Source organism: Spinacia oleracea, chromosome 3, assembly GCF_020520425.1.
Source record: "Spinacia oleracea cultivar Varoflay chromosome 3, BTI_SOV_V1, whole genome shotgun sequence".
NCBI classification, from domain to species: Eukaryota; Viridiplantae; Streptophyta; class Magnoliopsida; order Caryophyllales; family Amaranthaceae; genus Spinacia; species Spinacia oleracea.
Window position 1 is genome coordinate 21,180,609 of NC_079489.1, and position 60,948 is coordinate 21,241,556.

Genomic DNA, 60,948 nt, shown 5'->3' on the forward strand with positions numbered 1-60,948 from the left:
ATGAAATAAAGGATAAGATTCTGCACGTGCTCAGGGCTCCCGTCCCGAATGAGATCCCACACGGTATCGGACGGTGGACGCACAGTCAGCTTCTTCTTCCGACCCCAACGACGACCGGCAGGGTACTCCAAAGGCCTCTGCCCCTTTCGGGGAGCCAGCCAAGGCAAGTGCTCAAAAGCCCACAGCTATAAAAGGAAAAGACACTAATACGTCAAAAAAAGGGGCCCGGTAAAAACGAGAAAACAAAAGAAAGGCTAGGCACATACCTCGATCAAACGCGGCACTCCTGCCAATGTAATGACAAAGTGACGTCTACGCGGGTCCGAGTCGCGCACCGCCAAACTCATCTGGCCGACGAGCGTCGCATAGCCCAAATCGCCCCAGCAATAGTCACCCAGCATAGACACGTCCTCCACCATGCCTATCCACCTCGGGTCAAAGGTGTCAGTCGGACCCGATAGAAAAGTGGAAGTAATGAAATGGAGGTAGAACAGCCGGGCCTGTCTCGAAGACGACTCCTCCACCCCATGCTCCAGGGCCCACATCAGGTCAGCAAAAGGTATCCCACGGGGCTGGTACAAAGGCAATCTCATGCTCATCCACGAGCCCAGGAGCCTGGTACCCTCAGCAACGGTCGGCGGTGGGCCATCCGACCCCAGGCGAACGGGGTTCCCTGTAAAGGTCAAGCCCGTCAAAGCCGTATAGTCCTCATGAGTGATCGTCATCTCACCCCAAGGAAAATGGAAAGTGTTGGTGGTATCCCACCACCACCTCATGAACGACCGCAGAAAGGACAGGGAGATGTTAAGCCGCAGTATCTCCCAGAAAGTCTCGACCACCAGATACAGTGAGCTCGCCCTCACCAAAGCCTGGGCGTCCGAGCTCATGAAACCAAAAACAGTCTCGCTCGTCGCTGCACCGTAGCCGCGAACCGTAGTGTCCCTCCTCGCGCGAAGGCGGGTAGTCACGTGGTGCTCTAGGTCGTAGTGTAGGTCCCGACCGTCGTAGAACTCAGGGCCCACCCATAGGGGCCCCGCGCCAGTAGACTGACGCGTCATGCCACGCTCCTCGTGGCCACCAGAAGGAGGTGACAGCTCGTCAGACATGCTGATCAACGATACAACAAGGCATTATACCTTTAACAAAATTGGCACTCACACCAATCACTAAAAGAGTGCATTCCACTCATAAAATGGAGTCATACAATTTTTGTTCCCTAAAAACATGATACTAAGTTCATATTGAGCAAAAATTCCCTAAGTAAAAAAAATATTATTATTAACTCCAACAGAATCAAAATTCTTCCATAATTTGTCATTCATGAATTACGAGGAAAGCAAGCAATATACCAAAAACACCTACATTGTAAGAAAACACTAGAGTCGTAGGTATACTTGGGGGCTAGTATAAACATGCCCAAATTCAACAAGAATCAACATACTTGCAAAAATTAACATGCACAAACTAATTAACATGTTATGTAGAACATTTCCAACTATCTAATTGAAGGAAAGGGGCACAAAATCAAAAACCCCCAAATCAATTTCATGCACAAAAAACTTGACCAAAAATACTGAAATTAACAAAAAGGCTCAAAATTACTGAAAATTACTTACCTTGGGAAGATTAGGGAGTGACTTGGAGTAGAATTCGCAAAGAAAAGTAAAGAAACGAGCAAAAAATCAGTTGGAAGAGGTGAGGAGTTTGAGCGAAAATGGTGGAAATGGGAAAGGAAGGAGACGGTCCGCGTATTTAAAGACCAGTCTCCCTTTCGCATTTTCAACACCCAGCTCTGGGCGTTAGAAATTCTCGCGCCCAGAGCTGGGCGCGAAAGTGCTTCCCAGACAGCGAATATTCGCTGTCGGGCACGCGCAATCCCTATTTGTGTAAAATATCCGTTATCTTGATATTTCTTTCCCAAAAACGGTATTTTGCAATATCGTTAACAAAAAATATACACAGTGTGGACCCACTTATAGGACACAACTAATCGGGAAATATTGCGACCCACCAACAGGTTGTAATCACAAAAGCCCTTCTACATAGGCAAAATGAAAAGCAAGAAATTCAAAATGGGCTCGCCCACCCTCAGCGGGCGGGGGCTGCGTCACTAGCCGCGCAGATCCTCGGTTTTCGAAAAATAGAATCTTCAAAAAAACAAAATGAAACAGGGTCGCCATCTTCAGCCGGCGGGGTCTACGGCGCAAACCACGTAGGTCCTTATTTTCAAAAAAAAAACAAATTTCAAAATAGATTCGTCCACTTCTATCGGACGGGGTGTCCACCCTTAGCGGACAGGCTCGCCATCTTTAGCCGGCGGGGTCTGCGTCGCTAACCGCGCAGGTCCTTAGTCGCTGCAGCGATAACTTAGCTTTTGGTTTTCCGTTTTTTCCAAAAAAGAACGATGTGAGTAGCTTTTCCTTTTTCCAAAGATTGGTTTTCCGTTTTTTCCAAAAAAGAACGATGTGTGTAGCTTTCCCTTTTTTCTTTAATTTAAAAGAATGGTTTTCCGTTTTTTCCAAAAAAGAACGATGTGTTGGATTTTCCTTCGTTTTACGTCCCATAAAAACAAGGGGGTTTTCTCGTTTAGCTAACCTTGAAAATGAGAATCTTTAAAAACATTTTTACCTCGTGATTGGGCTTGGCCAGGCCCAATTACACTTTATAGCTTTGATTTCGAAAAACATCTGTAGCTACTCCCAATGACAAAGTGAGGGAGTTCCTACGTCTCTTTAGATACTTCCAATGATAAAGTGAGGGAGTATTCTATACTATCAGTTGACAAATCCCAATGACACGTGAGGGATATGTCGACACTTCAAGTGATGACCCTTAAGTCAAATGTTATCACTCGGGGGCTCGTGAGACCCTCGCAAAAGCAGGTCACCATGGCTTGTGCGACGCACTCCGTCTAATACTTTGACCATCGTCTTACTCCAAGACTCAGTCAAAGTGGGGGCTAACTGTAGACACCTACTTTTGTCCCCATTCCCGAAAGGGAAGGTTCGATGATGAGAACATAAATCTCCACTTGACAACGCATCTCCTATAAAATAACGAATCTTGATCACCCCTTTTCATTTCACCCGAAACCTGCTATTTATAGAAACCTGCTATTTATGAAAACCTGCTAAAAATAGTAACTACCGTAATGGGTAGTTGTTAAAAGTGGCAAGTCATAAAAGATAGAAACCTGTCAGAATTAGGTGTTGCACTCCAACATAAATCCTAAATGAGATAGAGATTACGAGAGAATCCTATTCCTAATATGATTCGAAAATAAGAGTCACGTATTAATTAAAATCCTAACGAGCCTAGAGTTCGTAACGGGCCCAGACGCATTCCGTCACAAGGTTAATACGCACTAAAAGACTCGATTAAGTCTCAAACACTCCGGATTCTAGGAATCCGAATCTGACTAACAAAACAACCCAGATCCTATTTTCAACGCCTGGCTCTGGGCGCCGAAATCTTCGGCGCCCAGGCCTGGGCGCTGAAATTACCTGGGACGTATTCTTTCCTAATTCCTCGTGGATTAGAGCTCTACAATTCTATCTTTCCACGAACTCTTTTCTATAAATATAGCCCAAGTTCGACGTGAAAAAAGAACACACAATTATTATTCTGAGTATTGACTCTAAACCCCTAAGCCTAAGCCTCACGCTGCAAAACTGATCACGCGTTCTGTCGCAATCGATCCATAAATCGAACAGAACGTATCCTGTCCCATAACTTGAGATTCGTTAAATAAAAGGAGAAATAGCAAAGTCAAAGTGGTTAGTTTTCTGAGAACCGTGACGCACCTCTCAAGGGTGCGTCGTAACGTGTCCATTTTCTATGATTTAATTGCTTTCCTCGCCCTTTTTATGAACTGTTAAACTAACTAAATCTGATTGTTCTATCACGCCTAATAAATATGATATTTTTGGGAAATTGGATTATCATGCTAGGTCCCTTAATACAATCTAAATCAGATAATCGCGCTCGATCTTGTACTATATGTTGCATATTGTTAAAATCAACTCAGATTAGTTTAATAGTTAACGCATGTCCCTTTATTTAGTTATGCTGAGCTAGTAAGGATATCCTGCCTCTGGAGTTATCGAAAAGCGAGTACTCCTCTCGGTAGTTACAGTCCCCCGAACCCTCAATCTCTACCTTGCGGGTGTATGTTGAGAGATCCCCACACCAGGGATCACAAGGGAACCTATGGCCGTCGTGGTCAAACATAATTGCACTCCCTTTATGTCACGATAACCGGGTTTTGTCAGTTTTTCTCATTGTCATTAAAAACTGAATGGTGACTCCTACATTACTAGTCAATTGGGTGTAAACTCACAGGAAATCCAATTACACTTGATTTGACAAAAAGAAACGTCACACCCACGAGGGACAAGGTCACGCATTAGCCTCGTGCTTTTTTGATCCCCTCAGACATTCCTCTTCTCCCTATGCCAAGACCCATCGATCAGAATTATAGTTGAAGGCCCTTGTTCTTCAATCCCAGAAAGGATAATTCTTTGGGCTTTGGCTTTAACTAAGGGCAAGGTATCCATTTATGGCATCCATTGCGTTGAATTCATTCAATATTTCATATTTTTGTCATATAATTCTTACACATTTCTTATTATGTACCAGTAGGATGAAAACAATGAAGTCCAAGAAACCTTGCGAGTTCTTCTACTTCCAAGTCTACGATCGAAATTGAGAATGATCTCTTTAATGAGCTTATGCACAGAGGTGAAGTACCTAAACATCCTCTGAATTATGGCTTTGGAGTGAAACAAAGTGACATCTTTGGAGTGGAAGGTTTGTTGAGGAAAGAAGGGTCTGGTTATCTTAACAATAGTGCTATTGAAATGGAGAACTTAAAAGTTAAATTATCAGTTGTAAAGAAGAAAAATGAAGACCTTGCACAACAAAATCAAGTGTTGGACAACAAGTTTGATGAAACAGCGAAGACATTTATAATGGTTGCTTCGTACTTTGGACAAGTTTTGAAGGAAGTGCTTAAAGGAAATGTGTCATCGGACCTTTTAGATGGGTGCAGAATCAGCAATACTGGTGGTCAGTTCTATTCCTTAGACTTTTTTATATATTTAGCTTCATCATTTTTTTTATCAATCTCTTGTGTTCCTCCTCCCTATCAGCCAACCATTATCATTATCATTATCATTATCACTTAAACCCAAATGACCTGAAGATAAAAATAATAATTCGAATGTTGCCTTTTACTAAAGAACATTCTTAGAGAATAATCCAATCAACTAGAACTAAATAGAATATTCAAACAAGAACCGCAACCTGGTGAAAGTATTTGTGGCATTAACACTGATATTCTTTCGAGGAATAGTGCAATCTTATTGGTCATAATGCTAAGAACAAAAATATTGGTTGTAAGCCTGTAACTCGACTGCTATAGTCGAATATGAAGGTCAGAGAGACAAGAGTTTGAAGCCAGAAGCTCCCGAGTTATGTGATTCTTCATCTGTAACAAACATCGAAATCACATGTTTGGTGCAGCAAGATAGTGAATTGATTTCTCATAGCCCTGATATTTTGCTTTCATGTTAGTATTTGTTGATTCTACTGTTAGTAAATCATGATGACCTTTAGTAAGTTCTTTCCTGTTCCTGTTATTGTTCAGAATCGTAATCCTTTGCTTCCTGCTTTTTTTTTTTTTTTCCTATTGCACAATGTTGGCTTATACGTAGTGCAAAGTAATATGGAATTCTTTGCAATAAACTCAAAATTTATTGGTAAAGTATATGAGAATTTTACAGAATCCTCTCCTTGCTAACCTAGTTCCTTGTATGTTTTTCTTTTGTTTTGCTTTCCTGTTGGTTGCAGACAGATTACTTCTGTTGCATCTGTTGCTACTGTTTCAAATTTGGGTTTTTTTTGCTGTTTTTCTTTTCTGTTGAATGCAGGCAGATTGCTCATGTGCATCTGTTGCTGTTGTTTCATTTTTTGGTTGTAGTCTTTACTTCTCTTCTGATGCTTTGTATTTTTTTTGGTTGGATGTTGCTTTGTTGTTTGTTTACTCTGCCTTTTAGATTTTAGTTTTGAGTATGTTATTGCTGCAACACTTTCCTTTGCTTCATGCATATTTAGATTTTAGTATCAGTATTGGATCATCTAGTTCAGGGCACGAGTAAGATAATTAGGGTCCGGTTAGTTTTTCTAGGTGCAGGTCTAACGACTACTAAGAGAGCAACTACATAAATCAAAACCACTTGCTACCTTAAGAATGTCAGAAACAATAAGCTGAGCCATATACCTTTCTATCCTCTTGTGCTGCAACATCTCAATAAGTAGGAGACATCAGACAATCAGTCTAATTCGAGTATTATGAAGTCTGTTTTTCCCCGCTGAAAAGCATGTTGTAAGGTCCCAAACAATGCTTGAAGAGTTGTTCAAATTATTTACAGTTTACCATATGATATATACTTTTCCTATATGTCTGATTTTTTTATGAAAGTATTTCCTGAAAGAAAATCATGGCTTTGGAAGCCAGCGCTTTCAAGAGCAAATTTCTTGACACCGCTGAGATGATGTGCTACTGCAGCTGGTTTGCAGTTAGTGACTGAGTTTTTTAATTTCTCAACTACACGCCTTTACATGGGTTGAACTTAGACCCAAGTCAATTTCATCTTTTTTTTCCTTCTTTTTTTCTTCTCCCTTCAATGTTTTATTCAAAATTTTAAACTATTAGTCCATTTCATACGTCTGGCAAGTTTTGAGAGTTCATTTTAGTATCTTTTGGCAAGTCTTGATAGTTCACCTTAGTATTGCTATCTGATCATGTCTTATTTCCCTATATGATATTTAATAATCTATACCAATGAGACAAGCCTTATATATATTTTGTTGACAGTGGACAAGGGAGACAAAGTTTCCACATGTTGTATGGGTTGCTGGTAGTGATCTAATTGCTCTTCTTTTGCCAAACTTTGTTGTTGTTGATAATATATGGCTTGAGCCCATTGCCAGGGAGGTTAGTTATTTTTTAACCTTCTTTTGTTTTGCTGATTTATTTTTCGCTTTTGTGTTGGAAACCTTTCTAAGCTGCCATCTTTTGAAGAATGTTATTTAAGAAATGGCGATAGTTAAAACTCGGGCCTAGTTGTCTCTGTGAATAAAAACTCATCTTGTGAGTTGTTGCCAGTGCAAAGCAACTGATCTTAGATATTTGCTTATAAAGATGTCTTGCTATTTATACAACTGTAAATACTTTTCAAATTTTCATTTCAGTAGTCAGTCCATCAGGCGACCCATATAAATTCATGCTTGTGCTTTATGTTTAAAATTTATCAAATAAAATAGTGTTATTATGCTTTTTATTGAATTTATATGACATACTTCTTTTTTTATGTGTAGATTAATGATGATTCAGGTGGCAAAGGTAACAATTAAATCAAGATATTGAAGCTCCGATCTCAATCACGGGGATGTAGGAACAAACATTTTCTTTTATGTTAAAGGAACAAATGCTATGTAGTTGGATAGTCCTAAGAAGTTATTTTTACTTTTAGTGTGATTTGATAAGGTAAAAATTTGATGTATGGATATATAATGTAGGATCCTATTGCTATTTCGGTTTATTCTCAACTAGTTTGATTATTGGACAGTGCAGATATGCACATGGATGTTTTTTAATTAAATTAACTAATTTTCAAATTATGTAATTATTTTAATTTATGCTATATATAAAGATCGACTTGTAATTTTAATTGATTACAAGTGTCATTATAATCAGATGTATATTTAATTTTATATATTTGATTCTTCTTGGTTTCAACATAATTTTTAATTCAAGCACTAAAAAATCTTGATTGGGAGGTAAATTGTGACGCATTTTTGCATCAAAAGCGTTTTGGGGGTAAATAATGGGGAGGTAAATTGTGACGCTTTTATGCATCAAAAGATTTTTGGTAGAAAATATGGAGAGGTAAATTGTGACGCTTTGTTGCATCAAAATCGATTTGGCGGGATTTCGTGCCAAATTTAGCTCGACAAATACCCACCACAAAAAGCGTCCTTATATTGAAGAAGTGGCTTAAAAATGCGCAAAAGTCAAAAATTGTGGCTACTAAAAGCGTCATTATATAATGGCCCAAAACATAATGACGTTTTATTTAAGCTTCATTTTAGAAAATTGTGACACTTTTTCGCGCCACTTTTCGACTGAAAAAGCGTCACTATGAGTCGTGTTTTTCTGTAGTGTAACGGGGGCGAGCCCGGACTTCAATCCTATCAACATGAGGCCACACATTCCAATTCGACCACAAAGAGAAGTGCAGATTCATCCTTTGCAGTTCGAAACCCAAGGACAAGATATGGGGCGGGTAAATCGCCTTATGGCTCTATACGTCACACACAGAGAGGTGGTGGGAGTTCAAGTTCAAGTCAGCGCATTTCAAAAGTTATTGGAACCCCGAAAAATATTCACGTACGTCACTCCAATTCGGTTGGAGGATCTCAATATGATGGGGGTGATGCAGTATTGGAGGGATTGGGAGGAGTAATTTCTTCCTCCCAATTAATGCAGAAGTGATGGATCATCCTAGTGTGGCTCAACAACGTCCAATTCCAAATTTGCAAATGAATATTTGTTTATGGAATGTTCATGGAGCGTCTAGAGACGATTTTGTGCCTCGTGCATGGAATATTATCCAAGAGCAGCATTCGGCGATCTTTATTTTGTTAGAAACAAAAAGTGATGACCATCGTGCAAAGGAGGTAATGTTTCAATTAATGTTTTATGACTTTAGGGTTGTTCCATCTACTAATAGAAGGGGTGGGATTTGGTTGCTTTGGAAAAATAATGTGGACCTAACGCTATTTTCTAAGGAGACAAATCTCTTCCATGTGTTATTTCATTTCCGAAATGTGAAACCGGAAGTTCTGATAACCGGAATCCATGCACCTATAGTGTGTCGGGTCCGCGTCATCAGTTGTGGAGGGAGATGCAGCAGGAGCTCCCACCAGAGGACACTCCGTGGTTGGTGGTGGGAGATTTAAACGAAATCACTTCCCAGGCTGAAAAGAGTGGTGGCCGCACTTTCAGAATCGGCCAATGCAGGGATCTTAACAAACTGGTGGATGCGGCGGGACTGGTAGACTTGGGCTATAGTGGATGTCCTTTTACATGGACTAGTGCAAGAGATGGAGAAGATATGATCAGAGAAAGGCTTGATAGGGCTATGGAAAATGCAAAAATGTTGGATACGTTTCCACATATGAAGGTATTACACTTACCCTGTAACACCTCGACCCCTGACGGAGTCGGGATAATCACCAATGCACATCAAGGGTCATCAACTGTCCTCAAGAACCAACACAAGTTCTTCTGGCGCATTTTGTCTTCACTCACGCATACCCTGGAAAACTTCCCAAGAGGTCACCCATCCTAAGACTACTCCCAGCCAATCACGCTTAATTGTGGAGCTTCTTAGCATATGGGCTCTCTAAAATAAAGATGCATCTTGTTGCTATGAGTAGTGTATTAAATTCCATTAAGAAATCATGAGGGGTATTACATACCCCGTACTCATTCCAATCATGCCCCGATTATTGTTTCTTTAAATAACGATTATTCCGTGGGACCGTTTCCATTTAGATGCAAAGAAGTGTAGATGGAACATTCGGAATATAAAGATTTTTTTGTAAAACATTGAAATAATGATCAAAATGATTTTTTTTAGGGAAAAAGAATTTTTTGGAACATATAAAGTACTAGAATACAAATGTTTTTGGTAATTTAACTAAGATTAAAAAACGGCTTTTAACACGTATTAATGGAATCCAAATTGCTCTTGCTAAACATCATTCTCGCTTTTTGGTAAATTTGGAAAAAGTGTTGATTGGGGAACTTAATAGTATTTTTTTAAAAAGGAAAGACTGATTTGGGCCCAAAAGGCCGGTATGAATTGGAGAAAGTTTGATGATTTCAATACTAAATATTTTCACTTAATAGCTAAAGTTAGGAAGAGTAGAGGGAAGATTTTTGCCTTGAAAGGTGTTATTGATGATTGGGTTTCAGATATTGGGATGCTTAAGAATATGGCTACGACTTATTTTAAAACTATGTTTCAGACGACCCATGTTGATAGTTCGAGAAATGTTAATTTGATAAGCCAAAACATCATTTCTGAGAATGACTCCATAACTTTGTTAAAACCAATTACTGAGGAGGAGGTCAAAATTAAATTATTTCAAATGGACCCAATTAAAAGCCCTGGCCCAGATGGGATTCAGCCAGTTTTCTATCAGAGATATTGGGCTGAAGTTGGACCTAGTATAATGTTTTGTGTGTATTGTTTGGACAATGCTTCAATTCCAGAGGATATTAATAACTCTTTTTTATCACTTTGATTCCTAAGTCAGGCCAGTCAGAATCAATGGCAAATTTTAGACCTATAGGATTGTGCAATACCGTACCATATATAAATTGGTGACTAAAATTATTACTTCTAGGTTAAGACCAGTTCTGGATTATTTCTTCAGTCGAGTTTTATCAAGGGTCGAGGAATAGAAGGAAATATTATAGTAGTTGAAGAGGTAGCTCACTTTTACCATAAGTCTAAGAAAGGAAAAAATATAATGGCTTTAGAGCTAGATCTAACTAAAGCTTATGACAGTCTCGAATGGAGTTTTATTAGAGACACACTTCTAAGATATAAATTCCCGGGGAAGCTAATTGATCTAATAATGTTTTGTATTACGACTCCTAAAATTTCTATGTTATGGAATGGTGGGATTATGGAGGAATTCATGTCATCTAGAGGAATTCGTCAAGGAGATCATCTTTCGTCTTATATTTTTGTATTGTGTTTAGATAGGTTATCTATGTTAATTGAAGATCAAGTGGCGGAGGGTGATGGAAACCCCTTAAAATTTCTAAAAATGTTTCTTTGTCTCATGTGTTTTATGCGGATGACATCTTTTTGTTTGGTTCTGCTACAACTACCAATATGGAAGTAATCATGAGTACTATTGTAAAGTTTAGTAGCTTGTCGGGTTTAAGGGTAAATATGAAAAAATCTTCGATTATTTTCCCAACTAAAATGAATCACTCTATTCGCAATATGATAGCCACTCCCTATGGATTACGAAGCACCTCTTGTTTTGGTAAGTATTTGGGAATTGGGAGTGGACATAAGACCTAATAAGCTGAAAATTAGTAATTATTTTAGACTATTAGACAAATCGATGGATCGACTTAAAGGTTGGCAGGCTAAACTTTTAAATATGACAGGGCGATGTACTCTTAGTAAATCAGTATTTACCTACCCCCTTTATAATATGCAAACTAATGTTTTACCAGTTGCGGTAATTAACAGAATAGAAAAGTCTTGTAGGAAGTTTTTATGGAATAAAGTTGATCGGATAAGATATCTGGCTCGCATTTCTTGGAGTAAGGTCACTAATCCTATGGGATTGGGGGGTTAGGAATTAGGAGGTTAAGAGAATGAAATTTAACTTTTATGCCAAATTAAGTTGGATGGAAAATGTTAACTTCGCCAGAAAAACTCTGGGTTCGTATCTTCAATGACAAATATTTAAAAAATAGTGCCTTCTTGGAATGCATTCCTAAACCAACTCATTCCCCTATATGAAGGGATATCTTAATGGGACGGTCTCTTTTAGAAAAGGGTTTAATTGTTGCGATTGGTGACGGCAAGTCAACCTCCCTTTGGTACCATCACTGGATCGGATCAGAACTGCTATATAAAATTATGAATAGAGATGTTCCAAATTCGGTTGCTCATAGGTTTGTGTGTGACATCATTAAACATGGAAAATGAAATTTAGATCGAATTAAGCACTTAATACCAGATTCTGTAATGACTGACATCTTAGCTACTCCTTTGTCCATTGTTTCGAAAGATGAGGATTATATTAGATGGAAAGAATCAAAAGATGGTAAATTTATTATCAAAACTTCTTATTCTCTTCTTCTTAAGTCAGAATGTGCTGATATTTATCAATCTAGTACTGTTTCTTGGAAATTAATGTGGAAAATTCGTGCTCCTTTTAAGTATAGAATGTTAATGTGGAATTGTGTGCATGAAATATTGCCAGTTGCTGCATCTTTATCTCAGTACATTGATACTATTTATGCCCAATGCTCAAGATGTTCTTCTGCCCCAGAAACTCATTTACATTTATTTCGGGATTGTTGGGAATCAAGTATATTATGGAGTTATATTTTCAAGCGTGTTAAGAATGCTAAAGAGGTTCACTTAAATTCCTTCTTCCGTCTGGACTGGACTGGGTGGATAAATTATAACCTTTCTTTAAGCATGGATTGGAAAGTAGTTTTTATAGTGGCAATTTGGCACATTTGGAAAGCACGAAATAGAGAAGTCTTTGATTTGAAAATGATCAAGCCATTCTCAGTGTATAATACATTCTATGTAAACTATATGGATACTAACACAATCATGCAGGCAAAAGCTGCAGGTAACTGGTTGCAGAAGAGTCCAACCTGGAAGCCACCAGCAGCTTGGTTTATTGATGGCAGTTGGAAGGAGAGGGATGAAGCATGAGGGGGAGGAGTGTTCATAAGTGAAACTGGAAGCTGGTATATTGGATTTGCCAGCAAATATAATGCAGTCACTTTAGCAGCAGAATTGTACGCAATAAGGGAAGGACTTCAAATGGCAGTTGACTATGATGTTAAAAACCTTGAGGTGGAAACTGATGCAGAGATATTGGTCAAGCTTTTGGGGTCTATGAGTGATCAGTATCATCATGAATTAGCTCCTGTTCTTAAAGATGCAGCGTGCTTAATGATAAGGTTTAGTTTCTTCATGATAAGTCATCTCCCTCGTATGTACAACAAGTTAGCTCATTCAATGGGGCAGTATGCAATTACAATGGCAGTAGGACACAAGGCGTTCCTTAATCCTCCCCCTTTCACTGATCTGATCTATCAAGGGGAACTCCAACAGGCAAAGAACAATTTAAAGGAGATGGGACAATCTTTGAATGCAAAGGAGATCAATCAGCAAGTCATAGATTTGGAAGCACCACCACTTGTGGAGACATCAACAACAACAGTCACAACAGAAATCTTATTTGGTACAATCCCAACTAAGGTGACTACAAAGGTGGTCAATGTGAATCAAGGAAATGAAATGCAGCAGGGTCGAGATTCAGGTACTAAAGAGTAGTTGGTTCCCTGGTTTTCCTCCTTCCTTGGATGATAGCTTTTGTTTGGATTAACTTGCTCAGAGGGGGGACTGTTTTCTGAGAAATTTCAATACAATCTCCTTGATTGGCATATCAAGTGTTATTCTCGTAATTATAATGAAAAATATACAATCTAAAAATTGCAATTTACAATATATTTGATATTTTAAAAAAATAAAAATAAATGAAAATAATTTTAATATAAAAAGAGATTGCATATTTAAATATGTACCCCATGATATGTTTCACTCGCCAATCATAGAGATTGACTTGACGGAGCTCCTGTTTTTTAGGAGTAGTATTTAGGTTGGGATGCTTTGTTAATATTTTGGTTATGCGGGCTGCAAGTTTTTAGTGGCATAGCCTGTTATATTTTGTACAATTTGTCACGCTGACGTGCTTTTAATATAAGATCTTCTTTGCGTAAAATAAAAAAAATTAATGAGTAATAGAGCGATTTCCGTAAATATTGCACAAAGATACATTAATTCCCAAAATACGTTACTTTTCTTGATAATTCCCACCATACCGTCCACGTCAGCATAGTGAACCGGTCTTTTTTTTTTAAAATAAGCAGCGCAAAACCGCTATCTCAGATAGCGGTTTAAGGGTGTTAACCGCTATCTGAGATAGCGGTTAATGTTTAATGAACCGCCATCTCAGATGGCGGTTTACCCCTTATCACATACCTCCATCCAGGAAGCAAATTCAAAAAATCAAAAGCACCAAAAAAACCCGGCTCTGTTCTGTCTCTCTCTCCGCCGTCCTGCGGTTTTGCTCCGTCGTCCCTGTTTCTCTCTCCACGGGCCGTTGTCCCTATTTCTCTCTCCACCGGTCGGCTCGCCGTTAGCCGACCTTGTTCCTCGCCCTACCTCCGGCCGTCGCGTCGAGCCTCCTCACCCACAACGGATTCTCGAGTCTCTTTCTCACCCTTCTCCGTCGTTCCTCCGTTTCGAGATTGTTCCTCAGCCCTCGGCCGGCGTCGAACCTCTTCCTCACCACCACCGGCCATCGAGCTTCCTCATCAGCCACCAAAGCCGTCGAGCTTCTTTCTCACCCACCACCGGCCGTCGGTGGTTCGACATCAGGTAAGCCCTAATTTTTTTTTTGAATTAATATATTTGAAGCTAATTATTAATTCAGTAATAATAGTTGCTATGTTTAGGTTTGTTTGATGATGTTATTAGGAAGATCATGCTTAGGTTTGATTGATGAGTTTATGATCATGATTACCATGGATTGTAATTTTTTTTATTGTTAACGTATTTCTAACCGCTAATTGAGATAGCGATGTTATGAATTATATTATTTTAAAGTGATTATCCTGTGATTTTTATTTTCTTGAATTGTTTATCGCTTAAAAGTGCTCTTAAAAGTGTGATCTTTGAATTCGTTTTAAGCTCTTGAGTTTTTCAATTTGGAATTTTAGTCTTCAATTTTTCAAGTTCAGTTGAATTGAAATCAGATTATGATGGCCCAAATTATGGATTCGTATTATTAATCATATTATTTTTTGTTTAGAATATGGAGTTGCCAGACTATCCTATTTATTGTCATTGGGGAGGGGAAATTTTGCAAAGTAGCGGTGATGTTACATATAAAGGAGGAGAGAGAAATTTTGGATTTGTCAATTCTCAAATGAGTTATGATGAGGTTTTGAGTAAGGTTTATGATCTTATGAGATGTGACTCGAGAGTTGTGGAGTTGAAGCTACTAATGAGGTATCCAATGATGTCCGGTTCATATGAAGCCATTCCGTTGGATGATGACAATTCTTTAAAAGCAATGTTGATTGCTATGTCTCAAACACAACAACAATTGAAATGAACATGGAAAAATCTGGTGCTCACGAGGTCCAAGCCTTTGATCATGAGATGGGGCTATTTGAGGTTACAACTGGACGAGGAGGCAGGGCTTCGGGTAAAGGTGGTAACATACACACTGTTAACCTTGTAGCCAAAACTTGTACTTGTGAGAAATTAAAAATCTACAAGTTGCCATGCTCCCATGTGCTTGCGTTTTGTCGTTCTCGCAGCTTATCTTATGCTGCTTTCGTTGATCCTTTCTTTACCACTGTCGAGTATAGGCAAACATACTTGAAGAGCTTTCATCCACTTCCTGATGTTCCCTATTGGCCTCCTTATACTGGGGTGAGAATAGTTGCTGATGCTAATAAACGGCGTGGCGTGGGACGCCCAAAGTCGTCTCGATACCCTAATGAGATGGATTCGAGTGCTCGACGCAGTGTCAATGTAAAATCATGTAGCATTTGTCGACATCAAGGGCATAATAAGAAAACTTGTGCAGCTAGGGGTGGTGTTGGATCATCGGGGTAATAAAGTCAGTTTATGTTTCTTTTGATGTGTGATTCTAAGTTTAATTTTTGTGCATATATTTCTTTTGACGTGTGATTTTACGAGTTTCTAATAAACTTCTTTTTCAGTCTCATGGAGCCGACGTTCCATCCCGGCCCACGTGATACTTCGGTTTTGACGTTGCAGGCGGAGCATAGGAGTGAGGATGTTTGGGGAGGGGGTATGGACAGGCTTTTGACGTATCGGGAGCACGTGTTTGGTTTAGGAGAGTGGGTGATACATGATCGTGTTTTGGAGTTTGTTAGGTTAGCAGGGTTCTATGGTGTACATAGATTGGTTGGTAGTGGATTAGCCTTAGATAGGTCTTTGATCACAGCATTGATTGAGAGATGGAGACAGGAGACGCACACTTTTCATTTGGCTGTTGGTGAGGCTACTATTACTCTACAGGATGTCGTTGTTTTGTTGGGGCTCATAGTTCATGGGGCTCCTGTCACAGGGGATGGTACTGGGGTGTGGTCAGCTTTAGTCGAGGAGTTGTTAGGGATACGACCAGAGCCTGGCGATGATGGAAAACCTATTCTCCAGGGCTCATCATTGAGGATGACTTGGTTGAGGCGACACTTCAGTCAGGGCCCCCCTGATGGCGCTGCTGATATTGTTTATGAGAGGTTTAGCTGAGCATATATTCTTGCACTTATGAGTTCCATTTTGTTTGCTGATAAGAGCGGTGATGTCGTGCAGCTCATCTACTTGCCATTGATTCGCGACTTGCGTAGAGCTGGGACATACAACTGGGGGAGTGCGACCCTTGCTTATTTGTATCGACAGATGTGTCGAGCCGCTCGTAGACGATCCCGTGACATTGGTGGTCCACTTATACTTCTGTAGTTATGGTCATGGGAGCATATTCACATTGGTCGTCCGAGGATTTCGAGAGTTTGCGATGCTCCACCTCCTGACCCAGAGCATCCTATTGAGGTCGACAACGATCCATCTATTCTTGGTACTCAGCATCAGCGTGGAGTGGACCCCTTAGCATGCAGGTAACTAATTTGTTTAACTATTCATTACTACTTCGATAAATCAAGTAATTTGTTAACACTTTACTTCACTAACCCTTTACTTTACTTGTTTTGTTAGTTGGCTTAGGGTTCACTTTTCATGTGGCCATACAGCTAGTGGACTCTCTTTCTTTAGGGATGCACTTGACCATCAAAAGGAGACGCAGGTATTTAATATCTCACCTTACTAATTACTCAATGCTTCTTTTGTTTCAAGTTAGGTCAACTTTGGTCAATTTTTGTCAATGATGGTGCATTAAAGTCAACTAGGTCAACTTTGGTCTAAATTGTCAATTTAAGTCAACTTTGGTCTAAATTGTGATTAATTCAAGTTAAAAGCATAAAATGACCTAAATTCAACTAAAATAGCATAAATTGACCTAAATTCAACGAAAATTGCCTAAATTCAATTAGTAAGGTCAACTTTGGTCTAAATTGTGATTAATTCAAGTTAAACGCATAAAATGACCTATATTCAACTAAAATAGCATAAATTGACCTAAATTCAATTAGTAAGGTCAACTTTGATCAATTTAAGTCAACTTTGGTCAATTTAAGTCAACTTTGGTCTAAACTGTGATTAATTCAACTAAAAAAGCATAAAATGACCTAAATTCAACTAAAATAGCATAAATTGACCTAAATTCAACTAAAATTGCCTAAATTCAATTAGTTAGGTCAACATTTTAAGTCAACTTTGGTCAATTTAAGTCAACTTTGGTCAACTTTGGTCTAAATTGTGATTAATTCAACTAAAAAAGCATAAAATGACCTAAATTCAACTAAAATAGCACAAATTGACCTAAATTCAACTAAAATGACCTAAATTCAACTAGTTAGGTCAACTTCGGTCAATTTAAGTCAACATTGGTCAACTTTGGTATAAATTGTGATTAATTCAACTAGTTAGGTCAACTTAGGTCAATTAAGTCAACTAACGTCAATTTGAGCTCCCTCGATTCTATTTAGATGAAGTTATGTTAATTTAGGTCAATTCACCTTAAATTATCTTAAATAGCCTACATTCACCAAAAATTGTCTAAAAATTCCCATAATTCACCAAAAATTGCCTAAATTCACCTAAAATCGCCTTAAATAGCTTCAATTCACCTTAATTAGCCTAAATCCACCAAACATAGCCTAAAAAGACCTAAACTAGCTTAAATTCACCTAACATAGTCTAGAATAGCTTGAATTCACCTAAAATAGGCTAAAATATCTTAAATTCACCTAAAATGGCATATAATAGCTTAAATTCACCAAAGATTGTCTAAAAAGGCTTAAGTTCACCTAAAATGGCCTAAAATCGCCTTAAATAGCTTCAATTCACCTTAATTAGCCTTAAATAGCTTAAATTCACCTTAAATGGCAAATAATGCACTAAATTCACCTAAAATCGCCTTAAATAGCTTCAATTCACCTTAATTAGCCTAAATCCACCAAATATAGCCTAAATACACCTAAACTAGCTTAAATTCACCCAAAATAGTCTACAATAGCTTGAATTCACCTAAAATATCCTAAAATTGCCTAATGTCACCTAAAATATCCTAAAATGGCCTAAATTCAGTTAAAATAGCCTTAAATAGTTAATTCACCTAATGTAGCCTAAAAACGCTTAAGTTCACCTAAAATAGCTTAAATTCACCTTAAATGGCAAATAATGGCCTAAACTCACCTAAAATCGCATAAACTAGCTTAAATTCACCTAACATAGTCTAGAATGGCTTGAATTCACCTGAAATAGGCTAAAATAGCTTAAATTCACCTAAAATGGCATATAATAGCTTAAATTCACCAAAGATTGCCTAAAAAGGCTAAAGTTCACCTAAAATCGCCTTAAATAGCTTCAATTCACCTTAATTAGCCTTAAATAGCTTAAATTCACCTTAAATGGCAAATAATGCCCTAAATTCACCTAAAATCGCCTTAAATAGCTTCAATTCACCTTAATTAGCCTAAATCCACCAAATATAGCCTAAATACACCTAAACTAGCTTAAATTCACCTAAAATAGTCTACAATAGCCTAAAATATCCTAAAATTGCCTAATTTCACCTAAAATATCCTAAAATGGCCTAAATTCACTTAAAATAGCCTTAAATAGTTAATTCACCTAATGTAGCCTAAAAACGCTTAAGTTCACCTAAAATAGCTTAAATTCACCTTAAATGGCAAATAATGGCCTAAATTCACCTAAAATCGCATAAAATAGCTTCAATTCACCTTAATTAGCCTAAATCCACCAAATATAGCCTAAATACACCTAAACTAGCTTAAATTCACCTAACATAGTCTACAATAGGTTGAATTCACCTAAAATATCCCAAAATGGCCTAAATTCACTTAAATTAGCCTTAAATAGTTTCAATTCACCTAATATAGCCTAAAAACGCTTAAGTTCACCTAAAATAGCTTAAAATCACATAATATAGCTTAAAAAGGCTTAAATTCACCTAGAATTGTCCAAAATAGCCTAAAATTGCCTAAAATTGCTTAATTTCACCTAAAATTGCCTAAATACTCACTTTTTACTTATTGTAGATGACTTGGCAGCCATAATCAGAGACGGTACTTGGTTTACTACCCGAGATTTGTAGATGTGATAGAGATATATAGAGCTCGGTTGTACCGTTGATTTTCTTTGACATTGTTGAGTACCACTACCCAAATCGAGTGATGCGTCATTTTGGATTGGAACAGTCAGTTTCCGTTGCGTGTGACACGAGTGTTGATCTTCATAATGTGGATCGACCACATAAAAACAAGAAGTTTGAAGAGCTGCATCGCAAACATGTGGAAGAGTGGCGTGATCGTGAGAGTCGGATTGTTCAAGGCACTCCTTTTGCCGGTCATCGTGAGAGGATGAAGGAGTATATGGATTGGTATTGTAGCATCACGAGACTCCTCATTACTCCTGTTACACGATCACCCCCCACCACTCATTATCAGCCGTCTTCCTCTGATATTATTTTGGTAAATTAATCCTTATTCCATTTTCATGTATAATGTTTATATTCATAACTAATGATGAATTCTAATTATTGTTTCACATTCTTTTTTGTAGTCACATGCATTGGCTGATCTTGCCTCAAGATGCACTCGAGCTGTGGATTATGCGTTAGAGTTACCTCCCAGTTTGGCCCTTCTTCTCACTCTTGATACGTTACGCAATTTGAGTTCCTCTTGCATTGAGACCTTATCAAGAGTGGGGCAAGACCATATCCTCCAACAATATGATTTAGCCTCGTCTCAGTGTACACCCGACACCTCCACCTCACATGTTTCTCGAGGGCGTGGTTTTCGACCACCACGTGCACGCCCTCCACCACTTACTCCTCCTCTACGCCCTCCAGCACTTACTTCTCCACGCCCTCCACCACCACCTTCTCCACGCCCTCCACCTCTTACTCCTCCTGCATCTCCGCCAGCATCACAAGTTATTTCATCTCCTCCTTTGCAGCTTCTCACTTACCGGCGACAAAAGGATTGTTCTCCTAGTCAATGTCCCGAGCCAATTGCCGAGGAGGATGAGTCCTCATTTTCATCGTCCGAGCATGCAAAGAAACAACGTAGAACTTAGATTTGAGCTACATTAGAAATTTTGTGTAATCTTTTGTTCTTTTTGCTAGTATTGGAACTTTTGGAACTTTTAGAAACTCATGTGTCATTATTGGAACGATTTTTGGAACGATGGAACTTTTGGAAATTTTTTGTTTGCACTCTTCTATTTTGTTGCATAAGTGTTATGGTTTGGTTGGTTGGTATGATTTGTGGAGGTTGTTGGAGTTGGATTATAGACGTTGTTGGAGATCTTGGAGTTGTTTACAGGTTGTTGGAGTTGGACTATTTGGCACGAAGATCTCAGCCCATTTTCTGGCTGAACACTGGAAACAACAAGCTTGGATGCAGGGTGCATTATGAACCGCTATCTGAGATAGCGGTTTGGTTTAGAAACAAACCGCTATCTCAGAATGCGGTTAAGTATCATAAACCGCATTATGAGTATCATAAACCGCATTATGAGATAGCGGTTTAGTTCTAAACCAAAGATAGCGGTTAAGTGTTGAACCGGAAAAAAAAAATAGTTTTCTCACTCCCTTGCTGACGTGGACGGTATGGTGGGAATTAACAAGAAAAGTAACGTATTTTGGGAATTAATGTATCTTTGTGCAATATTGACGAGTAATGAGAGAGTAGCAATAAAAAAAAATAAAAAAAATCATTTCAATATAGTCTATCCCTGGAATAAACGGATGACACTAGTAACTAGGATCACTCCGCTTGGTTTAATGAAGCTCAGTGTTCCTCTTACGCTTCTTCACCACTCCAAAATGTCTTCATCTCTTTGAACTCTTTCTCCTCCGCAAAGCTTACCATCCCCATCAACCAATTTCACAGCAAAAATGAACAGATTAAGATGGGTAATGGATGATGGTGGATTCTGGGATGTAGACGTATCAACACCAAGAACAATGGATGGTGTGGCCCGACCCTTACCCAAAGACGGCCCGCTTCCATTAGGCTTATCAAGGGGTACCAGGCTTTCCATGTCCAAGCAGATTTACTTCTTTCAAAGATTCATGGCTGCCCCTTTCGTTCCTTCTTTTGTTGGTGGTGCGGGCGGCAATGGGTTCTCTCTCCACCGTGCTCTCAGCATTCCCTCTGGCAATGACTGGTAATCTTATTAAGGTTTTTCTTATTCCTAATCCATAGGGAATTTTGGGTATTTTAGATAATTAATTAGAATCAACGGTTATTGAGTTTTTGCTAATTGGAGTATTTTAACTAATTTTTGTTTTTTGGGTATACTTTGTTTTTGTCTATGAATTATGTTTTCGCTAATTGTTTTGTAATTAAAATGGTTTTGCGGTTAGATGAATTTGATATCTCTACGAAAATTGTAATGAACATGAAGTTGCATTTCTAAAATGTGTATCTTTATGAGGATTTTGCTATTTTGCCCCCTTTATTATGTGGGGTGGCTATTGTCGGTAATGGAGATGGGTTTATGACCGAGTTCCAAACAACCCCGAGGGAATTGCTGAGCTACTAATTATTTTATGAACAATGTACATTATGAAGTCTTAAGAGGCTAGAGAGGAGCTCCATCCAGTCGATCTTCTTGATTAATATCGGATACCAAATAGAGATTTTGGGACTGTGTATTCAAACTATTATGACTTTCTATAAAATATACTCCATAATATAAATTGTGTATTTTTAGATATCGATTTTCATTGAACTTTTTCAGGAAAAAAAATGAGAATACAAATATGTAAAATTGTATATTCAATCATTTCGATTATATAATTTTTTGGATTTTATTATGAAGTGCCACTTGATTAACCAATTATGTCAATCACCAAGATCAACCAACAATTTCTCGGTTAGAGAGAAACGGAGAGAAGAAAGTGGGAAAGCGTTTGTTGTTAGTGGAAAAGATTTGTGCTAAAATTTAGAGGCAATGATTGATCTGGTGTTTGTTTTGGAAGGAGAAATAGTGGAAGAGTAGGGCTGGTTATTCATGGAAGACAATTTCAACTATTCATATCCAGTAGCTCAAGTGTTATTATAGCTTTTCAATTCTAGTAGAGAACACTGGAATATCTAGAAGAATTGGCTCAAATCTTATGTTGGTAGAGCGCTGAATTTGGTGGAGGTGTTTCGGTCTGAACTGACAGCATCTTAACACTGTTCTCCATCTGGGGATTTGTGTTGGGGGGCGGGGGTAGCTTGTCCTTCTGATATGATTTGCTTACCCTTATAAATTATATAAAGCTCAGCAGTAGCACACAAATTTAGAAGGGGGTGTATTTGCATGGCCTTTGAATGTTAAGCGACAACCATTGAAGTTTGTTGTCCTTTAGTTAACAATGAAATTGATTATGTAAACAAGCTAAGGATAGTATTTGCTGCTGAAAGTATGCATTTTTTTAAGATATGATCCGAATTCATCCACCGATTACAGTTTTTGAAGTTTTTGATCATGATTGAATGATATTCTGACTTCTATTTACCCGTTTGTCAAACAAAGCTAATAAGGCTCTTACAGGTCATACAATGCTCATATTTTTTTTTACCTCATTTCATTTGTTGTAATCTATACTAGATAGTGCTTGTCAACATATATGAGCATGTAGTATAAAGATATACCCATAAGAAATCTCCCTTCCTTCAAGACATATCCATAAGTCCGTAACCTTCTCAGTGTTGTGCCATTATGTTTAACTTTTTAGTGCTGGAAAACATTAATTTTCCCTTATAACTTTTACTCAATCATGTTTTTGGAAAGTCTAATATGTGATACCTCATCTTTTGTTTTTGGTTCTTCTATCTGTATTCTGAGAGTAGCTCATCCTTCAATCTGTGGGATCCAGTTGCAACTAGCCAGCAACCAGACAAAAAAAACAATTCAGCTCGTGGAAGTATCAAATATATTTTGTCCATTCCTTGAGTTCATAAATTTTGTATAATGTGTAGTATAATAAGTTTTCAATTCTGGCTCCTTGTCCATTCCCTGAGTTCGTAACAGTTTGTTGTAATGTCAACAATATTAATGTAGTATCAAAATGATAGTAGTAAGTGATATAAGAAGCATGTATATGCATTGCGCTTCATGATTATCTTCTGAAGTAAAAGGCTTATGTTCAGAAATGTATCCATATAAGAAGCCTAATTAGTGCCTCTTGGGGCTTGATTTATATTCTAGGTTAGTCTGCCCTTCTGGCTTTTTAAACAAGCCAATAAGTAAGCCCAAGAAATAACTTTTTAAGCTCTTTGATCGATCAAGTTCTTTTTGTTTGGTCTGAGGTCTTGAGGCTCCCCCTACTCTGTGAAAAGAAAAACCAATATATGGACAGATTTAATTAGAGCCTTCTTTGAGATTATGCACATAACTTTTGGTATCTGAAGTAATTACACATGCTTAAGATATCCTGTATTTGATTATATAGAAGCTTCTTATTTATTGGCTTGTTTGCAGCTCATTCAGCAATCTAATTGATATATGTCAAAGATATGCAGGTTTAACATTTTGCTGGGTCAGTTCAACTTCCAAAAGTTTGTATCTTCTGTGAGAAAGGCCAAGTTAGAGGAGAGCTCAGATTCATCCTGGCTGCAAGTCATTGGAAGGCACTTGCTTGAGAAATCATTTTATGCATCTGGATTTTTTTCAGAGTTCCTTGTAACGCCTGAAGATACGCTGGTTTTTTCTTATGAAGCATGTGGTGACAAAAAGACTGCTCGAAAAAAGGCAGTTTTTAATCATAAGGCAAGTATTTCAACCCTTCTGTTAATACTGTGGTTCCGGCTATTGGTTCAAAAACATTTTTGAATATTCTTAAGATTCCTAATTTTGTCTTGTTCGTCTGACATTGGAATAGCGCGGGGGAGGGGGGGGGGGGATCTTTGTTCTCTTTTTCTGTTTTGTTTTTATCTCTCCTGAATGTGTTATGAAATACAAATTGTAGCATTATACTGTCTATATATTTGATTCTTCATGGTAAATTTCCATTTGGTGTTTGAGTTATTTCAAAATACCATTTTGGTAACCCGTAATTCTATACTATTTTTTTTTGGTGACTTGAATTCCTAATCAATGCTGTTAAAATCTCGATTAGAAAGGTGATGTTACTGATGCGTCAAGTTAGGTTTCATTTGGAATCTTACAGTTTTGTTGCGAGGATAAGGGAAATCGGGCAAAAGTAGCAAAAAATATTTTGAAATCAAGTAAAAGACCAGAAACAACTCAAAATATTTTGTAGCATGGGTGAGAGCAACTCCAATGGTTAAAAAAAGGACTTGCTCACAAAAAAAAGAACATGTAGTAGGTAGCCCACCATTGGTACAACAATGACATAAGCAGCTGTTAAAACCTTGTAGCTATTTTGGGCAGATAAAAAATATAGCTCAAATAAATAAATGATTTGAATTAAATATTATAGGGAGCTACAAAGTATTGTAGCCCACCAATGTGAAAATTTATAGGTTTAATCAATTGTAGCTAGAAATTGATGTGGCAAACTTAGCCACAACATCTTGTGGCTCACTATTGGAGTTGCTCTCAGCACTTTCCAGATTCCAGATATGCCAAATTTATTATTTTTATTTCTCTGCGCTCTTATCTTCAGTGGCTGTCTTTTCTTATTGCCCTTTGAATATAGACAATGAGGCCGAGTTTTCAGAGTATGCAGTCTGCCTTCTTCTATCTACTCTTTTCTTCATGTTTCTTTGTTGGTTTGATGTGAAAGAAAAAGAGCCATGGAAAGTGAAGAGAGCTAACAGATAAAAAGGAGGTATGGGGACCTGGTCAGAAGCAGGGTTTGTTTTTATGTTGCAATACCTTTTACATATTTAATATAAATAAAAAAATTGATGATCACCTTTTATAGTGTTAGGTTGCTACAATGGGAAATTGTTATTGCATTCATGTATAGAGAGATTAATGACAATTAATCTACTTAAGCAGCAAAACAATCTTGAGAACGTTATGTAAATTATTTGAAACCATTAGAGATTTTTGAGAATATTTTGAAATTTCATTGCTTTTACTAGTAAAACTGATGGGAATATTAGATTTTTTAGAAGTTTATAGGAACTACTCCCTCTGCCCCTTGTTGTTTTCACTATTGAATTTGACATATTAAGATTAGAAGATAGGTAGAGGAATATCATATGATAGTTGAAACATTCAAATGTGGATATTGGGGCACTTAGCTCTCCGGGAGAGAGAAGAAATCATGACTTTAGGTTTGTGCCCACGTAAGGACATTTTGGGGAATGAAATAGAATTTACTCCCTCTGTCCCTATTTGTTTGCCCCATTTGCCATTTTCTTCTGTCCCCAAAAGATTGCCCTTTTACCATAAATATTCATGGGACCACAACTCACATAAAATACATTTGGCCCACCACTTTTGTCTTTTCTCAATTCCATACACCCATTTCTTAATAAAACACATTTGCTTCATGGGACAAACAATAAGGGACAGAGAGTATTTGATAAAAAAAATTGAATTTAAGTTTGGGATATACGTAGTACCTATTATAGAAGTGTAAAATCATTGCGGGGGTGGGGGGGGGGGGGGGTGGAGTTATAATTTCTAGAAAACCTAAGTCTGGGTTGTCAAGTACTCAAGTCACTTGAGTGTTTTAATTTGTAATTTCAGGTTGCTACAGATGGAATATGGAAACACGGGTCATTTAAGTAGAAAACTTTCACACTTCAGGGCGTCCAATATGTTAGTGAAAAAAATTAAATATAAAAGGAATGTCACATGACAACTCACCCTTTAATGTAGAGGGTAGTGGACTTTGATGGCATCAGTGTTGGGTAACTACGGTGAATAGTTTTTCATCCGCACCCGGATGACAATTTTCCATATCTCATTATTCTTGTTTTGAATTATACTTATATCCTTCCTACTGAATACTGACAATCTGATTACATGATATGTATGTTAATTTTGCAGTTTCCTCATCTGAATCTGAAATTGGAGAGAGTTTGGCCTGGACTTTTTATTGACAAGTATGGAAATTACTGGGAAGCGCCCGTTACACTGGCAGCTGATCTGGCATCTGTCTCTTCTGACTCTGGTTATAGCTGCCACTTGTGTTTGCAGCATATATCAGGTTTAGCAAAGCAAGTTGAAGGGGATGACTCCAGTGAAGTTCCTGCCAGTTTACTTCCCGGGCTCTATCTTAAAAGTGCCTTTTCCTTCAAGAAGAGTTTAGACTTTTGGAGAAGTGAGGCAAAAATGCTAAAATTTGTTCAGCCCTATGATTTGTTCTTATCAAGTCCCCATATTTCTGGCACAGGTCTTTTTGGTAAGTTAGCCTAATAGTTTATGCTAGCTTTTATATGTTCTAAAGTTTATGATCTGGTCACAAGATACAATAACTTTTTAATATATTATTTGAATCTTGACCTACCAAACAAGCATCTTAGTTGGGTTTTTGTTGAGGAATCATTGTGTGTATCTGCTCATTCCTGCAGGTGTTGTTGCAACAGTATTGGTTGGAGATAACTCACTAAGATCACCTTTAGATGATCAACCAAATGATTATAAGCGCTTTGATGTTTATGCATCTGGAGGGAAATCAGCATGCTTTGCAGACTTATTTGCATCTTTGTCATTCTCAGCCCAATATGGTAACTTCCAAAAGCGGGTCTTTGATCTCACGCGGTTTCATGGCCGGTTAAATGTTCCTTCAGGTTCCAAGTTCTTTTCAGCTGCCACATGTTTGGCCCAAAACCTATTTAAGTCTGAACGGCCATCCCTTGAAGCAGTTCAGGCAGTTTGTCCCAGTGCCACATTTTCTTTTCAGCAACAGGTTTGCAAATGTTTTATAGATGTTTTGTGCTAATTCCTGTTACAATGCTATCTTGGTCATGGACCTCACAGTTCATTTTGCAAATTAATATCAGTTACTCTTTCAATTCCTGTTACAATGCTATCTTGGTCATGGACCTCACAGTTCATTTTGCAAATTAATATCTTGGTCACAGTTCACAGTTCACACTTCTTTTGCAAATAAATATTTTCTTCACTTCTACTTTGATTTTAGAAGAAATTTTTTGGTACTCCGTAATACATTTTACTATTTTCTCCCCAACCATCATTCATTTTTATTTTCTCCACCCCAACATCTTAACTTTTGTTTTTTCTATCTATCCATTTTGAAATTTTTTTATTCTAAATTTATTGCTAAATAATCTCCGTGCTAATCCCACATGTGATGAAAATTTGAGAATGCAGAGAGTTTTATGTTGAGAAAACAATATAGTATCATGAAAATGATGTATAAAGGTGAAATACTAATAGCATAAGCTAATGTGTATGTCAAGGAATTAAAGCATAATATAGTTCTAGTTGCCTAATCGGCCTTTTTCATAGCATATAGTTCTACACCTTCTAGTTGGCTTGGTACTAAGTATCGATTATTGCAGCTTGTCTGTGTTAAATTTTAGTTACCAATTCCAATATAAACCCTAACATTGCAACAGAGAATCTGCAGTTTGTCAGATGTCTCACTTATCGTATCGTACTGATTATATTAATGTGCTTCCTTCCCTGCAGATTGTAGGACCCTTCAGTTTCAGAGTTGATTCAGAAGTTGGTGTTAATTTAAAGAACCAGGAATGGAAGGTGAATGTAGACAATCCTGTATTTGCAATTGAATATGCTTTACATGTACTCTGCTCTGCAAAGGCTGTTGCTTGGTACGCACCGAAGCAAAAGGAATTCATGGTGGAGCTTCGGTTTTTTGAGGGATAAACTCGAGTGAAGTTGTATAGACTTACATTACAGTTTTGGAATGAGTAGCATTTAGAGCCTTCTTTTGGCACCTATATTTTTTGTGATTGGCCATTTGACCATGAATTCATTGAATTTGTAGCTAAATGCTAATGGAAAATTAGTTTGAAGGATCTTTCACTAGAAATTAAGCGGTACAATGAGCACGACTGCACGAGGCTTGGGAGGAAAAAAATGAAAGGCTTCAGGAGTTTCAACTTTTGGGTGAGAAGAGGTCTGTAGACGACTTTAGCTTGATTTATTTTAGCCATTTCTTATGGACGACTTTAAAATAACCTCCCACAACCCCTAGACACTCCCCTTCCTCAACCTGCCATTTTCCAGTTTACGTTACTCTCAAGCGGCTCCTCTTCAATCCACCTTGGACTTTCGGGGGAGAATGTAAAGTCATCGAAAATGCAAAAATAGTTGAGAAGTTAGGGCAATTGGAACATGAATGTCTACAACCTAGAATGTTAATTTCCCCAACTCCAAAGGCGTGGAGGCAGTGGCGTGTCGGGGGTGAACTGGTGAAGGGTGTTGGCAGCAGTGGCGGATGCAGGGTAGAAGTAGAGGAGTCCTTAAGACCTTGACCCCACTTTGGCCAAAATAATAAATTCATTTTAGTTAAATTTTCATTATCTTTTTTTAAAAAACACATAATTTTAGTTAAATTTCCATCAATTTTTAAATAGTGACCCAGCTATCTATAATTTCTGGATCAGCCAGATAACGAAGTAGGAGGGCATCAAGGCTGAACAAGAGAGATGGACCTGGATGATTGATCAACAGAATTATTTTTACCGATATCACACAAGCAGCGGAAGTATACTTTGAAATTTAACAGCCTTGCTTTTACTTCAGAAGCTCATCGCTCAAATCTACAGTGTAGGCATCGAATTGATCGGACAAATACCTGGTTGTTCTTTAACCTTCTGGATAATCAAGATGCCATAACCGCAGGGTTAAAAAAAAACCTATTGAGTTAATGGGGCAAATGTGCTAATAATAAGGAAGTTTACATTTGCTTATAGTACTACGCCTGCCCAAACTAACTGGAGGGCCATCTGATGGAAGCTGCAGATGCTCTTGTTTATAATTCACTGATATCAGACTTAGTCCTTGAGGTGGTGCAGACAACGCGTATTTAGCCAATTCTTTACGATCTCTTGTTTCCAATATCTCTAGTACTATATTAGGTGGAATCGCTTCCCTTCCAATTTGAAGCAACAACGCAACCTTCATTAAAGAAAACAACTAGGTCAATTAATCTCTAGAGCACCTATATTAAAATAACGGACTTAAACAGATGAGAGAGCATATCATACCATGTTTCGAACTTGTCTATACAAGAAGCCTGAACCTTCAACTTCTAGCTCCAGAAGAGCTCCCTGTAAACCAACAAAATGCATTACATTTCACTCTAAAAACCCAACAATATTCATTTCCAGAAAATTGACAAGACATAAAATCCCTAAAAAATGCTACCAGGTCATTTTTGACAATTACCCTTTCAGTGACATCAAATCGGGATATAGTCTTGATAGGATCCCGTACTCTATCATTGCGATTTGCATTAGCAAAGGCTGAGAAGTCATGCTTTCCAATAAAAAACTTTGCAGCCTCTGCCATGACAGCTGCATTGAGCTTATATAAGCTATGATATGCGTAAGAACGCTCAAATGGGTCCATGACAGCACCATTGTAAATACTGTAACGATAAATCTTTCCCTTTGCAGAAAAACGAGCATGGAATAGTGCTGAAGCAGGGCTCAGCTCTCTCACACGAATATCAGATGGGAGAAGACCATTCAATGCAGCGTGAACTTCATCCAACGAATCATAGTTGAAAGGAGTAATGAAATGTGCAACCTGAAACTTTCTATTCATGTAAGCTTCAATTCAACGTCGGCCATCTTTTCAATCTCCTTAGGGATCAGAAAGTGAAAAATTCAGACCTGGCCCAAAGCGTGGACACCTGTATCCGTCCTGCCTGCACCTACCACATTTAGATCCTTTCGGTCTAAATCCGTGATTCTGATCAAAGCTTTTTCCAAGGCACACTGAACTGTAGGCGGTGATGCTTGATATTGCCACCCTAATACAGCAGTTTGTAATAATCGTGTCAATTTCAAATTGAGTACACACTAGTATACTACATAGAAGTTACAAGGTAAAAGTTGAAAAAGAGAGAGAGCGGACCATCTCCATTAGCAAAGCACTAACATACAGTTATACAGGTCACAATGGAGTCCTCCCCCAGCTAATGTTTACAAAAATAAGAGATGCAGAGGAGGGTGGATGTGGAATTGTGGAGTAGGGACAGTAGTAATGCGGGACAATGTGGGTGATGTCATGGTAGCAACGTGAAATGCACCCACTTCCTGTTACCACAGAATAACAATAATAGAGAGATTTAAGAGGAAGATGAAAGCTTGTATTGCTCAATACTAACAGTACGGATATTACGGATATTACAGACTAGGTTGCTTGAGGCCACCACTCTCCTATGTTCAGTAACTTGAGGTTACCAATCTCCAAAAGCCAATACAATGCACAATGCTTTCTCTTTCCTTTTCTTTGCTATTTAAACCCTAGGGATATTCTACCTAGTACAAGTCATTAATTACTGTTGTCGTTGTGTTTGTCCTCAGGCAGGCCTCCTCCTCCTTTGGTGCGTTGGCTGTGTTCTGCTGCCACAGTTGTCTGTCCTTTCTGTTTTGTCTGTCCTTTCTGTTTTGGCCTCCTCCTGTAGACCATGTGGACCCGTGGCTGGTTAGAATGGTTCATCACATCACCCCGCCCCCAAAGAACCACCTTGTCCTCAAGCTGGAAGTTCGGAAATCTGTTGGTGAGCAAGGTTGCGTCCTCCCAAGTTGCCTCAAATGCAGGGAGCCCTTTCCACTTGATCAATACCTCTGTCCGTGTTTCCTCTCCTGCCTTGGTGTTGCGAATCTGCAGCTGAGCTCTAATTCAGGGGATAGTTGTACTGGAATAGATGGTGAAGCAGTCTGACAACCAATGGCCCTCTTGAGTTGGGACACATGAAAAACTGGATGAATTTTACTTGTAGTAGGCAATTTCAGCTTGTATGCAACTTCTCCTATTTTTTGAATTATCTCATAAGGCCCATAAAAACGTGCTGCCAATTTCTCAAATGGTCTCTTTGCTAATGAGCGTTGTCGGTAAGGTTAGAGTTTAAGGAAGACTAGATCTCCCACCTGGAATTGCTCATCACGCCTCTTGAGGTCAGCATTCCTCTTCATGGTCTGTTGGGCCTTGAGAAGATTAACTTTCAACTCATCCAATATATAATCCCTTTCCTGCAGCAATTCCTCCACACTGTTAACTGGGGTCTGGCCAGTTCCAACACGCCACAGTTTGGGAGGGTCGCGGCCATACACCACCTTGAATGGTGTCATGCCGGTGGATAAATGAGACGACGTATTGTAAGAGTATTCTGGCCAAGGGAGCCATGAGGCCCATTGCTTTGGCTTATCTCCCACGAAGCACCTGAGGTATGTCTCCAAACCTTTGTTCACGTTCTCCGACTGTCCGTCCGTTTGAGGGTGATACGAGGTGCTTCTTTTCAGATCAGTCCCTTGGAGCCGGAAAAGTTCCCTCCAAAATACACTCAAAAAAATACGATCCCGGTCCAAAACTATGGATGAAGGGAAGCCATGGAGTCTGACTATCTCCTTCGTGAAGCTATTGGCGACTGAGAGGGCCGTGAATGGATGTTTAAGAGCAATAAAGTGGGCGTACTTTGATAGCCGATCTACCACCACCAGAATAGTGTCTGCCCCTCTAGACACGGGCAACCCCTCCACGAAATCCATTGCAATGTCTTCCCATACGGCAGTTGGCACGGGCAATGGCTGCAGTAACCCAGCTGGGCATTGTTGAGAGTGCTTACTCTTCTGGCATACCGTGCATTGGTGGATGTATGCTGACACTGCCCTTCTCATCCCCTGCCAATACCACTCCGCTGTTATCCTCAAGTACGTTTTCACTTCCCCTGCGTGTCCACCAGTTGGAGAGTCGTGGTACTCTCTAAGAAGGATGGGTATAAAGGCAGACGTTTTAGCAATCACCATACGTCCTTTATACATCAATTTCCCATCCTGTAAATGGAATCCAGCCACTTCTTTCCCCTCCTTCACCTCTTGCTGTAGTTTCAGGAGTGTTGCATCTCCACTCACTTCATCTTGCAGCACCTTCCAGTCCACCCCTTGGGATGAAATCAACGCCCCCAACTCCATCTCTCCATCCTCCTTGCGGGACAAGGCATCTGCCACGCGGTTGGACGCCCCTGGTTTGTACACAATCTCAAAATCAAAGCCAATTAATTTTCTCACCCATCTCTGGTAGTCGGCCCCGATCTCACGCTGTTGGGTGATGTGTCTAAGACTCTGCTGATCAGTTCGTATCTCAAAATGTCGACCCATGAGATAGTATTTCCATTTTTGAACCGCCAAGCAGATGGCCATAAGTTCCTTCTCGTATATCGATTTGCCTCGTGCCCTAGGCCCCAAAATCCGGCTGTAGAATGCAATGGGCCGGCTGTTCTGCATCATCACTGCATCATCACTGCCCCTAACCCGTAGCCTGATGCATCCGTCTCGATTACGAATCGTTTGTGGAAGTCCGGCATGGCCAGCACTGGTGCAGTGATCATAGCCTGTTTTAGGGCTTCAAATGCGATCGTCGCCTCTTAGGTCCAACCAAAGCAATCTTTCTTTAGTTGGTCAGTGAGGGGGTGCGCGATGTGAGCATAGTTTGCCACGAACCTAGTCAACCCCAAGAATCCTCTCAACTCCCTTAGACTTTTAGGAGTCTGCCATTCTTGCATAGCCAGTACTTTCTCTTGGTCCACAGCCACGCCACTGCTTGAGATTACATGGCCCAAGTAAGCCACTTCGGCCTTGCCGAACTCACACTTCTTTTGATTGGCATACAATTTATGTTCTGCTAATTTCATCAGCACTAGCCTCATGTGCTCATAATGTTCTTCCTGGCAAGAGCTATACACAAGAATATCATCAAAAAAAACAAGTACCAACTTTCTCAAGTATGGGCGGAATACCTCATTCATTAATGATTGGAAGGTTGTCGGGGCATTGGTTAACCCAAACGGCATCACCAAGAACTCGTAGTGACCCTCGTGGGACCTAAAAGTGGTCTTGTGCACATCTTCGGGCCAAACTAGGATCTGATGATACCCTGCTTTGAGGTCGAGTTTGGAAAATACGCTGGCTCCGTGTAACTCATCGAGCAATTCATCGATTATAGGGATTGGGTACTTGTCTGGAACCGTCTCTTTGTTCAATGCACGATAATCCACACAAAAGCGCCACGAGCCATCCTTCTTCTTCACCAATAGGACTGGGCTGGAGTAGGGGCTGGTGGAAGGCTGTATAATTCCAGCCATCATCATCTCCCCTATGAGTTTCTCAATCTCATCTTTTTGTATCTGTGGGTACCGGTAGGGTCGCATGCTCACCGGGTTGCTGCCCTCTTTCATGGTTATGGCATGCTCGTGGCCTCGCAACGGTGGTAGACCCGTAGGCTGCTCAAATACCTGCTCAAATACCTGCTGAAACTCCCCCAACACTCCTTGTAAGAACAGAGGCGATTCCATGCCTCCCTGTTTCTCCTTCTCCAACCGGTTAAATTCAATGGTATACCTCCCCCTTCTTTTCTCAGAGTTCTATCATGGCTTTGAGTGAGATTAAGGACCTGGCCAACGAAGGATCTCCTTTGATGGTCATTATTGCTCCGTCCACCCGGAATGTCATTACCTGAGTCTTCCAGTTCGTCACAACGGATCCCAATTTCTCGAGCCACTGGATGCCCAAGATCACGTCCGAGTTACCTAGCTCAAGAGGTAAGAAATCTTCGACCACCTCCACTCCTCCGCTCAACTCCAGTTTCACGTTCCGGCACACCCCTTTGCCGCGAACGACTTCTCCATTACCCAGGGAAACCCAAAACCCCCTGACTCGTGCACCGCCACCCCTAACTTCTCCACAGCCTTAAGTGATATGAAATTGTGAGTTGCTCCGGGATCGACCATGACAACCACCTCCCCTCCTTGAATTCGCTCCACTAGCTTCAAGGTTTTCGGGTTGGTAATGCCCACGATGGAGTTCATGGATACGGTAGTGGGAATTTCGGTCTGCTCCGGCACCTCCAAGTCTCCAACATCTGAAACTCACCACTCTCCTCCTCGTACTCCGCCTCCTCCTCATCCACCAACATGACACTGACTTCCCTCCGCTTGCACCGGTGGCCAATTCCCCATCTCTCATCGCACCTAAAACACAAACCTCGAGCTCGCTTGTCTTGCAACTCCTTCTCCGTCAGTCGTTTAATTTCTCCTGTAAATCGGGTGGTTGAATTTGGAGGACCAGTTTGGTTATTTGAAGCAAAGGACCCGATGGATCCCGCGGGTCGGGTGGTTCCTCCTTTTGGGTTTAGGTTTGGGTTGGTGATATTTGGGTTTTGTGGGGTGGTGTATGTATGATTTGGCTGGTTTGTTTGTGTTGTGGGATTTGGGCTGGCTGGCTATTTGTGGGTATTGGGCTTCGGCTAAAATAAGAGAACGGCCCAGTTCGGTTGGTTCCCCCTCCTGTTCTTTTAAGGCCTCGGACTCGGTTTCTCTCCTCAACCCTAACTGCTAAATCCATTGTGTCTTCCAGGGTATACGGGTTTAAGCAAGAGAGCACAAGGCTTAGGCCTTAAACTTAGCAATTCTAGCAGAAACCTCATCCCGCACATTTATCTGTAAACGGAATTGCATTCAAACCATGCATCAATAGAGCAGAGTTGGCCATATTCACCAAAGGCCATCTGAGTACTACGCGCATAATCCCCCTTCAAATATATGTTTTGATAGAAAAAATCTTCATGTTCAGGGTCAAGCGGGCATCGTATTCATGGCATTGTGGACATTGTAGAAGGTAGTTCTTTAGAGAGGTTCATCTTCCTTGTATTCAGGATAACAACGAAACTCAAGTAGAAAACCTGTGTTTGCCATTAAGTAGTGATAGAAACCCACGATTCCTTCTTAGATATTGTCTATTCAGCATTCAGTTAAGTAGCACCCATATAGAAGGATATTCCTGCCGTTAAGCTCTGCTATAGATACACCATACAATGCTAAATTTAAGGCCTAAGCCTTGTGCTCTCTTGCTTAACCATGGCCTCTATTGCGTATCGCTGGCAATGGCTGCTTTAGGCTCCAAAAATTTGCCATTGGGTCCCAAGATGATCAAACTATCACGAGTTTTATCTTCACATGTGCCACAAATGACGGCTTACAATGCCCTTAAACGGCAATATCCACCTATATGATATCCCCTTTTCGACAAAGGCAGAAGTGATATGTCGTACGAACCCTTGAGTGTGATTAGCCACAGGTAGGTGAACCACAACAATCTCCAACTCATGCTCAAGTGACTAAGGTTGTCCATGAGCAGACCATCATAATACAGGTACAACCCCACAAGCTTCTTTTGAGGTCTGAAACAAATACTTTCCTGTTATCAATGTTGCAGAGTAGGAAATCAGAGGGCTTCCAACACAAGAGTTCCTCAAGAGGCACAGTTCTCCTCATTACCAATGCCTCAGCTTTCTCATCGAGGAATTTGAATCGCTCATCCGTAAAAGGAAAAGAATCAGCTCCATACTTGCCAGTAAAGGAAACACCACGCTGCAAAACCTTTTACGTAGGGTCTACAAGGATAGCACTTGGAAAACGGCAGTCGGTCGATCGGAGAGACTGAAAAAAAGTCAGAGAGCCAGCATCCCAAAAAGGGAGTGCAAGGCATGAATAAAGAAAAAGTAGTTGAAAGCAGCCTCATTGTAGACCCATTCAGGTTTCATCTTTGCAACCTAACAATCTCAAAGTCAACATCTTGCATATCAGACCATTGTGAGTATGCAGCAATTAACGCTCGGCAATAATAGGCTGCCCAACTGATAGTCTCCACTAGAAGAAGGAAGCAACAAATGATCACGACTTTTCCCTTGAGGCTTTCAACCTTGGCGGTATCACACTATTTACGAACTAGAAAATCCCTGCAATTGCTCGACAACAAGGATACGACGTCTAAATGTCTGCCTTTGACGTCAAAAGGATGCCTCTTATATTCATGTGGTGACACCAATGCTTTTGTAGTTAGATCATTAATTCGACAAGGAAAGAAATTTCCTTTCGCTGGGTTTTCTATCTTTGAACCCAACATTTGTTCTTTTTGCTGACGACAACATATTTTTTTGCTAAACCTACTGTTAGAGAGAGAATGCCCTGTAATAATTGATATTATCAGCAAGTATAAGAGAGCATCTGGGCAAAGTGTCAATTTAAATAAAACAGATGTAGTTTTCAGCAAATGTGTGAATGTAGCTCGGAGATAGGAAATCGTCGACTCATTCTGGGGTAAAAGAAGTTGGGAAACATGAGAAATATTTAGGTTGCCTACGATCATCGAAAAGTCAAAGAAAGTTATTCTTGCAAGTCTGTAAGAAGATGCAACGGCAGAAGGAGAAGTTATTGTCAGGACCCGGGAAAGAGACTCTGATTAAAGCTAAGCTATAGCACAGGCGATCTCGACATATATGATGAGTATCTTCGGGTCTACTAGATGAAATACATGCATTACTAGCTCGTTTTTTGTGGGGGTATAATGGTACTATACAGAAAATGCATTAGCATAGTTGGGAGTCGCTCTGTAGACCGAAATCTATGGGTGGCATGAGATTTAGGGATCTCAAAGTTTCAACCAAGCTCTCCTAGCTAAGAAAATGTGGAGGCTTCATACCAACCCTAATTCCTTTCTACATGCAGTTCTGAAAGCACGTTACTTCAAGATTAGTGTAGTGCTAGAGGCGTATACGGGTACGACCGCTATTCATGGCGGAGCTTATGGGGCGTAAAGTCGCTGACTCGCTGCTGGTGGAAGACCTTAAATGGAAGACCTTAATGACGAGTTGGTAATGGTGTCAATATTAAACCACCTACAGTCACCCCTTCGCATGGTCCCTCTTTTGATCCGGAATGTGGAGCAGATTTGTAGTTTATTCTGGGAGAACAATTGTAAGTTAATTTTCCAACTACCTCTCTCCATCTCCTTGCCACATGACGTACAATTTAGCTGGCCGACTAAGAATGGAGAGTATAGTGTTAAGTTTAGGCATTGGTTGGGCCATATGGGCCACATGCAGAATAGAGGGGGGATTGAACGATAATAATAGGGAGGTTCGTAGGATCGGATGGAGCTTGGGAGGGTCGCCTAACTTAAGCCACTTCGTATGGCAAGTGTGCAAAGGTCGTATGGAAAGCGTGCAAAGGTCGTATGGCAGCGAAGGAAAAACTCTATCATTGTCACATTGCAGTAGACGAATTATGTGGTTGTTATGGGATCGATGTCGAGTTTATTACCCACGTTCTTTTTGAACGCAATGCAGCGAAGGAGGTTTGGGCTAGGAGTAATTTCGAGAGCATTATATTAGAGGCTCCAAGCTCGAAATTATGGCGAGATTACTATGACTAACGAGTCAAAGATCGAGAGGATGGAGTTGCGACGCTTGCTAACGCTAGCTTGGTCCATCCGACATGATAATGCCTCCCTTCCTGCGCTCAGAAGGGCCGAAGGCTTTACCAAATCGGTAGACGATTACTATTTTTTTATCCGAAGAAGGTGTTTGCAATGCCAAGCTTCTTTCTGAGTTGGTGGTGCTCCCCTCCTGTAGGAATGATTAAAGTAAACGTAGACGAAAATATTCTTGCAATTTGTGGGTCTGGGGCTGTGATAAGAGACAAGAAGGGGAGTAATTGATGGTTGTTGTACGGAGGTATGGAGTTGGCAGAGGCAGTGGCGGTTAGATTCAGGCTACTCCTTGCTCGAAGATTTGGGCACATGCGTGTGTGGTGTGGGCAGAGGGCGATGAGAACAACATGACTCGAATGGTCAACAATGGCACTAAGGGTTTCTCCGCATTGTGGTTAGTTTATGATGACATATAAAATCTAGCTAGATCTTGTCATGCTTTTGTTATTTTTCATGTGAAAAGGGAGGGTAATACGGTAGCTCACCTTGTTGCACGGTGGGATACACGTCGTAGTTGGAGTTAATTTGTTGCACGGTGGGATACACCTTGTAGTTTGGAGTTAGGCTCTGTTTGGTAGAGTGTAAAGTATTTTCATTGTAAAACATTTTTCAAGGGAAAACACAATTCCAAACTAGTTTTTCTTTCTTTGGTACCTTAAAGGAAAATAGGAGAAGATGGTGAAGATTGAGGGGAAGAAAGTAGAGGGAGATAAGGAGGAAAGAAGGAAAAGTGGTTTCCCTTCCTTTTAAATGGAAAAGGGTTTTACACCTTTGATGGAATCATGGAAAATTAGTTTCCATCCCTTACCCAACCAAACAACGTAAAATAATTGAAAAGAGGAAAATTGTTTTCCATGAAAACGTTATACGTCCTACCAAACGGAGCCTAAATTTGTATGAACTATTTCCTCCAAAGTATTAATGCTTGCCTAATTTTCCCTTAGGAAAAAAAGAAGTGTTAATGTTGTGATAATCTCATCCCTTATAAATTCAAATCTATGGTCAAAATAAAACCGGGCTGCATATTTCTGAAGTATAATGTGATAATACTTTTACCTCAAATAAAAAAACAAAAACCCTGAATTCTTCTCCGGCGATGGCATCCCTCCCTACCGCGGCCGGCGGCCATCAAGTATCATTTTAGACGCCGAGAACCCAGCCCGTAAGCAAGCAGACAGCTCTCTACCTGACTAAATTAGTGAATCCCAATTGCATAAAGTTTCTCCAATTACTTCGATTACATTGATTTACTCCAAGTCCAAGTAACATAGCATACAATAAAGAGTTTTATGACAAACCCTCCCTCAATTTCCCAACCAGTTTGCGAATTCCGCATAAAAGTAGCACTAACAGCAGAACAAAAGGAATCAAAATGACGCATTCAATACAGTATTAAGATAAATTTAACATAATTGTTAATTAAGAAGATACTAACCAGCATAATTGGTGCCATCATAAGCAATGAGAAGCCGCCATTTATAGGTTGGAAATGTCGGGTTTAATGATAAGACTTGCCCACCTGAAATCTGTTAATAGGGTCATCAGCATTTCAAGCATTCTGTGTGTGTGTGAGAGAGAGAGGGGGGGGGGGGGGATGAAAAGAGAGAAAGAGAGAGATGTTGGCGGTGTTACCGAGGAATTGGGAGAGGAGTTGAGGTGGAATGGAAACGGCGGAGTGGTGACGGCGGAGCTCATTCCCTGGCCGGGATAACGCTGCGAGTTGTGACCGAAGCAGATAACTTCCCCACTCTCTTTTCAGTTTTTACGCCGGGTTATTCTTGGGTTCATATGGTGCATCGGGAATCGGGAGAGTAAATTTATGCCGCGGCTTTGTTCGACCATACTAGTTGAATGAAAAAGCATTTTTTTCTTTCTTTTTGGTGTTAACATCCGGTTCACCAGGGTAATTCGGATTCGGTGTGAGTTCTGGGTGGTTAGGTTTTAATCCCCTCCCAATTGTGTTGTTACGGGGATCGAACACGGGTTCTCCCTACCAAGTTCAGGCTCAATACCATTAAACCAACAATCAATTGGTAAATGAAAAAGCAGTTAAGAGCATGAACAATGGTAAACTACAAAGTTTGTAGTTTTGCTTTGCCACGTCATTTTTAAACTACAACCCATTTCTAAGCTACCACAATGGAAAGCTAAGGAAGTCAAAATTTCATGCTGTGATGTACCACCAAAAACGTAACAGCAACAAAGAGACAAAATAAAGGAAAGACAAAACAGCTTGTTGTCATATTTCTTTGGACTGATTATGAATACGAATAAACATGCAATGGTACAAAAAATGAAATAAAATGGTATTTTTTAAATAAGAATGGTATTTTGTAAATAAAAATGGTGTTTTTAAAAAAAAAACGTACTTGTTTTTTAAAAAAATGATTCATTTTAAAAGAAAGTGGTACTGTTTTTTTAAGAAAATGACACTTTATAAAAGAGAAATCGTACTTCATTTCACTTTCTCTCTCCACTTTTTTTGTAATTCCCTTCTCTTTTATTTATTAATTTTGTCTTTTTCTGGTTGTCCTATTCATTTTGTCCTATTCCTAATTTGTTTGTTGTTGGTGCAAATTTACGAAAATACCTTTGTGATGTGCTTGCTCACACATCACAACCTGCCGCCTCTCCGCTCTCATATTTGGAAAGCTGCAACTACTTATAGTTTTTGTAGGTCTCACATATCAATCATCATTTCTAATTAGTTTGAATATTTCTTTTTTAATGACCTTATAAATAAAATAAAATATTGTTGTAAATAAATATTATAACTATGCTCAATAAAATTTAGATTCGAAAAAAAAACCTAACATTATAATTTTTAATTTATATTAATATGCAAATTTGTACCAATTTTCAGGAAATGAAAACACAAAGATTGAAGATTGTCATAAAAGCAAACCCACAAAAAAATAATTTAAATCAGATGCATGTGGGGTGGTGTAACACCCTAATAATTCCTTATTTTATAAAATCATTTTCCAACTCAAAATACAGGAATTATCAAGATATTACCGCTACCGTGATAACAGGTAAGACTATTTACCAGAATTACGTAGCGAAATTTAACTAACTTTCAAACATAATAAATAGTTAATGGCCATCGTACAACTCAGACCAATTAAGGCCCAAAACCAAAACATTAAATAGTTCAAAATCCATTAACTAAAAGTGTAAGTAATTAATGTAGTCATGACTAGAAAATCATTATAGAGTTTATAAATGCGGAAGAGGAATAACTCTCAAACTCAATCTCATGTCAATAACTTCTCCCGCAAGTTATCTCTACAAACATGTTATTAAAATTCTACTCCCCAACAATGCAAATGCAATGATGGATCATCATAGGGTCATTAAGGCAAAGCCATGACCGAAGGAAACATGAAGCACGAAGTCAGCGAAGCTGAGTACGAACAAGCTAGAATGAAATCCTAGTCTAACATGCTTCACTCAACAATATAATAATCCACATGAAAAAGCCATTTAATAAACAAGTAATCATAGAGACAAGGCTCGACACTTGACACGACTATCGACTCACAAATTAGTTAAGAATTAGCTTCGAACAGGTAAAAGAAAGTATCCATGAAAGGAAGAAAGGTGTTGGAAGTCAACCACACACCAAGATAATAAATAAATGTCGGGCCATACCGACTGCCGGGCCATACCGACGGAATTCCCGCGCTTAAAAGAAAGAATGAAACAACGTCTTGTATCATTCAATGAGTACAAGTTTTCCGGCAAGACTCCCCCCCATTGTTAATACTCAAGGTATATACGTTCCAATAATTTTGAAGCTCGTTCTAATTGCCCTTTACGTTAATTAATATTTTATGAACAAGGTGAACTAAAGACACAACAACAAGTCATAAAATACAAGCAACTAAACAATGACACTCATTTTAATCCTTTAGGACTTGTGATCAAACATAGGACTCAAGTGATATTACTCCCATTGTTTCTTCTCTATATACTATTGAGATAACCCGACATTGTCAGTTAACAAGCGGGGTGTGCACATGGCACAAATAGTCCTTAGTTCAATTCACATAAAGTTTCCAAATCTCCTGTAGGAGCAGCATTGACTTCAAAATGCCCACTAAGAGCTTCATGGGGATATCGAGGTATGTGTAGAAGTGTTCATACTGCGCGTGAGGGCTTCGGAAAAGTAACCATTAGGGGGAACACAAGATTGTAAGGGGAAAATTTGTTGCCTCATGGAGTGGTTAAGACTGCAAGTATAGAAAGTCAAAGTAGAATGTTGCAAGTCAGAAACTTATTTAAAAACACTGAGAGAGACTGGAACACCCAGCTAGTGTGGGATATGTTCAAGCCTAACATAGCAAGAGAGATTCTTAGCATGCATATTCCACACGAAGATAAGGAGGATCAGTTGCAAACTTGCAATGGATTAATGGAAATAATGGACAAATGACAGTCAAATCAGTGTATTACCACTTAATCATGAAGGATAATCAAGTAGAAGTGAAAGAAAATACTCATGTTTTCTGGAAAAGACTTTGGGGTTCAGACTTGATCCCAAAATGGAAAAATTTTATATGGAAGTTGATTAATAGAGCGCTGCCAACTATGGAGAATTTGGAAAAAGAGGAATGTTTGTGGGTAGAAGGTGTGTTTTTTGTGAGTCTCACTATGAAACTGGGGATCATCTGTTCAGGGACTGCAATGTGGCCACTCATATTTGGGGAGCAAGCAATTTGGGGATTATTGTTCAGAATGCAGGGCACATTACTATTGCAGATTGGGTAATGAACTTTTTGAAGTATTTCTGGAAGAAGGACGGGCATGATAGCTCGCGTGCAAGATACTTTGTGGGAATAATTTAGTCTATATGGATCACCAGGAATAACATAGTTTTTAGAGGAGGGAAAGTAAATCCAAATCAAGTGTTGTCTATGGTGACTGGGTTTAACAAGGAAGTCATGGAGGCAGCTAATTTCAAATTTAAAAGTCGGGGGAGAAACATTAGCGGTGGAGATATGATTAACAAAGCTAGAAGTCATCCTGTTAGGGTGAGGTTAAAAGGAAGTGATGAAGGTATTATGTGTAACATATGTGTGGATGGTGCTTGGAAGATTGTAAGGGGAAAGGGTTATGCTATGGAAACAATAGGATGTGTGGTTGATCATCAAGGCAATATCCTAAATGAAGGAGGAATTAGAGTTCATGCACTAAATCCATGTCAAAATGGAGCTAAAGCAATTCTGAAAGGGCTTGAATGTGTTAAGCAGTTACATATGCAGAATGTTCGTGTGATCACACACTGTATGTAAGCAATTACAGCCATTAGATATTACCCTTTTTGTAAACTTGAACTTATTACCATATGTAGTGACATCCATATGCTAGCTAGAAGCTAGTAGACTCAATTGTTGTATTATAGAACAAGGTAGTAGAGATAGAGTGGTTAGGGCCTATAAACTAGCTATTGAAGCTAGGAAAAATGGGTAATCTGTTTGGTCTGTTTGTAATTCCTGCCTAAAAGAAACTATCCAAATTCTACTTCTTTCTAATAATTTGTTTTTAAATAAGTTCATGTGACTCCAACTTCTTACCCAAAACTGATTTTATACGAGATTAGTGTCTAAATCACATTGAACGAATCGGTGAATATATATAATTGAACATTCCGGTTATGCCGAATGATCATTTTCAAGTCAATGATTCCAAATTTCCACGACACATCAATTGCAACCAATTCTTGTCTCGTTTATTCTTCTTTGTTATAACCTTAATTTAAAACACTTATTTTTACAACAAAAAGAAGTGACAGTCATTTTGGTAGTCGGTCATAAATGGTGTAAATGAGAATGAATTTGTAAGGACAATCAATATGCATTCTCATAGTAATGCTAGTTTAATCAAAATTATCTCTTTTTCTTTATAAATTTGTGTTACCATCAATTACCATTTAGGAAGTGGTATTACGTGCATGTGAATGCAAATGTTTATGAAGAAAACCACCAACTTTGAGATAAAATTCCATTATCACGAACATTATGATGTTTTCTTGCCACATACTTCCTCCATTTAGAAATAGCTGCACCACTGTCACTTTATGCAATATTCATATATTAACTTTTATTCTCTTTTCGGTTTTTTCATGAAATGCCCCTGAGGTTTGCAATAATGCACCAAATACCCCTGCGCGTTTCAAAATTCATAGAATACCCCTATTTTTTCTAAACTGTTCATCAAATACCCCTATTATGACTTTCCGTTAGTCCTCCGTTAAGTCATGTTTATAATTCACCAAATACACCTATTTATAAACTTTTTGCATAATATACATCTATTTATAAAGTTTTTTGCACCAAATACCCAAACAGCTTATACCATTAATAAATGAATTTGAAGCCCAAAATTGAAGATCAATACATCTGGAAATTGAAGAACAAAACCCATAATATTTTTTTTGGTAAATAAGGCAAATTTTATTACCAAAATGGTAGAAACCAGTTAAGAACAAACCCAAATAACAAGGAAACAAACAGCAAGGGGAGCACAACCGCATCCCTAACTAAAACACAAAAAAACTCATTGACTTCTCGGGTTTATGCCTCAAAACTAACAACAAATGAGCCAGGTCCAATTCGGACCTCGAACAACCCCTCCTTAACCCAATCAACTTAAAATAATCCACATTGCCTGTCTCCCCCATTGCAATCCTCTGCTTCAATTGCTGAATTTTCGAACCCAGAGAACAAAGCCGGCCCGGAATTTCTCTATACGGAACCGCCCTCGGTTTCCACACTGGGCCCGGTGGTTTACGGTCTCTTAAAATAGAATTATAAATCAACTTCACATGTTCAAGATCATGAACAGAATCAGTAATACACCCAATGAACTCAAACAACCCGGCCCGTGATTGTAGGGCCACGGTTGAGGTCGGTTCCAATGCAAGGGCCCGGTTTAAGTCAGCAATACTCTCAGCAGTCCGGCCCGCTGATTTATAAGCAGAGGCCCGGTGAAGGTAAGACTCCGCAAGAAACGCCTGTGGGGCCGGGCGGCGACCCTCTAATATCTTGGAAAAGTGTCTAATCGCCTCCGTGAAGAGGCCGGCATCTAAAGCGGCAAGGGCGGCGGCACGGCGGCGGAGGAGGAGCACCCTCGATTTAGTTATGTATTCTCTCTTAATTGTTGCGCTACCCTCTATGTTCTCTACTCTATCTATTTTTGTTCTCCGTCCTTCGTCATCGGCTTAAACCTCCCCTTCTTCATCAAACTTCAATTCACGATTTCAATTCACTAGAAAATTTGGGTTCGATTATTTGGGGATTTGAGTTAGCAATTGATGTTTGATGAAGATGGTTTAAAGAAGGAAAAATTGTGGTTGGGTTCACCATTTTGATACCCAGGAAAAAGAGATGTGAGATTGAGAGGAGAGAGGAGGGTGAGGGGAGAAGAAAAACGATGAAGAAGAAGAAGAGGGACGAGTATTTAAGAAGGGCCAGAAACAACAGAGGAGATGAGAGGAGAGAGAAGAAATAAGATTTTTTTTTTTTTTTTAAAGTTAAAATGTAGAATATTGGGTGAATAAGGGCATAAACGTAAATTAACGTTAACGGAGTACTAACGGCCGTTAAATCCAAGGGCATTTGGTGCACTTTAAGTTTAAATAGGGGTATTCTATGAATTTTGAAACGCGCAGGGGTATTTGGTGCATTATTGCAAACCTCAGGGGCATTTCATGAAAAAACCGTTCTCTTTTTACACATATATAAAAATGCTATCATATAAAAACTGGTTGGATTAGTCTCAATGTCTACTTTTAAAATTATCAAAAAAAATAGTTTTACTAATAGATCATTAGAGATATTAACGGTCAAAGGTTTGCTTCGCAAACGTGAAAGTTAAAGTGGTGCAACTATTTCTAAATGGAGGAAGTAACATTTACGGAGCGTTTAGTTCATAAATTGGTAAGAGATTGGAATCATAAATGATATCAAGGTGGTATGAGTATGGAACTTGATTCTTAAAATTATGCATTAGGTTCGATTTGAGGATGAGATTTTTTCTTTTTGTTTGATACCTGCAGTAAAGGTATGAATCATACCCACCTCCTCCTAGGTTCCTGAATTCATACCTTGGGAAAATGAGGTATGAGTTTAAACTCTTACAATTTCCAACCAAACACATTGAATGAATTCAGACAATCCTAAATCTATACCTCACACCTAGAATCCCCGAACCAAACACCTTTTTAAATTTATTTTGATTCCCACCCTTTATTATCGATTAAAGCAGTGAAGGAATATATGCATTGCCTCGAAACAAGAGGTGGCAAAATGTATGGTGCGTGTCACGAAAAGGTGAAACCAACGCAGAAAACATATTTGGATGATTTGATAAGTAGTATTTCACCCTAACACTTGCATATATTGTATCATGACGGCCAAATAGTACACCAATTTCCAAAACGATACATTTAAACCGTTATAGTGTCACCATCAAACAAAATACGTTGTTTCCCTAAGTTTAGTTAGTTTTGTGTTGGAGAGAAAATGGTTCGGTGGTGTAATACGGTGGTTCTGTTGGTACTGGCGGTGGCAGTGGTGAGGACGATGACGGTGGAATGCAACTACTCGATAGCATCCGGTGGGGGAAAGGCGGCGACAAGTGAGATAAAGGGGAATAAGCAAGATGCTAAGGAGAAGGTGCATCAGACTTTGGAGGAAGCTAATGAGACTGCTGTCACATGGACTGACTGGGCTAAGGATAAGATTCAAGGTGTTCTTGGTCTCGTAGGTATTTCCCTCCTCTTTCTATCTCATCTATCTTACATCTACTTGTTTTTCCTAATTTTCATGTTAAAAACCCATTTAACAACCAAAACTATTCAACTAATCACGTTTCGTTTTGTTTTGCCTTAAACGTTTAAGGTAAAAAAGTGAAAATTATTATTTAGATCGAAAAAACACATACTTATAAAACTAGGTTTCCTTTTTTGAGAAGATAGAGAAGATTGAATGGAAAAGGAAGAAGAAAGAGGGAGTAAAGAAGAGAATTGGTTTCCTTCCTTTTCGATAGAAAAAGGTGGTTCAAATTTGTTGGTTGTTGACCAACAACAGAATGGGAAACGAGTGTCCCAGGATCACCTGAAACCGGGATGGAAACTCTATCCAACTGAGCTATCCATCACTCTCGCCCGTTCCTGCCTTATGTGAAGCTTCCCTGTTCTCTCAAAAAATTAGCTAAAACAAAAAATTAGCTAAAAAACACGATTTAGTTGATAGAAAAGAATTTTCTACTTTGAAGGGTGATGGAAATTTATTTTTCATCCCTCGTTAATTAAACAACGTAAATTGATTGAAAAGGGGAAAATTGTTTTCCAGAAAAATATTTTACACAAAACCAAACTGTGCTAAAATGCACGAGTTTGAATATGTTGTCGCACATCTCCGTTCTTATTTACTCCCTCTGTTTTTATTTAGGAGATACACTTGGTCGTGTCAGGGTGTTGTTGAGAAGAATTGAATGCAATAAAACAGTAAAGCAAGTGGAATTAAGTAGATATTTGAATAAGTAAACAAGTGGGGACCATGTCATTTTGGGTGGGAGGTGGGGTGGGTTTATGAAATTATTTGTTTAATAGGATGGTGGGTCATATGGTAAATTAGATCTATTATTTAATTAGATGGTGGGGTTGATAAGTTATTAAAAATGACAAATTATCTCTTAAATTAATACGACCGGAAAAGACAAGTGTATAAATAAATACGGAGGGAGAATTTGACACAATTGATTTTTTTTAGCACTATTCACGCAATTTCATTTGACTTCCTTTTATGATTTAAATTTAAGAAAAAAACAAAGTCACATGGGGTCTTATTAAATTTGTCTTAATAAATATTTTTTAAATATTAATTTTTTATAATTTTTTCTTATCCATAGTTAAAGATGTTAATGTTTGAAATCGTGCATTGGTAAATATGCCTAATAATTGTGTCATTTAAAATAGAACGGAGGAATTATAATTTAGATATAAAATAGGGTTTTTCAACGTTGAACGTCTTGTGTTTCCTCGATTTCTAGTTGTACCCATGCATTTGAAATCTACTATAATGTACTCCTAAGTGTAAAATATAGTCAACCTTATCCTCGTTCTTAATCTAACGTAATATGATCAACTTATTGTAGGAGACTTACATAGTTTTGTTGCTCAGGGTTTGCAAATGGTGGAATAAAAATTGACAAGGCAGCTGAAATTGTGGATGAGGCTTCCGGCAAGGCGAAGGGGAAGTATGAACAAGTGAAGGAGAAAACTTATGAAGTTATTGATGAGGAGCTTTGACTCTTATGGGTTCTCTTGCTTGTCTAAATGTTTTTCAAATTTCTATGCTTAAATTATATACAAGTATGTTGTACGTAATCTAATTAGATTCATCAATGTTTAGTTTTGAGCTACATTAAATTCATTGTTATGTAAAAATTTAAGTTTGTCGACAAGTTAACAAAGTTAAAATAGACATAGACTGACAAAGTTAAAATTCAAGTTTGTCTACTATATAGTATAGTGTCAAAAATTATCAAATACTGCGTATCAACTAACAATATAAGTTGGTGAGAAATCCATCTTATGACTTATGACTTGGAGATTATCTTGTGAGTTGGTGAGAAACTTTCCTTGTGACTTGAAGGTCACAGGATCGAGACTTATCAATTGCGAAATGTTTGGAAGAAGTAGTTGGAACCAACAATTGAAGAGATAATTTCTCACATGTTAGGACATGTCTAGGGACTATGGTTGCTAGAAAAAATCCTATGAAAAAGATATTATAAAAGAAATATAAATTTGGTCGACCAAGAGAACTTACAAGAAAATTAATGATAAGCATAAATATGGAGTTTTGCTTCTGTTAGTGCTTCTGAGTTTCCTCAATTTGTTGGAAAAAATGGGGTATTTGTAGAGAACTAGTTGTTGGCCGACGCGCTAACGCGCGCCGTCCCCCAAGTTAGCAAAAAAATAATTGTGAAATTATTATTGTCATAATATAGTAATTACAATTTGAAAGTTACTATATCTGTATTCACAAGAAAAGACACTTGCTACATGTGAAATCAAAAAGTGTAATTGAATACATTCTTTATTTAATATCCATTTTGAAAGTTGTACGGAGTATTACATACAAACCAAGCTACGTATTTATCCTAACTTGAAACGTAACATATATGAAGTATCATTATTACCAAAAAAAAAAATAATCAATAACTCATACATACAATAATTCAACAAATCTTGAGAAATACAACAGAAAAACAGATTTCAACATAAACAAATCGCAACATTACGGAGAGAAAAGATTTTGACAACAAAATAACATTCAACTTTTCCTGCTTGTTGCTTTTTTATCAGCAATGATCATGATCTTTGTGAAAGTTCCTGTTGCAAAACAAATTTAATATTATCCAGTTAAAATCAAATCAAAGACACACATTTATAACTTATTTCATAGATACAACTATGAAAATTCAAATACTACGAGACAATGGAGCTTTTGCCAAATAATTTGTCTCTCCTAACTTGTATAGATTTTTTTATCCATATCCAACTTGTTTTCCTAGTTCTAAAAAACCCACCAATGAAAAACCAATCCACACCTCACATAATCAGTCCCATTTTACAGTAGAAACTAAACTTTTCTATGCATTCTCAGGAAAATACAGAACCATTTATACATTGTCAATGCATAAATGCACAACATTGTCAACAGAAAAGTTTAAACATTGACGCTAGCAAACAATAGCAATCTAACAATAAGAAATTCGGTTCAAATAAGAAAACAACACAATGGTCAGCTTCATTTTTGTTTGATTGCTTTATAATTTTTATTTGTACCTCGATTATGAAAAACACTGTAACACATATTACAACCCCTTGGAAAAGGTTTAAATGATGCAATGCAAATCAATAAGATAGAGAAAAGGATTACATAATACAACCCCCTGGAGAACTTAGATGATGCAATAGTAATTAACTGATGGAGCAAAGAATTATGCCCGGCACTCGATCAATCTACTCTATCATCAAACAAAAATACAGAGTACCATAATCAAATGACAATAAACGGTCCTTTAACAACAGAACAGTGAGCCAATAACCATCTTCTGATGTATAGGCTAAAGTAAGTCTGAACTACTTGCTCAAATAGCTCAATCCCAGATGAACTCTTATATTACCCCAAGACCTCTTAAACCTCCACAATAAAGACGTTTGGATAGGAAGGTTAAAGCACACTACTTTACCCTTGCAAAAATAAAGATACTGTTTCCAGATTACACTAAACTAAAGACGGACAGAGATACCATTCCAAACAGAGTATACCAATATGTACCTAATCGAACAAACCAACAAAATCACTCCAAATTAAATTAACCTAATTTACACAATTCAAACTAATTACCGTAATAAGAAACACGACCAGGAGCTTAAATAATGCAACAAGAGAGACACTAAATAATACATAAATCCATATCTTAAACAATGCAACACCTCTTAGTTCAATTTATAAGCATGAGTTTTGAATATTGGAGAGTTTTCTTGAGCTCAACTCGGCTAACACCTTTAACAGGACCCAGACCATTGACTACATTTAATAATATATACATGGTGCCACATTTCTAAGTCATACAAAGCGAGGGTCTCGGGGCTCAAATGATGTACGTAACCGTTCAGCTAAAATAAAATGTACAGAACCATTGAATGTTCATGAAACCTAGTGCTATCTAAGGCCACCTAAGATAGAAAATTACCCCTCATTAACTTGCTTGACTTGATTGATTCAATATATCTTTCTTGTTATGAAGTCCTGCACCATAAAATATACAGGAAGTGAATCATCCTATATATTGGGTGAGGACATAAAACATTCTCTCCTATTGTAAGAGGCTTTAAAGTAATTAAACAACAAAATACCTCAAAATAAGTCCCCCAAGATATAAAAACATAATTTCCAAATCATGTACCTTTTGTTGAGTTGTTGAACAATGATGTTCCTTATCAGACTGTTCTAGTGATGCTCCTTATTAAGAACAATACACTGTACGAGGAAGAATTAAGGAGATGTCAGTGTACCTTATCATTATTAAATAGAATCTCTTTCGAAGGGGATAAACTTATTTGGATGCCTTGGAGAATCGATGTTGAACCGAGGAGTGATCTTACTTTTTCAACTCTAAAACCAAAATAAACACAATTATAAAACTAATACTGCATATAAGCTTGTGAGATTAACGTTTGAACTAATAAAACAATACTGTATACCCAAATTAAAATTAACTGAAGTTCATAAATTTATACAAATAACGCGAGATATAAAGAATACCCGGAAAAATAGAGATGGGAAATGAGCCCATGAAGCCCCATTGAGTGAACATTGTGGAGGAATTGACTGATAGTTGTATATCTCCATTGCTGCAAACACAATGTTACGAAAAGAAAGGAGTTAGCACAGCTGAAAAACAGCACAATCAAACAAATTAAACACACAAAAAAATCAAATCTAATTTTCTCCTCAAAATTCAAAATAGCTACTCTAATCAAGGAAACAACCCAATGGCAACAAATCCATTGTACTTCAGTTATTTACGTTCGTATTTAAGTGTATCAGGACTTAATGTTTTAGGTGTTTCAGATCGACAGAAATTGAGTAAATAGTTTTGAGAACATTATAAGACACATTTTAAATATTATTGTAATTGAATCCTCGGTAATTAGACTTCCTACTGTACTATATACAACTACCTCTCCTTAGGAAGTCACATTATCTTACACAGATATCTTTAATGAACTTCAAAAACATAAAATTATCGTATTATTTAGAAATCCTAAACCTTGCTTAAATGTCGATAATTTATCCCCCTTGTCCAACTGGAATTCGAATTCTTGTATGATTGTAGCCTTTATCACATTCTTCCTTGTAGCTGTTATATTCATATTCTTTTTTTCTGTGTATAACTCAGTCCTCCAAGATTTTTTCAAAACAATAAATAAGAAACTTACAAAAGGCATATTGGCAAAAGAAAAATAATGACTAAGAATCCAATCTCTAAACAAAAGTCTGCATATTTGAAGCTTGATACAAAAACCGTTAGATGGCTTTCAAGAATTTTGTCAACAGATGCCATAACTTGAAAACGGAATGTATAAACCAGTTGCATCGGAAAAAAAAGTATAAACCAGAATAATAGCCTAAATTGAAGAAATATAGTAACATACTACTTAAATTGACAAGCATACCAAGAAGGGTTTTCTTTCCCCTCGAGTGAGTTAAGTAGTATACCATCATAGCTGCAAAAGCAACAATGCCAGTCTGAACTATGTGACATTATGCCTTGTTTTGACCACCCAATCCCCCAGCCCCTATTCACCCAAAAAACTTAAGGATCTACAATCAAACTTTCTAATAGAGATTGCTCTTATACCATCTAGACCTACGTGATAGACAGTTAAGAATGGCTTGTTTTCATGTCAATCGAATATGTCAATGTTCATATTTCATACCACCCAAGAAACGCAAGGATATATAGGCGAACTTTCTGAGATCAAGATAACGTACTTTGGCCAATCCACATTACTTCTAAAGTGGTCTTTGGTTTAAGAAGTGGTTACTGGAACTCCCATATGTTGCCACAAAGCGTGCGCATGACCATCTTCACTTGTAATTACCTGAAAATTTTCAAAGGCACTCACTAATAATGTGGATGGGAGGAAATAATGTGTATCTTTTTTCATCAATAAAGATCCCTCTACCATAACAAATTATAGAAGGATATATTATTTTTCATCAGTAAAGGCCAAACACAATATTATCACCATCAGTAGAGGCATAAATATCTATACATTATGGAATTAAGTAATGTGTCATACTTGACAATTGATTTACCTTAGAGAACATAGAAGCATAACTTTTGTCTATAAAGCAAATTAAGAAATAATTATAAAGTTGTTATATCCACTGCTTATGAGATAATTCTCGAATTATCTCTCATAGTATAGAAACGATTTCAGATAAAAACAAGGAACAAAACTTGATAAATGAGCAAGATCTCGAGTTTACATCACCCATAAATTCTTGGAGGGGAAATTGATAAAATCATCACCCATGAAGTCTTGAAGGGGAAACCCTGATGCATTAGCGCCAAGAAGAGCAAAGCAATCTACAAGAAGTTAATACAAAATTAGCATATAACTAAGAAAATACATATTTTTTAAAAAGAAAATAAAGAAATTGCGCACCAATGCAGTGTACTTGCAGTGTACCACTGGAAGAAATCTCGATCCACCCACAACTCCATCCCATACCACATTCCTGGGAGAAAAATGACAGCAAACGAAAAGGGAGTCGGACTATGAGATTAGTAAATAATAACATAACCGAAATTCAATATTTTTTTCAAAATTAGCTCTCAAAACTAATCAAAATCCACCTAAAAACATACAAAATCAATTAAAATTATCTGATCCCTTCATAAATTAAACAAATTCATGCAATGAGACACAAAATTAGTAGCCAATTCAATTAAAATCAGCCATAATGCACAAAATTCAACCATTAAAAGCAAGAACAAAACCCTAATTCAAAAAGTCAGAGAAAAGAGCATACCAAAAGAGCATACCAGAGAGAAGCAGGAAAAACTAATAGTGAAGATAGAAACCTTGTCAAGCTTGCACAAATTGCAAGCTGTGTAGAAGGAGAGAGAAAATGTCGATGATACAGGAGGGAGAAGAAGGGGGCGAAAGAGATTGGGGGAAGGGAGAGATCAGAATTGATGGGGGGTTGAACTCAGAGAAAGCAAAGGAAAATGATGAAAGCACGTGGCGTAATCTCATATAGTATATCAGAGCAAAAGGTAGTAACGAAAATGTGAAGAAAAATAAGGGCAAATTGGTATTTTAACTATTGGATGAATAGTGAAATATCATTCCTTGCTTTTAAAAGGTTATAGATTAGACGGTGGACAAAGTACACGTGGTGCGCCTGACGCAAGAAAAACGGTCACTTTGTCCCAGTTGAAAAATTATATATTTACTAATGGTCATTCTATCCCAGATCAAAAAATGTTAAAGGCGTATACTCATCAAAGCATGGAGTTTACGCACAGCCATCGTGGTGATATGGTTACTCCTACAAAACGTGAAATAGCGCTGAGAATATCCGAAAGTAAATCACGCTTAATAGAAAAAGTTATGCGAAAAACTATACTCTACAAATCCGTTGGAACATTGGGAGATAGATAAATCCTTTGCTAACTTAGTTTTAATGAATCATGACAAAGTCATTAGGGCAAGACAAATGGTTTATACTATTAAGACATATCAGAATTCAATGAACAAATAAAAAGACTTGTTGAAAATAAACTAATAAATGAAGTAGCAAAGTCCTCATAAATAGTCCTGCATTTAATGGTTAAAAACTTAAAAATCATGTAGAAGAAAATAAGAGGAAATTTTAGGATGGTAATAAATCATAAAAATGCTTAACGATATTAATGTATTTGACGGATATTATATTCCTAATTAAACAGTGTTATTTAATAGGATACAAGGAGCAATTTGATTTTCAAAAATGGATTGTAAGAGTGGATATTGGCAAATTAAAATGGAAGTGAATAGTATTCCATTAACAGTTTTTAGTGCTAGTTATGCTATTTGGATTAAAGAAGGCCCTCAAATATTTCAAAGAAGAAAAATAATATTCTTTAGAGAAATCAATCATTGTTGTTTAGTTTATATTAATGATATCATAATCTTCTCCAAAAGCCTTGAACATAAAAAATTTAAAGGGTGTAACTCAGAAAAGTCTAAATCATGGTATAGTCCTTGGGAAGGATAAATATGTCTTTGCTCAACAAGAAATAGAATTTCTAGGTTTAGAAATAAAAGCAGGACAAATTATTATACAAGATAGAGGAGCGTTGGGAGGAGGATTAGCTCTAACAGCCCTAGCAAGATGAGAATGACACAACTCTCTAAGGGTCTAACGAAAAGAGGGTGACAAGTCAGACGGTTTGAGAAGGACCATTGTTGTCTGGAGAGGAAGGGTTACCCCAGAAGATTCCTCATCCGAAGAAATAGAGATAATTGCTGGATCAAAGCGAGACATAATATCGATGGACTTAGTCCTATTCTCGGCAAAAGCCTTAACCTCTTCGTCAGAAGACAAAGAGACGAAGGGGAGGAAGTACAATAAGGAACCAGGCAGGGCTACTAGGCTTAACCAGGAAGTACAATAAGCCTTAAACAGAAGAAGCACTCATGTAGCCAGGGCTACTAGGCTTCTCACTATCGGAAGCGTCAGATATTGTAAACTGAAGGCCAAAAATAAAAACGAAAAAAGACAGAAAAGACACGGAAAAAGATCGAAAGAAAATTATAATTAAAAGAAAAAAGAAATGAAGGTATAACAATGGCGAATAGCGAAAAACAAGGATACAACAATGGCGAAAACAAAGCAAGAGAGTCCAAAAAACGCAAAATCCAGGAAAGGAAATGATATACAAGCAAAACGAAGAAACAACGGCAGAAATAAAAATTACCTGGAAATGAAGAAGAGGACAAAGAAAAAGTAGACGATCAGTTCTCAAACTTCGAGCAAAATGGCGAAGTAAAACCCAGAAAAAAGCAGCCATCAAACGCAACAAAAATACTGTCAAACGAACTGGAATTCACCACAAAGGAGAAAACAACAGAAAAATCGAGTCTTGAGGAGTGGTGTTTCTTATGGAGTAAAGTGTTCTTACGAGGCTCTCTCTCTCTCCCTCTCTCTAGAGAGAAAAAATGTCAACGAGGAAGAAGAAAGAGTAGTCTGCAGATGAAATTACGAATATGCCCTTACTCTCCTATGTTCTTATGGAGTAAAGTGTTCTTACGAGAGTCTCTCTCTCCTAAAATATTAATATTGCAATTATTTTCTTTTGTTTTATTGTTAACTACTCCGTAAATATGATCAACAAAAAACAAATCTGCTTATTAATAAAAAATTATTGAAATAAATAAATGAATAAAAAAAAGGAAAAAAAAATTGGCGGAAAAACTTCTCATCTAGGAATGACGCATATCATTCCTGGTGTCTGTTTTATTATAATGTCGGCTCCGTTCTATTGGACTTATTTTGACTGAACTTATATTATCTGAACTTAACTGAACTTATTATATCTGAAAAAAACTTATTTTGTCTGAAATTAATTTACTTGTGTGTGAAAATGTCTGGAAAAAAGCTTATTTTTGCTGAACTTATATTATCTGAACTTATCTGAACTTATTTTGAACTTATCTGAACTTATTTTGTCTAAAATAAGTCAAAATAAGTCGAACAGAACAGGGACGTAATATATGGGCACTGCTTTTTGACTGATTATAAAATATGGGATTAAACTCGGCTAAGAAATCAGATTCGTGATCACTGATCAAGGAACATTACAATCTGAACAGCCGATTCTCCACAAAATTTATAATGTAGTGAACAGAACATAAGATTTACAAGAGAATAAATATGTTTGTGTGCAAGATGGTCTGACCAAAGACTTGCTTTCACGGGAGAAAAACCACAAGCATCGATTATTGTATAAAAATTTGTGAAGGATAACATAAATCCAGGAAAATCAATCTCAAATGTGTATCCGTATGTGGGGGTACAGAATGCGACAAAACTACATTTAACACTTGGAGTCCAAATAATAGATCAAAGCAGAGTAAATATTACAGTAAGGAATGCTTTATTATGAATTTGGAACAACAGAATTGTAGTGCTCACCAAGACCAAACGCGTGCTTGTGGTATGATAGCTTGATACAAGAATTCAATGAAGCAGCACCATTGTATTCTTTACCCATTTCAACATCTGGAAAGGAACCTGAATATACAATTATGTGTTTCTTCAAACAATGTGTCAAAGCACCAAGCTCCAACTGCCCACCCCAAGCTGCCGTTGATTCCACCTCATTGCAATAGCTTTCAAATCTTTGACCCAAAGAATCATCTGACTCTCCTTCAACCTCATGCTCTGATATGAAAAAGGGCAGAAATTCAGAGGTATGACCACGCATATAACTGGCCACCATTTCTCGAAGCTGCTGGAAATTGTATGGTGAAGACCCTCCTGACAAGTGACCTAGCTGATCTTCAACAGCTCGATAAAGGCAGTGGCCATCGGGTTTTACCTCGTTTATGGTCATTCCAAGTGGGTCCAGCTTTTTTTCCAATAACTCATCCTCAACAACTCTATCACTAGTGATGTTGCTTTGTTCCTCTTTTATTCTCTGCTCCCTTGCAGCTTCTTGCTGAGCTCTTTTCTCACGTCTCTTGACGCTTTTACTAGGCTTGTGATTATCAGCATTACTGGCAACAGATACTCCAGCGATTGCTTTTACAAGAGTGTCAAGGTTTCCCTTGTCATTTCCATCGGCATTAGTACTGCTATTATAGCCCAGTGATGAAAGTTCCTGCGCATGTTTTTCTCTGAGATTTGCAGACAGTTTCGCTATTTCCTCCTCAACTTGCTTCTTTTTTGCTTTCTGTTCTGCTTTGCTGCCTTTAGCTGCACCCTTTTTCATCTCAATCTCTTTGTTCTGTAGTTGGGCGATTTCTTTCCTGCAAATTTTAATTGTGGGAATTTGATAATAAACAATGAGATGACATTCTCCATCTATAGGTACATAGCTACAGTGGGAAAACTCAGTCCGCTCATACCAGAAAAAGAAAAACAGGTAACAAAAGTAAGCCTAAAAATCTGAGGTCACTGAAGTGAAACTGTTTCTACAATCTGAGATTCTGAGGTCACCGAAGTAAAACTGTTTCTACAGTCTGAGCCATGGAAGTTCTTATTTAAAAATTAAAAAAAAATACAGATTACACTCAAAAATCATTAAAGTGAAACTGTTACTACAACTACAAGATCAGATTGTTGAAGTGGAATTTTGGGGTAGCTCAACTATCAAACTGGGGAACTTTACAACAGAAGTGAAAAGACACTCTTAACCGACTTGTACAATCCAAAGAATTTTAAAGTTTGAACCATTTCCAACTTGAAACCAAATTAGCCAAACTGAAGATTCCCCAACCCAAATCCGACTTAACCAACCTGTGTTTCCATATCTACTGGGCATGTTAGACATAATAACCAGAAACAAAATCTTATATTATATTTTGAGTGTTTTGCACTTTCACTTTTTTGGTACTTTGTTGGTTGCATTCCTTATGCAGCTGAAGTTAACGTATGACAGAGGTTGGCTTTCATCAAAATGAGTTATCAAGCATAGAGTAGCTATCAACAATCAAAGTAGTAGGTGCCACACACTCGTCCAAGGAAAGAAAATTATGATAAAACTAGAACAAATAAGTCAAAAGTAGCCCCCAAAGACTTCAATACATTCACCAGCATTCACAGTTAGCAAGCAACTTTATTTTCATTGATGGCAAAACATGAAGCTACTATATCTTCTCCAAATCAAGGATTACAAATGATTAGCATGTGAAAGAATCTAAACAGAATAGACAAGTGCATACTCCCCACAAACAAAAAATGATAATCTGAAAGGGGCAAGCGAATATCCAGAGTAAGCAACATAACAGGTTTCCAACAGAAATAGAGAATAATGTGGGATATCCAACAAAAATAATGCAATGACTTCAGTAGAGTGAAAATTACACTTAAGCATGCTCAATATTCATAGAAAAGACATTGCTTAACACAGTTTTTGCCAAAAACTATTATCTGTGGTTGTTAAATCGATAAGAAAAGTAGGTCTACTCTCCAATATTAGAGCACAGGACTATACTATACTGCTCACCTCTTTCAATCTATAACAGTTAGCCTAGCCAAGAACGGCCCCTAGAAAAGTTCTCCTGGAAAAGAAACATCATGAGGCCATGACCCCTAAATCTACAGGTGCAAATTCACCAGGATTATAAAACAAAACTGTTAATACATTGACAATCCCCATAAAGTACAAATTCACCGGAAGTTTACAATCTGGGAAAAGCAGCTAAAGAAAATGTTCTGTACATTAGATATATCTCAGAAGCATAACTCAAGAAAATATGAAATTATACAAGCTCCAGATACTTCAGCTGCGATGCTCCCAATCAACACATAGCGAATTCAAAGAATGGCTGACAAATTTTAATAGCTTAAGACATGATTTGGATAGTTATACGTGTAGCTCCTTCCAAAGGTAAGGTTTAAATTGTTCAGTGTTACTTGATTCACTAATCCCCCACAACCAGGGAAACCACTATCCACTTATTCAGGATGCGCAAATTACAAAAGTTACACTATCAAGATTACGGAAGTTATTAGTGTATTTCCCATAGGCCTTAGCAATTCAAAGTACTGGCATACTGCATAGAAAATAATAACAAGTCCACAATATTGGTTTTTTCTCTTTCGATAACAAGTATCTAGAAAACGACAAGGCAACTAAATGGTTCTATAGGACATTTCCAAACGCATACAATAAGATTTCCCTCCTATCATACATACCATCAGTTAAATTAAACTATACTCATCCAATACTTCGACCACAATACTCACCAACTTATGCAATCTTAGCGAAATACCCACTGCATAAATATCGTGGGTGGTCAACAAAAATAGGCATCTATTCAAATACCCAAAGGATATTAACATAAACAAGTAACATCCTGTCAATATATTGAACTGTTTGTGAAACAGAGACAAATTTACCTGTGCCTCGAAAGCATTTCATCACGCGCTTCTTGTTTCTTCACAGGTGCATTATCAAGGTTCTCTTGAGCCTCCACAGCCTCTATCTCATGGGTATCCTCCATCTTTTGACCCTCTGCAACATAATGAATGATTAGGTTACTCAACATATATGTGGCTATGTGCCAACATTGCCAAAACTAAGATACAGAAAGACCAGAAGATGAATACAGATAAGAAATACATAACTGATTAAAAATTATACGAAGTACTAGATAATGCAAAGAAACTCTAGTACTAGTGCACTACGTTTTCATAAATTGTGCTAAAGAGGTACCATAATCAGTAGATCACATGCATATTTTATACTTCACAACGTAGCTAAATCTTCCATGGCTCCAATCCTCCCCTCAATATTCGAGTATAGCAGAGTGATGTGTACTCGAATATGTTACACTTTGGTACATTGTGAAATACATTGAAGTTTGCTTCAGCTTTTAACTTTCTAAAACAAAACAAATGTCTACAGGGTGTAAATCAGCCCAGTACTACATTGTTCATGTTCAAGCTCATTTAACTACGTCAAACCACTATGGCAAGCTCAACAATATGACCACACTCTCATCCTCTAATCGAACTACAATTATGTGAGCATACACAATCTTATTAATACTATTAATGCTCTATTAATGAAGGAAAAATTAAGCAAAAAATTAAATTGGAAAACAACCTACTCTTAATCTGAACTTGGTAATATCCTCTTCTAAATCACCCTAATTAACCTAGCAATTAACATCACTAAAACTCGAAAGGAAGGGGGAAAAATCAAAACTTCATCCTAAATACTCGTATTCAAATAAAATTTATAAACTCATCAAACATATGAAAATTTTGTGAACTAATAATTTGTGTATTTGATTTTTAGAAAAATCGCACTTGATGCAAAATAATGTAGAAATAGAATATACCGGTGGGTCCGGTGGAGATTGGCGAATTTGGCGGTGGCGATTAGCGAATCGGGAGTTGGATAAGGTGGTCTGTGCGAGGCTGCTTAGCCTGAATGACGGCGGTGACGGGTGCAGCGGCGGCGACGGGCAGAAGGCTGACAGAAGAGACGAGGGAAGGAGTGAGGGAGGCCAGAGATTATATAATTTATATAGAGCGAGAAGTGTGTTCATTACCGGGTACCCGCAAATACGGGTAGCCGTTTGCCGGCCCATAACCCGACCCGTGTACCCGGTTATCCCGTGTCGGGTCACAGGGTACCGGATTCTTTTATGAAAAATAATCTCTATAAATAGATGCTTGCTCACTCATCCAGAGGAAATACAAATCAGATTACTTTCAATTTTCAATCTATACTAATATATTAAAAGGCGTTGCGAAAAATGTTTATGTGCCACGTAGAACTCTCCGACCTCAAGTTTGGAGAATAACTCTCATTACCATCTTAACCAACCTCTTATTGTTGCTTATCAATGCATGTTAATTTATAAATACATGTTAACCTGAAGTCTAAAACAACTAAATTTCTATGTTACCTCTTATTTCTTATGGACTATATTGGAATAAAAATAATAATTAAAATATTAGAAAAACCATGAATTAAACAATTAAAACATTAAGAAAATTACTTGGCATTATAAAGGTAATGTACATGTGTAATTGATGAATATAATAAATCTTTTCACTTTTATAGTCTACATGTATTTTAGTCTAATATTGAGTTGAAAAAGAATTTCGAATTTTAATTATTCAAAGTAGCAACCG

The 60,948-nt window shown here is 38.0% G+C and overlaps 5 protein-coding genes, 1 long non-coding RNA gene and 1 other non-coding gene across 7 annotated transcripts; 3 read left to right on the forward strand and 4 right to left on the reverse strand.

Annotated features, from left to right (window-relative positions):
* The first annotated feature begins 11,849 nt into the window (after positions 1-11,849).
* LOC110792403 (uncharacterized) lies at positions 11,850-12,554 on the forward strand. Its single transcript, XM_021997200.1, has one exon. The coding sequence runs from the start codon at positions 11,850-11,852 to the stop codon at positions 12,552-12,554; it is 705 nt and encodes a 234-aa protein (XP_021852892.1).
* An 8,275-nt stretch (positions 12,555-20,829) lies between these two features.
* LOC110792411 (protein TRIGALACTOSYLDIACYLGLYCEROL 4, chloroplastic) lies at positions 20,830-28,011 on the forward strand. The gene is made up of 5 exons (XM_021997214.2): positions 20,830-21,257; positions 23,606-23,852; positions 26,052-26,406; positions 26,576-26,913; positions 27,660-28,011. The coding sequence occupies exons 1-5, from the start codon at positions 20,986-20,988 to the stop codon at positions 27,855-27,857; spliced, it is 1,410 nt and encodes a 469-aa protein (XP_021852906.1). The 5' UTR covers positions 20,830-20,985; the 3' UTR covers positions 27,858-28,011.
* A 693-nt stretch (positions 28,012-28,704) lies between these two features.
* LOC110792410 (uncharacterized) lies at positions 28,705-39,309 on the reverse strand. The gene is made up of 6 exons (XM_021997213.2): positions 39,122-39,309; positions 38,925-39,015; positions 29,834-29,973; positions 29,385-29,747; positions 29,204-29,266; positions 28,705-29,114 (listed from the first exon to the last, which is right to left on the reverse strand). Exons 1-6 carry the CDS (start codon positions 39,182-39,184, stop codon positions 28,878-28,880), a joined length of 957 nt encoding a protein of 318 aa, XP_021852905.1. The 5' UTR covers positions 39,185-39,309; the 3' UTR covers positions 28,705-28,877.
* A 6,498-nt stretch (positions 39,310-45,807) lies between these two features.
* On the forward strand, positions 45,808-47,983 carry LOC110792409 (uncharacterized). The gene is made up of 2 exons (XM_021997212.2): positions 45,808-46,261; positions 47,680-47,983. The coding sequence occupies exons 1-2, from the start codon at positions 46,018-46,020 to the stop codon at positions 47,805-47,807; spliced, it is 372 nt and encodes a 123-aa protein (XP_021852904.1). The 5' UTR covers positions 45,808-46,017; the 3' UTR covers positions 47,808-47,983.
* Positions 47,984-52,314: 4,331 nt separating this feature from the next.
* On the reverse strand, positions 52,315-53,419 carry LOC130470222 (uncharacterized). The gene is made up of 3 exons (XR_008930144.1): positions 53,119-53,419; positions 52,752-52,824; positions 52,315-52,672 (listed from the first exon to the last, which is right to left on the reverse strand). It is a non-coding gene; the product is annotated as an uncharacterized lncRNA (long non-coding RNA).
* LOC130471195 (small nucleolar RNA snoR60) lies at positions 52,552-52,619 on the reverse strand. The gene has a single exon (XR_008931856.1). It is a non-coding gene; the product is annotated as a small nucleolar RNA snoR60 (small nucleolar RNA).
* A 2,624-nt stretch (positions 53,420-56,043) lies between the features above and the next one.
* On the reverse strand, positions 56,044-60,316 carry LOC110792407 (OVARIAN TUMOR DOMAIN-containing deubiquitinating enzyme 5). The gene is made up of 3 exons (XM_021997210.2): positions 60,147-60,316; positions 59,200-59,314; positions 56,044-57,104 (listed from the first exon to the last, which is right to left on the reverse strand). Exons 2-3 carry the CDS (start codon positions 59,301-59,303, stop codon positions 56,234-56,236), a joined length of 975 nt encoding a protein of 324 aa, XP_021852902.1. The 5' UTR covers positions 59,304-59,314; positions 60,147-60,316; the 3' UTR covers positions 56,044-56,233.
* Between the last annotated feature and the right edge of the window lie 632 nt (positions 60,317-60,948).

Coding starts and splice junctions, on each gene's coding strand:
- LOC110792409 (XM_021997212.2), top strand. CDS start 46,018: ATGGTTCGGTGGTGTAATACGGTGGTTCTGTTGGTACTGGCGGTGGCA. Junction 46,262..47,679: donor AGGTGTTCTTGGTCTCGTAG/GTATTTCCCTCC, acceptor TTTGTTGCTCAG/GGTTTGCAAATGGTGGAATA.
- LOC110792407 (XM_021997210.2), bottom strand. CDS start 59,303: ATGGAGGATACCCATGAGATAGAGGCTGTGGAGGCTCAAGAGAACCTT. Junction 57,105..59,199: donor GAAATGCTTTCGAGGCACAG/GTAAATTTGTCT, acceptor TAAAATTTGCAG/GAAAGAAATCGCCCAACTAC.
- LOC110792410 (XM_021997213.2), bottom strand. CDS start 39,184: ATGAGCTCCGCCGTCACCACTCCGCCGTTTCCATTCCACCTCAACTCC. Junction 29,748..29,833: donor GTGTCCACGCTTTGGGCCAG/GTCTGAATTTTT, acceptor AGAAAGTTTCAG/GTTGCACATTTCATTACTCC. Junction 29,267..29,384: donor GATTTGATGTCACTGAAAGG/GTAATTGTCAAA, acceptor GTTGGTTTACAG/GGAGCTCTTCTGGAGCTAGA.
- LOC110792411 (XM_021997214.2), top strand. CDS start 20,986: ATGAACAGATTAAGATGGGTAATGGATGATGGTGGATTCTGGGATGTA. Junction 23,853..26,051: donor AGGCAGTTTTTAATCATAAG/GCAAGTATTTCA, acceptor TTAATTTTGCAG/TTTCCTCATCTGAATCTGAA. Junction 26,407..26,575: donor TTCTGGCACAGGTCTTTTTG/GTAAGTTAGCCT, acceptor TCATTCCTGCAG/GTGTTGTTGCAACAGTATTG.
- LOC110792403 (XM_021997200.1), top strand. CDS start 11,850: ATGACTGACATCTTAGCTACTCCTTTGTCCATTGTTTCGAAAGATGAG.